Genomic DNA, 65,544 nt, shown 5'->3' on the forward strand with positions numbered 1-65,544 from the left:
ATTCCTGACATGGGTTGACTGAACATCTCAAACACTTTCCAAATACTTGAGGTTGCATTTGATGGAACTTCAACCAATGGAATCATCCCAAAAGTGCAAAACCGCACCCTGCCCACCAGTCAAGTGCACCTCAAGCATTTAAAATATACTGCTTGTCACCTGAAGTCTGGGATCCCACTAGGTGTGCTGATCCCAGCCCCTGCCATCACTATGATCCTCTTGTACTGTCCGCCTCCGATGTTCTTAGTGAGGTCCTCTAGCGTCTGCTGCTTGGAGTCCTCCACTCCTCCTCTAAAGAACAGTCCTCGAAACCCAGGCCACCAGACTGTCTTGTCTTGGCTTGGACGTAGACCGTGGACATCCCTTTGCCTTGGAGCGAGGAATAATGTTCTTTGCTGTTGATCTGAGAAGGTAATGCATGTGGTGAAGTTACTGAGTAACTAGCTACTATCCTCATCGATCATATTACCTGTAGGTCTATGTAATGTTCACATCAATCTCAAAAGCAGCTTTCAAATTACAATTAGTTTCAAATCGATATTTAGGCTCTTGCTTACGTTTGAGTTTGATGAATCTAGCTGTACTCGATGTAATAGTATGATACAGATATAACCTGCCCTTGTGGACCATTGGGGAGGACATGCAATAAGTCATAGCTAGCTGCAAGAAATACACTGTATATTTGTAGCTTTCTCTTAGAGCCGCATCTTCATTTTGGAAGCAGGCAGTTGAAGCGCATGTTTTTACACAAGAAGAACCATTTCAATAGCATAACTATCCTAAGCTTTAGCTACATTTCATAATGCACAACATTGGCTCAAAACAAATGTGAGCCGCTGCATTAGTCTGTTGTTGCTCTGGTTACCTTTGAACTCGTGACGAAGGCTGATTATACCGTAAAATATGTACAATTATATTATACAGTTTAGAGTAAACAATTTAAATATAAGTGCTCACTGTCATTATTTTATAAATTGTAAATATCAGTTTGGTCCACTAATATCGAGTAATTAAACTACTTATCGTGATTACATCTCTTTAAAATATATATATGGGGTAATAAAAAACACGCAAACGCGTATTTGTTAGAAACATTACGGTAGACGTTCCTGTGTCAGCTCAGCTCCCATGAGTCTTTGCGTCTGCTCTTTGCTTGTGGTGCTAGCTGTTCAGTTAGTTAGCTAGCTAGGTACAGCAATTATAGATACAAGTTGTCAACGCGTTTCTTATTCGGTATCTAAATCTAAACCTACCGCGACAATGAAAGATGTTACCGGGTACCTCAAAACGCAACAGAGCATCAGTTCGACTCCGGAGATGGCATCGGAATGGCACACACTAGAGGAGTTTTACAACAAAAAGTAAGGAAAGCGTCTTGTCTACGTTAGCTAGTTTTTATATGTCATTCATGCGCTGAGTCATGGAGTTAGCTTACTAATGCTACAGTAGCTAGCTAAACACAAACCATCAGTGAATGACACACAAACAATCCACCAACTGTGAATTGTGTAGAGTGGAATAAAACATGAAATATATTTTATTCGTAACATGTGACTAACGTTACCGAAAATAAAATGTTATGATAGTCGTCATGTCCACAATCTTCCTTGATGCTATGCGGTTAACGGTTGCTAAAATGCTTCAGTAGACAGGGAGGATAGCTAGTTAGTTAACGTTTAGTTTTTTTTTTTTTTTGCGTTTAGGGACTTTTGCAATCTTGCAAGGCCATAGGTATTCATAGTCTCCGTCTTCCCTTCATCAGGCGGCAGGTAGACTAGTGGTCAGAGAGTTGGACTAGTAAGTTAACAGAAAATATCGAATTCCCAAACTGACAAGGAAAACATCAGTCGTTCTGCCCCTGAACAGGCAGTTAACCCACTGTTCCTAGGCTGTCATTGAAAATTAGAATTTGTTCTTAACTGACTTGCCTAGTTAAATAAAGGTAAAATAAATCTGACCAGCTTGCCACTAACCCCATTCAGTGCAGGATTGTTTCTTATTCATCATGTAATTCTAGTACCTAACCATACCTCGTCTTTCCATTGACAGGTTGTGGCATCAATTGACCCTAAAGCTCACAGACTTTGTAAAAGACCCTTGCTTTGCCACAGGAGATGGCCTCATACAACTGTACGATAACTTCCTCAGTGACTTTGACCACAGGTAGGACCAACACCAACCTACAGTAAAAACTGCTTCTCTGACAATTGGAATAGTAGCTAAAATTACAACACTGTTTAGTAGTCTAATCTCTGAGTGTTCAGTTGTAACCTTTTCTTTCTCTATCTCTCTGTTGTTTCTAGAATCAACCCCCTGTCTCTGGTGGAGATCATCCTGTATGTTGCCAGACAGATGACAGGTAAGAACACAGTCGGTACATGCAGTCTGTAGTCCTATCACCTTCTTCGCTGATGCTAAGTAATTGAACTCGAATCCACTCAGATACAGCATGTATCAGCACTCAACCAGCTCAAACAAGTTCTCCTTTTCAGATCCTAAAGATGCTATCACTTTCCTTGAGAAGACTAAGGAGAAGGTGAAGAGCAACGACGAGTCGGTCATTCTGTGCAAGACATCTATTGGAGCCCTTAAACTGGAGATAAATGACCTTCCAGCCACAAAGGTAACACGCTGTCTGGGTATACAGTAACTTGTAGGTTAAAAAAAACCTGGAAAACAAACATCTCAATGGAGACCTGTCCCAAGACGGCAGTAATCAAAACAATCAAAGCTTACTGAAGCCAGATGTACATGTACGTACATTTCAATCCAATGTATCTGTATGCGAACCCTGCCAGTCCACCGCTCTAGCCACTAGTCTACCCTGCCTTCCGTCCTGCAGATATTAATTGAGGAGGTGGAGGAGACGCTGAATAACTTGCCGGGTGTGACGTCAGTCCACGGGCGATTCTACGACCTGTCCAGCAAATACTACCGCATCGTGGGGAACCACGCCTCTTACTACAAGGACGCTCTGCGCTACCTCGGCTGTGTCGACATCAAAGACCTGCCAGGTAACATCTGTTTACAATGTACAGAGGCAGTATGTTGCACTGAAATCATACAGCAGAATTTAATGTTGGTAAAATCACAAAAACATAATTAGAATTATTATTATTATTATTTTATTTTTTACAATTGTTTGAAGGCGTTATTAGTTTGTGTGCTAGTACTCACTAGCTGTCATAACTGATGTCTTTATATCCATCAGAGACAGAGAAGCAGGAGAGGGCTTTCACACTGGGTCTGGCTGGACTCTTAGGAGAAGGAGTTTACAACTTCGGAGAGCTGGTAATTACCCATCACCACCCTTGTGATAGTTGTGTTTTTGAGGTATCCTCCCATTTGGTGAGATATTAGTCTGTCTGATAATAAGCATCAAGCAGCCATTTTAAAGCTAGATTTGGCTGAGCTACAGCCACAAAAGTTTGGGCTCAAGTTTTACCTTCAAAGCACCAGATGGCTTTGACAGCCTTTGTTTGACAGCCTGTCTCTGCTTGTGTTTTTAGCTGATGCACCCAGTACTGGAGTCCCTAAGGAGCACAGACAAGCAGTGGCTGATAGACACATTGTACTCCTTCAACGGAGGCAACGTGGAGAAGTTCCAGGCCTACAAGTCCGCCTGGGGAGCGCAGGTAACCAGCACAACTGGCTATAGTACGGCCTACAACAGCCGGGTTGAATGTACTCTATGGAAACTATCGCTGCAAGAAATAAAGATTGAAAACTATTGTCGCTCCCGTTGTCTCGTTCCAGAATGTGTTATTGTTTATTCACGTGGACATGGGTTTTGTTGAGGTGCTATGATTGGAGGCCCATTTAAAGTTAATAATGTTACAATAATCACAGAAGATTAGAAATCACCTGTCATTTAACCAACAAACACTGCTCATTTCAACGTGTGTCTGTGTTGCAGCCTGACCTGGCAGCCAACGAAGCCAAACTGATGCAGAAGATTCAGCTGCTTTGTGTGATGGAGGTGGGTTCTCCTTTCTCTCTCTTCTTCTCCCCCTACACGGCAGAACTAATTCTCTCTCTAATTGAATGTTTTATAGTGCAGGAGAACTGACGTTTGGACACAGGTTTTACTTTTCACAATGAATGTGTTTGTTTTACCCAAGGGTAGGAACTGAGAAATGTCATATTTTTAGAGGAACAGAATCTGAACCGGGAACGAAAGTGATCTATACTGTTCCAGAACAGTTATTTGGAAAGCCTGGGAACCGATTAATAACTTTACATTTCGGGTATTTTTTTCTAGTCCCACAAAAAAAACACAACAAAGTGGTTATGCAAAGCCCTCCCTCTGTCACTCAGAAACTTCTTTCAGAGTCTGCCTGCCCCTCCCCCTCCTTCCGAAGCCCTCCCTCTGTCACTCAGAAACCTCTTCCAGTGTCTGCCTGCCCCTCCCCCTCCTTCAGAAGCCCTCCCTCTGTCCTCCCTCGGTGTCTGCCTGCCCCTCCCCCTCCTTCTGAAGCCCTCCCTCTGTCCTCCCTCAGTGTCTGCCTGCCCCTCCCCCTCCTTCTGAAGCCCTCCCTCTGTCACTCAGAAACTTCTTCCAGTGTCTGCCTGCCCCTCCCCCTCCTTCAGAAGCCCTCCCTCTGTCCTCCCTCGGTGTCTGCCTGCCCCTCCCCCTCCTTCTGAAGCCCTCTCTCTGTCCTCCCTCAGTGTCTGCCTGCCCCTCTGTCACTCAGAAACTTCTTCCAGTGTCTGCCTGTCAGATCTTTGCCAGTGTGTGAGTGTGTGGGCTACTGTAGCCTCACCCCTCTGAAGCATAGGCTACTGTAGCCCCTCCCCCCTCTGAAGCATAGGCTACTGTAGCCTACTGATGGTATAGGCATAATAACAGAAGAACGGCTTCCATTTTTCAATGCTAGTTAATGATACTATAGTTATCACATTTTATTTGTCACATAAACATTGTTAGCAGATGTTAATGCGAGTGTAGCGAAATGCTTGTGCTTCTAGTTCCGACCATGCAGTAATAACCAACAAGTAATCTAACAATTTCACAACAACAACCTTATACACACAAGTGTAAAGGAATGATTAACAATATGTACATAAACATACATGAATGAGTGATGGCCGAACGGCATAGGCAAGATGCAGTAGATGGTATAGAGTACAGTATATACATATGAGATGAGTAATGTAGGCTATGTAAACATTATATAAAGTGGCGTAGTTTAAAGTGGCTAGTGAAATATTTATTACATCCTGAAAAAGGGGACTTCTCTTTTTTTGCTGAGTCAAAAAAAAAAAATGGTTCAGAATGAAACAATTAGAAAATAAATTAGGTTCCAACACCTGATTTTTACCAGCTTACTGTTGGATGCACTGATTGGTCAGTCTCTCTGGGTCACAGCGCCTGCTTAATGACGAGGATACATGTAAATGATGCTCTCAAACAGCCCTAACATGTCTACCTCTTCTTCTCTCCTCCGTCTAGATGACGTTCACTCGTCCCGCCAACAACAGACAGCTGACCTTCCATGAGATTGGACAGAGTGCCAAGATCCCCGTGAACGAGGTCAGTTGGTCATCAATCCACCAATCAATCGTATGTCACTTATGACAAATCATTAATATCTGGAGGCTTCCTATGATCATAGGTCTGTATCCGTGGTCACCTGGTCCACAGGCGATTTCCCAGCACAATAACACCCCATTAAAATAACATTTAGTTGAGTCGGTGCTTTCTGGAACTATAGGCCTACACATCCTGTGGCTCCACCTCCGGGGTTGGTGACAACTGGGGTTTATCTGGAGACCAGGGTTGGTGACAACTGGGGTTTATCTGGGGACCAGGATTGGTGACAACTGGGGTTTATCTGGAGACCAGGGTTGGGGTTTATCTGGAGACCAGGGTTGTTGACAACTGGGGTTTATCTGGAGACCAGGGTTGTTGACAACTGGGGTTTATCTGGAGACCAGGGTTGGTGACAACTGGGGTTTATCTGGAGACCAGGGTTGGTGACAACTGGGGTTTATCTGGGGACCAGGGTTGGGGTTTATCTGGGGACCAGGGTTGTTGACAACTGGGGTTTATCTGGAGACCAGGGTTGTTGACAACTGGGGTTTATCTGGGGACCAGGGTTGGTGACAACTGGGGTTTATCTGTGGACCAGGGTTGGTGACAACTGGGGTTTATCTGTGGACCAGGGTTGGTGACAACTGGGGTTTATCTGGGGACCTGGGTTGGTGACAACTGGGGTTTATCTGGAGACCAGGGTTGGTGACAACTGGGGTTAATCTGGGGACCTCGGTTGGTGACAACTGGGGTTTATCTGGAGACCAGGGTTGGTGACAACTGGGGTTTATCTGGAGACCAGGGTTGGTGACAACTGGGGTTTATCTGGAGACCAGGGTTGGTGACAACTGGGGTTTATCTGGAGACCAGGGTTGGTGACAACTGGGGTTTATCTGGAGACCAGGGTTGGTGACAACTGGGGTTTATCTGGAGACCAGGGTTGGTGACAACTGGGGTTTATCTGGGGACCTGGGTTGGTGACAACTGGGGTTTATCTGGGGACCTGGGTTGGTGACAACTGGGGTTTATCTGGGGACCTGGGTTGGTGACAACTGGGGTTTATCTGGAGACCAGGGTTGGTGACAACTGGGGTTTATCTGGGGACCAGGGTTGGTGACAACTGGGGTTTATCTGGGGACCAGGGTTGGTGACAACTGGGGTTTATCTGGAGAGTTGATTGTAAACGGTTTGAACCTGGGTCTGATTGTGATTCTTGGTTGTCCCCTGCAGGTGGAGCTGCTAGTGATGAAAGCTCTGTCTGTGGGTCTGATCAAAGGAAACATTGACGAGGTGGACCAGAAGATTCAGATGACCTGGGTGCAGCCCCGAGTACTGGACCTGCAGCAGGTAAATGCATTCTCCTTAACATATTCATATTCACGGGCCCAGGAATAATAATCAATCAATGAGAAGCACCGGTTCTCAGGGGCTGGACACGACTCCTGGTTTGGACCAGAAACAAGGGAATATTCTGTTTTACTATAATGTCCTCTGTAACACAAGTCATTGAGACCAATCCTAGTTGTGGTTAAAGTAAGTTGGCTTTGAGCTATAGAAATCATCCTCGACATATGGAAAAGCTTGTGAATGTTAACCTTTGACCCTGACTCTCTTCCTTGTCCCTGTTCAGATCAAGGGCATGAAGGACCGGTTGGACCTCTGGTGTGGGGATGTGAAAAACATGGCTGTGTTGGTGGAACAGCAGGCCCACGATATCCTCACTTAGACAGGCCTCCCCCCTTGGTTTAGCATCACTTAGACAGGCCTCCTCCCCTTGGTTTAGCCTCACCTAGACAGGCCTCCTCCCCTTGGTTTAGCCTCACCTAGACAGGCCTCCTCCCCTTGGTTTAGCCTCACCTAGACAGGCCTCCTCCCTCTGGTCTCCTCCATGGCCCTGTCCAGAACAACCCCCTAACCTCTAGACACTTGTAGAGATCAGAGAAGATTTATTTAATAGGTTTATGCAGTATGATGATAGTACCTTGCCCTCTGATAGTCTAGGTAGAGTTTTGGCCATATTGTTTACACCAGTCAGGTCCTCTCAGACAAGGGTCTAAGGTGTAGGTGCCAGGATGTTCTTCTGGACAGGGCCCTTCTCCCAGCCTGTTCACCCCTAGAATAGACCCCCATCACAGGAATCCTCTCAGACAAGGGTCTAAGGTGTAGGTGCAAGGATGTTCTTCTGGACAGGGCCCTTCCCCCCCCGCCTGTTCACCCCTAGAACAGACACCATCACAGGAATCCTCTCAGACAAGGGTCTAAGCCAGGTGTAGGTGCCAGGATGTTCTTCTGGACAGGGCCCTGTTCACCCCTAGAACAGACCCCCATCACAGGAATCCTCTCAGACAAGGGTCTAAGCCAGGTGTAGGTGCCAGGATGTTCTTCTGGACAGGGCCCTGTTCACCCCTAGAACAGACCCCCATCACAGGAATCCTCTCAGACAAGGGTCTAAGCCAGGTGTAGGTGCCAGGATGTTCTTCTGGACAGGGCCCTTCTCCCAGCCTGTTCACCCCTAGAACAGACACCATCACAGGAATCCTTCCTTCCTCTACCTACCTATCTCCCAGAAGGACTGATGCATCCAACTTTTTCAGTTTTTTTATTTCATTTGTATTTTTGTTGGGGTTCTGTGTACGTTCTTGTTACTTTATAGCAGTAAATAAATACAAGAAAACATTGTTCAATTTTGAAATAAAAATTACAAATGCTTGTTGGTGAAACATTACCCTTCAAACATGAATTATGGATGTGACTGTGTTTTTAGACCTATTGGTTGTATTGACTAATAGAATGACAGTTTCTCCAACCCTGGATCCTGAGGTATGTTTAACCAGGTTATAGTGACTAATAGAATGACAGTTTCTCCAACCCTGGATCCTGAGGTATGTTTAACCAGGTTATAGTGACTAATAGAATGACAGTTTCTCCAACCCTGGATCCTGAGGTATGTTTAACCAGGTTATAGTGACTAATAGAATGACAGTTTCTCCAACCCTGGATCCTGAGGTATGTTTAACCAGGTTATAGTGACTAATAGAATGACAGTTTCTCCAACCCTGGATCCTGAGGTATGTTTAACCAGGTTATAGTGACTAATAGAATGACAGTTTCTCCAACCCTGGATCCTGAGGTATGTTTAACCAGGTTATAGTGACTAATAGAATGACAGTTTCTCCAACCCTGGATCCTGAGGTATGTTTAACCAGGTTATAGTGACTAATAGAATGACAGTTTCTCCAACCCTGGATCCTGAGGTATGTTTAACCAGGTTATAGTGACTAATAGAATGACAGTTTCTCCAACCCTGGATCCTGAGGTATGTTTAACCAGGTTATAGTGACTAATAGAATGACAGTTTCTCCTAACCTGGATCCTGAGGTATGTTTAACCAGGTTATAGTGACTAATAGAATGACAGTTTCTCCAACCCTGGATCCTGAGGTATGTTTAACCAGGTTATAGTGACTAATAGAATGACAGTGTCCTCAACCCTGGATCCTGAGGTATGTTTAACCAGGTTATAGTGACTAATAGAATGACAGTTTCCCCAACCCTGGATCCTGAGGTATGTTTAACCAGGTTATAGTGACTAATAGAATGACAGTGTCCTCAACCCTGGATCCTGAGGTATGTTTAACCAGGTTATAGTGACTAATAGAATGACGGTGTCCTCAACCCTGGATCCTGAGGTATGTTTAACCAGGTTATAGTGACTAATAGAATGACAGTTTCCCCAACCCTGGATCCTGAGGTATGTTTAACCAGGTTATAGTGACTAATAGAATGACAGTTTCTCCAACCCTGGATCCTGAGGTATGTTTAACCAGGTTATAGTGACTAATAGAATGACAGTGTCCTCAACCCTGGATCCTGAGGTATGTTTAACCAGGTTATAGTGACTAATAGAATGACAGTTTCTCCAACCCTGGATCCTGAGGTATGTTTAACCAGGTTATAGTGACTAATAGAATGACAGTTTCTCCAACCCTGGATCCTGAGGTATGTTTAACCAGGTTATAGTGACTAATAGAATGACAGTGTCCTCAACCCTGGATCCTGAGGTATGTTTAACCAGGTTATAGTGACTAATAGAATGACAGTTTCTCCAGTTAACCCTGGATCCTGAGGTATGTTTAAATGTTTAACCAGAAGGTTATAGTGACTAATAGAATGACAGTTTCCTGGATCCTGAGGTATGTTTAACCAGGTTATAGTGACTAATAGAATGACAGTTTCCTGGATCCTGAGGTATGTTTAACCAGAAGGTTATATTGTGTTTAGGAGAGTTGTAACAACATTGAGTTGGCACTTGCTGAAATTACATTCAATGTTCTCAAGGAATGTTCTAGATCACATCCTCTGTTGCACCCTGTTCTGCCTCCTGCTCTGCACCCTGCTCTGCCCCCTGCTCTGCCCCCTGCTCTGCCCCCTGCTCTGCTCCCTGTTCTGCCCCCTGCTCTGCCCCCTGCTCTGCCCCCTGCTCTGCCCCCTGCTCTGCCCCCTGCTCTGCACCCTGCTCTGCCCCCTGCTCTGCCCCCTGCTCTGCTCCCTGCTCTGCCCCCTGCTCTGCCCCCTGCTCTGCACCCTGCTCTGCACCCTGCTCTGCCCCCTGCTCTGCCCCCTGCTCTGCACCCTGCTCTGCCCCCTGCTCTGCACCCTGCTCTGCACCCTTCTCTGCCCCCTGCTCTGCACCCTGCTCTGCCCCCTGCTCTGCCCCCTGCTCTGCCCCCTGCTCTGCACCCTGCTCTGCCCCCTGCTCTGCCCCCTGCTCTGCTCCCTGCTCTGCACCCTGCTCTGCCCCCTGCTCTGCCCCCTGCTCTGCACCCTGCTCTGCACCCTGCTCTGCCCCCTGCTCTGCTCCCTGCTCTGCCCATAGGCCAGAACACTATGTGGTTTCCAAGACATTTCTAATACACTCAAGGCACCTTCACATTAAGGTCAGTCCATATGGCTAACAGTTGATTTAATAGTTCTATAGAAGCAGATTTAATGTTTCTGGGGGGGGGGGGGGGTACATGACGTCCAGGACTAGAGGGGTATGGTGAACCCAGGGGTACATGAGGTCCAGGACTAGAGGGGTATGGTGAACCCAGGGGTACATGAGGTCCAGGACTAGAGGGGTATGGTGAACCCAGGGGTACATGAGGTCCAGGACTAGAGGGGTATGGTGTGAACCCAGGGGTACATGACGTCCAGGACTAGAGGGGTATGGTGAACCCAGGGGTACATGAGGTCCAGGACTAGAGGGGTATGGTGAACCCAGGGGTACATGAGGTCCAGGACTAGAGGGGTATGGTGAACCCAGGGGTACATGAGGTCCAGGACTAGAGGGGTATACTGTGAACCCAGGGGTACAGGAGGTCCAGGACTAGAGGGGTATGGTGAACCCAGGGGTACATGAGGTCCAGGACTAGAGGGGTATGGTGAACCCAGGGGTACAGGAGGTCCAGGACTAGAGGGGTATGGTGAACCCAGGGGTACATGAGGTCCAGGACTAGAGGGGTATGGTGTGAACCCAGGGGTACATGAGGTCCAGGACTAGAGGGGTATAGTGTGAACCCAGGGGTATATGAGGTCCAGGACTAGAGGGGTATAGTGTGATCCCAGGGGTACATGAGGTTCAGGACATGGGGGAAACTGTTCATATAATTAATATTCCATCATTTCAATTATTTTCTATTCATCTCTTCAACTACTGTGCTTAAAAGCCTACTGATATACGCTGAGTATCCGTACCAAACATTAGGAACATCTGCTTACTATTGAGTTGCACCCCCGTTTGTCCTCAGAACAGCCTCAATTCATCGGTGCATGGACTCTACAAGGTGTTAAAAGCCTTCCACAGGGACTCTACAAGGTGTTGAAAGCCTTCCACAGGGACTCTACAAGGTGTTGAAAGCCTTCCACAGGGTCTTCCACAGGGATTCTACAAGGTGTTGAAAGCCTTCCACAGGGTCTCTACAAGGTGTTGAAAGCCTTCCACAGGGACTCTACAAGGTGTTGAAAGCCTTCCACAGGGTCTCTACAAGGTGTTGAAAGCCTTCCACAGGGTCTCTACAAGGTGTTGAAAGCCTTCCACAGGGACTCTACAAGGTGTTAAAAGCCTTCCACAGGGTCTCTACAAGGTGTTGAAAGCCTTCCACAGGGACTCTACAAGGTGTTGAAAGCCTTCCACAGGGTCTCTACAAGGTGTTGAAAGCCTTCCACAGGGACTCTACAAGGTGTTGAAAGCCTTCCACAGGGTCTCTACAAGGTGTTGAAAGCCTTCCACAGGGACTCTACAAAGTGTTGAAAGCCTTCCACAGGGACTCTACAAGGTGTTGAAAGCCTTCCACAGGGTCTCTACAAGGTGTTGAAAGCCTTCCACAAGGACTCTACAAGGTGTTGAAAGCCTTCCACAGGGACTCTACAAGGTGTTGAAAGCCTTCCACAGGGTCTCTACAAGGTGTTGAAAGCCTTCCACAAGGTCTCTACAAGGTGTTGAAAGCCTTCCACAGGGACTCTACAAGGTGTTGAAAGCGTTCCACAGGGATGCTGGCCCATGTCGACTCCAATGATTCCCACAGTTGTGTCCAGTTGGCTGGATGTCCTTTGGGTGCTGGACCGTTCTAGATACACACAGGGAAACTGTTCAGCATGAAAAAGTGTTGCAGATCTCGACACACTCAAACCGGTGCGCTTGGCACATATTGCCATACCTCGTTCAAAGGCACTTAAATCTTCATTTGATTGAAGTGGATTTAACAAGTGACGTCAACAAGGGATCATAGCTTTTACCTGGTCAGTCTATGTCATGGAAAGAGCAGGTGTTCCTAATGTTTTGTTCACTCAGTGTAAACGTAGGCAACGTCATCACCACTGATTTACCATACAACAAATTATTAAATCGATGCATTGCATTTATAGATACAGTATTATGAATATCTATTCTACTGCAACATTCTTAATGCAGGATCTTAATTCAATCGTAATAATGATGAAGGGTTTTCAGAAAAATGTACAGGAAATCTATTGAGCTAAATTAGTCTTAGATTGTCCCTGAGGTAAAGGAACAGCAACCAACAACGAGAGGAGATCGTGACAAACACAAATCCACCAGCTCACTACTCTGTTCCACGGTGATTCATTCAAGTCTTCCATTCAATCAATACATTTTTATGAGGCCAGACTGAATCCCTGAATTATCAGGCTATGAACTACATAACCACATTATCAGGCCATGAACTACATAACCACATTATCAGGCTATGAACTACATAACCACATTATCAGGCCATGAACTACATAACCACATTATCAGGCCATGAACTACATAACCACATTATCAGGCCATGAACTACATAACCACATTATCAGGCTATGAACTACATAACCACATTATCAGGCCATGAACTACATAACCACATTATCAGGCCATGAACTACATAACCACATTATCAGGCCATGAACTACATAACCACATTATCAGGCCATGAACTACATAACCACATTATCAGGCTATGAACTACATAACCACATTATCAGGCCATGAACGACATAACCACATTATCAGGCCATGAACTACATAACCACATTATCAGGCTATGAACTACATAACCACATTATCAGGCTATGAACCACTGTACATAACCACATTATCAGGCCATGAACTACATAACCACATTATCAGGCTATGAACCACTGTACATAACCACATTATCAGGCCATGAACTACATAACCACATTATCAGGCCATGAACTACATAACCACATTATCAGGCTATGAACTACATAACCACATTATCAGGCCATGAACTACATAACCACATTATCAGGGTATGAACCACTGTACATAACCACATTATCAGGCCATGAACTAGATAACCACATGATCAGGCCATGAACTAGATAACCACATTATCAGGCCATGAACTACATAACCACATTATCAGGCCATGAACTACATAACCACATTATCAGGCTATGAACTAGATAACCACATTATCAGGCCATGAACTACATAACCACATTATCAGGCCATGAACTACATAACCACATTATCAGGCTATGAACTAGATAACCACATTATCAGGCCATGAACTACATAACCACATTATCAGGCCATGAACTATATAACCACATTATCAGGCTACGAACCACTGTACATAACCACCATGAACTAGATAACCACATTATCAGGCCATGAACTACATAACCACATTATCAGGCCATGAACTACATAACCACATTATCAGGCTATGAACTACAGTGCCTTGCGAAAGTATTCGGCCCCCTTGAACTTTGCGACCTTTTGCCACATTTCAGGCTTCAAACATAAAGATATAAAACTGTATTTTTTTGTGAAGAATCAACAACAAGTGGGACACAATCATGAAGTGGAACGACATTTATTGGATATTTCAAACTTTTTTAACAAATCAAAAACTGATAAATTGGGCGTGCAAATACAGTTAAGCTACACATTATTACACCGGGCATACGAACCGTTACCTGTGTGCTGCACAATAATCAAGGATTTGCAAATAAACTAAAACAATAATCCTAGGCTGGTAGGTGTAGCCACAATCAATGAGTTTGTTTAACACAGAATCAAAATGCTGTAAACAGGAAGAACAATCTATACCTACACTAAAATCACCCTGTTGAACCGGCCTAATGGAACTACCATGTAATTATACATGCTACTACCAGTAATGTGGTCATATCGTATGGTTTTTCTTGTCTCTTGTCTTGTGCCACTGTTTATTTTTTATAAGAACACGTTCTTATTTACAATGGCGGCCTACCCCGGGCCAAACCCGGGCGACGCTGGTCCAATTGTGCGCCGCTCTATGGGACTCCCAATCACGGCCGGTTGTGATACAGCCTGGAATCGTACCAGCGTCTGTAGTGACGCCTCTAGCACGAAGATGCAGTGCCTTAGACCGCTGCGCCACCCGGAAGCCCCACTGTTAAAGCCACTCCTTAAATAAATGGCTGTAAATATCACAGAGTGGGGGGGCCTTTAAGGTACGTCCCCAAATGGTACTCTATTCCTACTCAAAAGAAGTGCGCTATATAGGTGTAGCAGTGTTGCTTCCGTACCTCTCCTCACCCCAACCTGGGCTCGAACCAGGGACCCTCTGAACACATCAACAACGGCCTCCCGCGAAGCATCGTTACCTATCGCTCGATATTTTTAAAAAAACGCGGCCCATGCAGCGCAAGGGGAAACAACTACTTCAATGTCTCAGATCGAGTGACGTCACCGATTGAAACTCTATTAGCGCGCTCCGCTAACTAGCTAGCCATTTCACACCGGTTACATAGGGAATAGGGTGCCATTTGGGATGTAATTTCACTTTGTGGCCAGTTGTTAGTCACCATGACTGCAGCATATGACGTGTTTAATTTCTAAAAGATTTGAGGTAAAATGTCCATTGATCAGAAGTATCTTTCATTGACTATGATGTCATGTATTTTACAATGTAAAGATAACTTTGATCACAGGACGGCCTCGTGGTAATGGTCGGAGCAGAATCAGTGGAGGACGGCCTTGTGGTAACGGAGCAGAATCAGTGGAGGACGGCCTCGTGGTAATGGTCGGAGCAGAATCAGTGGAGTACGGCCTCGTGGTAACGGAGCAGAATCAGTAGAGGACGGCCTCGTGGTAATGGAGCAGAATCAGTGGAGGACGGCCTCGTGGTAATGGTCGGAGCAGAATCAGTGGAGGACGGCCTCGTGGTAACGGTCGGAGCAGAATCAGTGGAGGACGGCCTCGTGGTAACGGAGCAGAATCAGTGGAGGACGGCCTCGTGGTAACGGAGCAGAATCAGTGGAGGACAGCCTTGTGGTAACGGTCGGAGCAGAATCGGTGGAGGACGGCCTCGTGGTAATGGTTGGAGCAGAATCAGTGGAGGACGGCCTCGTGGTGATGGTTGGAGCAGAATCAGTGGAGGACGGCCTCGTGGTGATGGTTGGAGCAGAATCAGTGGAGGACGGCCTCGTGGTAATGGTTGGAGCAGAATCAGTGGAGGACGGCCTCGTGGTAATGGTCGGAGCAGAATCAGTGGAGGACGGCCTCGTGGTAACGGTCGGAGCAGAATCAGTGGAGGACGGCCTCGTGGTAACGGAGCAGAATCAGTGGAGGACGGCCTCGTGGTAACGGAGCAGAATCAGTGGAGGACAGCCTTGTGGTAACGGTCGGAGCAGAATCGGTGGAGGACGGCCTCGTGGTAATGGTTGGAGCAGAATCAGTGGAGGACGGCCTCGTGGTGATGGTTGGAGCAGAATCAGTGGAGGACGGCCTCGTGGTGATGGTTGGAGCAGAATCAGTGGAGGACGGCCTCGTGGTAATGGTTGGAGCAGAATCAGTGGAGGACGGCCTCGTGGTGATGGTCGGAGCAGAATCAGTGGAGGACGGCTTCGTGGTGATGGTTGGAGCAGAATCAGTGGAGGACGGCCTCGTGGTAATGGTTGGAGCAGAATCAGTGGAGGACGGCCTCGTGGTGATGGTTGGAGCAGAATCAGTGGATCTCGTGCGTTTGATGCCATTCCATTCGCTCCGTTCCAGACATTATTATGAGCCGTCCTCCCCTCAGCAGCCTCCATGATGTATTTAAAATGCTTCTATGGTTCTATGGTTGGGTTCAGTACCATTTCAATTCCAGTCAATTTTTTTAAAAAGTCAACCAAATTCCAAAACCAAATTTCCCCCATTGAAAAGCATTGAAGAGAGTTGGAATTGGAATGTCAATGCACTTCCTGAATTGACGTGAAATGTAATGGATCCCAACCTTGCCATGTACAGTGGCAAGAAACAGTACGTGAACCCTATGGAATTACCTGGATTTCTGCACAAATTGGACATAAAATTTGATCTTATCTTCATCTAAGTCACAACAGTAGACAATTACAGTGTGCTTTAACTAATAACACACAAATGATTGTATTTTTCTTGTCTGTATTGAATACATCATTTAAACATTCACAGTGTAGGTTGGAAAAAGTGTGTGAGCCCCCGAGGCTAATGACTTCTCCAAAAGCTCATTGGAGTCAGGAGTCAACTAACCTGGAGTTGAATCAATGAGACGAGATTAGAGATTTTGGTTTGAGCTGCCCTGCACCATAAAAAAAACTCACAAAATGTGAGTTTGCTATTCACAAGAAGCATTGCCTGATGTGAACCATGCCGCAAACAAAATAGATGTCAGAAGACCTACGATTAAGAATTGTTGCCTTGCATAAAGCTGGGAAGGGTTACAAAAGTATCTCTAAAAGTCAGTCCACAGAAAGACAAATTGTCTATAAATGGAGAAAGTTCAGCACTGTTGCTACTCTCCCTAGGAGTGGCCGTCCTGCAAAGAGGACTGCAAGAGCGCAGTGCAGAATGCTGAATGAGGTTAAGAGGAATCCTAGCATGTCAGCTAAAGACTTACCAAAATCTCTGGAACATGCTAACATCTCTGTTGACGAGTCTACGATACGTAAAACACTAAAAAAGAATGGTGTTCATGGGAGGACGCCACGGAAGAAGCCACTGCTGTTCAAAAAAACCATTGCTGCATGTCTGAAGTTTGCAAAAGTGCACCTTGATGTTCCACAGCACTACTGGCAAAATATTCTGTGGACAGATTAAGCTAAAGTTGAGTTGTTTGGAAGGAACACACAACACTATGAGTTGAGAAAAAAAGACACGGCACACCAACATCAAAATCTCATCCAACTGTAAAGTATGGTGGAGGGAGCATCATGGTTTGGGGCTGCTTTGCTGCCTCAGGGCCTGTACAGTTTGCTATCATCGACGAAAAAATGTATTCCCAAATTTATCAAGACCTTTTGCAGGAGAATGTAAGTCTATCTGTCCGCCAATTGAAGCTCAACAGAAGTTAGGTGATGCAACAGGACAACAACCCATTAGACAGAAGTAAATCAACAACAGAATGGCTTGAACAGAAGAAAATATGCCTTCTGGAGTGGCTCAGTCAGAGTCCTGACCTTCTGGAGTGGTCCAGTCAGAGTCCTGACCTCAACCCGATTTGAGATGCTGTGGCATGACCTCAAGAGATCAGTTCACACCTGACATCCCAAGAATATTGCTGAACTGAAACAGTTTTGTAAAGAGGAACGGTCCAAAATTCTTCCTGATCGTTATGCAGGTCTGATCCGCAACTACAGAAAATATTTGGTTGAGGTTATTGCTGCCAAAGGAGCGTCAGCATACTTTTCCCACAATGCACTGTGAATGTTTACACGGTGTGTTCAATAAAGACATAAAACATATCATTGTTTGTGTGTTATTAGTTTAAGCAGACTGTGTTTGTCTGTTGTTGTGACTTAGATGAAGATCAGATGACCAATTTATGCAGAAAGCCAGATAATTCTAAAGGGTATCACAACCTTTTTCTTCCCACTGTACACGATATAGAGTGCTATATACATTAGGATGTCTTATGGACAGGCTGACTGGGATGTGGAAGAAACAGAAGCTTCAACAGGAAATACATTTAGTTTTATATTCTGCACATATGTTTTTATTAAGGTTCAGAATAAGAATGTGAAAGTCCTTGAGTGGCCAAAGCCCACACTTTTGTGGAAAGACTTGAAGATTGCTGTTCACCGCCACTCCCCATCTAACTTAACATACATAGCCTGAGACAAAATCTGCAGAGAAGAATGGGAGAAAATCCTTAAATCCAGATGTACAAAGCTGATACAGACACACCCAACACGACTCTAAGCTGATACATCCCCAAGACGACTCAAAGCTGATACAGACATACCCAAGACAACTCAGAGATGTAAACGCCTCCCAAGGTGGTTCTACATCCCAGAGTATTGACTGTGTGAATACTTAAAAAAAAAATAATAATAATAATTTTACCCCCTTTTTCTACCCAATTTCGTTGTATCCAATTGTTAGTCGCTACTATCTTGTCTCATCGCTACAACTCCTGTACAGGCTCGGGAGAGACGAAGGTCGAAAGTCATGCATACTCCGATACACAACCCAAGCAAGCCGCACTGCTTCTTAACACAGCGCGCATCCAACCCGGAAGCCAGCCGCACCAATGTGTCGGAGGAAACACCGTGCAACTGGCAACCTTGGTTAGCGTGCACTGCGCCCGGCCCGCCACAGGAGTCGCTGGTGCGCGATGAGACAAGGACACCCCTACCGACCAAACCCTCCCTAACCCGGACGACGCTAGGCCAATTGTGCGTCGCCCCACGGACCTCCCGGTCGCGGCCGGTTACGACAGAGTCTGGGCGGGAACCCAGATTCTCTGGTGGCACAGCTGGCGCTGCTGCAGTGCCCTTAGCAGTGGTTACGTAAATGTGATATTTCTGTATTTTCAATATATTAGCAAAAATGTCTAAAATAATGTTTTCAATATGTCATTATGAGGTATTGTGTGTAGATGGGTGAGGAAAATGTTTTTATCCATTTTAAATACAGGCTGTGACACAACAAGATGTGGAATAAGTCAAGGAGTATGAATGCTTTCTGAAGACAATGGATCTCATGATGCACAGTAAAGATCTATGGACTCTCTGACATGCAATTGGCCAGAAGAAGAGCAGGAGAACTCCAACTAAAGGTCGTGTCAGTCGGAAGTCATCTCATCAGTTTGTCTGCTTTGTTTTATTACAATGTTATAAATACAGAAATGAAGTCCGAAGTACACTTTACGAATCAGACAATCACAGACACAGAGCCACTAGTATACAACTAAATACATAGCTGACTTTCCAGTTGTTTCTCTTAAAGAGGAAAAAGGAAGAGGATGGAGAGAGAGAGAGGAGTGAGGGGAGAGAGAGGAGTGAGGGGAGAGAGGAGTGAGGGGAGAGAGGAGTGAGGGGAGAGAGAGGAGTGATGGGGAGAGAGAGAGGGGACAGAAAGACAGAGAGAGGTAGAGATGCGCGAGAGAGGAGAGACAGACATTTGAAATGTCTAAATTATTTTGTAAGTGTAATATTTTCTGTTAATTTCTGATTGTTAATTTCTGATTGTTCATTTTGTTTATTGTCTATTTCACCTGCCTTGGCAATGTAAACATAGAATGACTGTACAAAAGACCAGGTGAATCCAGGTGAATCCAGGTGAATCCAGGTGAATTCAGGTGAATCCAGGTGAATTCAGGTGAATCCAGGTGAATCCAGGTGAATCCAGGTGAATCCAGGTGAATCCAGGTGAATTCAGGTGAATCCAGGTGAATTCAGGTGAATCCAGGTGAATCCAGGTGAATTCAGGTGAATCCAGGTGAATCCAGGTGAATCCAGGTGAATCCAGGTGAATCCAGGTGAAAGATATGATCCCTTATTGATGTTACCTGTTAAATCCACTTCTATCAGTGTAGATGAAAGGGGAGGAGACGGGTTAAAGAAGGATTTTAAAGTCTTGACACAACTGAGACATGGATTGTGTATGTGTGCCATTCAGAGTGTGAATGGGCAAGACAAAAGATGTACATGCCTTTGAACGGGGTATGGTAGTAGGTACCTGGCGCATCAGTTTGAGTGTCCCAAGAACTGCAAAGCTGCTGGGTTTTTCACGATCAACAGTTTTTGGTGTGTATCAAGAATGGTCCACCACCCAAAGGACATCCAGCCAACTTGACACATCTGTGGGAAGCATTGGAGTCAACATGGGCCAGCATCCCTGTGGAACGCTTTCAACACCTTATAGAGTCCATGACCCCAATGAATTGAGGCTGTTCTGAGGGCAAAGGGGGGTGCAACTCAGTATAAGACATGTGTTGCTAATGTTTTGTACACTCAGTGTATGTTTCCCATGCCAATAAAGCCCTTCAAATTGAATTGAGAGAGACAGAGGGAGAGGTGTGAAACAGGGAAGGAACTCAGGGGCTATGCTAATTTGGTATAGAGCAGACCTAACTCACTCTATTAGATTAATCAAAACAGAAACATTTTACATTTGGCTAGAAATTCAAAAGGAAATGATCTTAATAACAGAAACAAATGTCCTCCTGTGTGCTACCAATATCCTGCCACTAGAATCCCCATACCTTAATGAAGACAGCTTCTCCATCCTGGAGGGGGAAATCAATCATTTCCAGGCCCAGGGACATGTACTAGTCTGTGGCGACCTAAATGCCAGAACCGGACAAGAACCTGACACCCTCAGCACACAGGGGGACAAACACCTGCCTGGAGGTGACAGCATTCCCTCCCCCATATGCCGCCCTAGACACAACTACGACAACATAACCAACAAAAACGGGTCACAACTCCTGCAGCTCTGTTGCACGCTGGGTATGTACATAGTCAATGGTGGGCTTCGAGGGGACTTCTATGGTAGGTACACTGACAGCTCATCTCTTGGCAGTATTACTGTAGACTACTTTATCACTGACCTCAACCCATAGTCTCTCAGAGTCAGCCCACTGACACCCCTATCAGACCACAGCAAAATCACAGTGTACTTGAACAGAGCAATAATACTCAATCATGAGGCATCAAAGCCAAAGGAACTGAGTAATATTAAGACATGCTATAGATGGAAGGAATGTAGTGTGGAAACCTACCAAAAAAAACAATTAGGCAACAACAAATTCAAACCATTTTAGACAACTTCCTGGACAAATCGTTCCACTGTAATTTGTATTTATTTATTTTATTTCACCTTTATTTAACCAGGTAGACCGGATCACCTTTATTTAACCAGGTAGACCAGATCACCTTTATTTAACCAGGTATACCAGATCACCTTTATTTAACCAGGTAGGCCAGATCACCTTTATTTAACCAGGTAGACCAGATCACCTTTATTTAACCAGGTAGGCCAGTTGAGAACAAGTTCTCATTTACAACTGCGACCTGGCCAAGATAAAGCAAAGCAGTGCGACACAAACAACCACAACAGAGTTACACATGGAATAAACAAACGTACAGTCAATAATACAATAGAAAAAGTCTATATACAATGTGTGCAAATGAGGTAAGGATGAGGGTAGGATAAGGGATGTATGGCAATAAATAGGCCATGGTGGCAAAGTAAATACAATATAGCAATTAAACACCGGAGTGATAGAAGATGAATGTGCAAGTAGAGATACTGGGGTGCAAAGGAGCAAAAATAAATAAATAACGGTATGGGGATGAGGTAGTTGGATGGGCTGTTTACAGATGGGCTATGTACATGTGCAGTGATCTGTGAGCTGCTCTGACAGCTGGAGATTAAAGTTAGTGAGGGAGATAGCAGTTTCTAGCTTCAGTGATTTGTATAGTTTGTTCCAGTCATTGGCAGCAGAGAACTGGAAGGAAAGACGACCAAAGGAGGAATTTGCTTTGGGGGTGACCAGTGAAATATACCTGCTGGAGTGCGTGCTACGAGTGGGTGCTGCTATGGTGACCAGTGAGCTGAGATAAGGCAGGGTTTTACCTAGCAAAGACTTGTAGATGACCTGGAGCCAGTGGGTTTGGCGACAAGTATGAACCGAGGGCCAGCCAACAAGAGCATACAGCGTAATAGCGAAGGTGTAAACTTGGCAGTAGAAAATCTTAAGAGTATATTTGACCTCTCAGCTTCCCTATCAAATTTAAACATCTCAAATAGATACCTGAAGAAAATTAACAACAATGACAAATGGTTTGATGAAGAATGTAAAAACCTAAGAAAGACATTGAGAAACCTGTCCAACCAAAAACATAGAGACCCGGAAACACTGAGTCTACGCCTTCACTATTGTGAATCACTAAAACAATGCAGAAATACACTACGGAAAAATAAGGAACAGCATGTCAGAAATTAGCTCAATGTAATTGAAGAATCAATAGACTCTAACCACTTCTGGCGAAAATTGAAAAACACTAAACAAACAACAACACCAATAATTATCTATCAAAAATGGAGATGTATGGGTAAACCACTTCTCCAATCTTTTTGGCTCTATAACAAAGAACAAACAGCAAAAACATATACATGATCAAATACAAAGTTTAGAATCAACTATTAAAGACTCCCAGAACCCACTGGATTCTCCAATTACCTTGAATGAGCTACAGAACAAAATAATAACCCTCCAACCCAAAAAGGCCTGTGGTGTTGATGGTATCCTTAATGAAATGATCAAATATACAGACAACAAATTCCAATTGGCTATACTAAGACTTAACATCCTCCTTAGCTCTGGCATCTTCCCCAATATTTGGAACCAAGGACTGATCACCCCAATCCACAAAAGTGGAGACAAATTTGACCCCAATAACTACCATGGGATTTGAGTCAACAGTAACCTTGGGAAAATCCTCTGCATTATCATTAACAGCAGACTTGTACATTTCCTCAATGAAAGCAATGTACTGAGCAAATGTCAAATTGGATTTTTACCAAATTATCATATGACAGACCATGTATTCACCCTGCACACCCTAATTGACAACCAAACAAACCAAAACAAAGGCAAAGTCTTTTCATGCTTTGTTGATTTCAAAAATGCTTCGACTCAATTTGACATGAGGGTCTTGAACAAATTGATGGAAAGTGGTGTTGGGGGAAAAATGTACGACATTATAAAATCCATGTACACTAACAACAAGTGTGCGGTTAAAATAGGCAAAAAACACACATTTTTTTCCACGGGGCCGTGGGGTGAGACAGGGATGCAGCTTAAGCCCCACCCTCTTCAACATACATATCCACGAATTGGCGAGGGCACTAGAACAGTCTGCAGCACCCGGCCTCACCCTACTAGAATCTGAAGTCAAATGTCTACTGTTTGCTGATGATCTGGTGCTTCTGTCCCCAACCAAGGAGGGCCTACAGCAGCACCTAGATCTTATGCACAGATTCTGTCAGACCTGGGCCCTGACAGTAAATCTCAGTAAGACCAAAATAATGGTGTTCCAAAAAGGTCCAGTCGCCAGGACCACAAATACAAATTCCATCTAGACACCGTTGCCCTAGAGCACACAAAAAACTATACATACCTTGGCCTAAACATCAGTGCCACAGATAACTTCCACAAAGCTGTGAACGATCTGAGAGTCAAGGCAAGAAGGGCATTCTATGTTATCAAAAGGAACATGACATTCAACATACCAATTAGGATCTGGTTAAAAATACTTGAATCAGTCATAGAGCCAATTGCCCTTTATGGTTGTGAGGTCTGGGGTCCGCTCACCAACCAAGACTTCACAAAACGGGACAAACAACAAATTGAGACTGCATGCAGAATTCGGCAAAAATATCCTCCGTGTACAACGTAGAACACCAAATAATGCATGCAGAGCAGAATTAGGCCGATAACAGCTAATTATCAAAATCCAGAAAAGAGATGTTAAATTCTACAACCACCTAAAAGGAAACGATTCCCAAACCTTCCATAACAAAGCCATCACCTACAGAGAGATGAACCTGGAGAAGAGTCCCTTAAGCACGCTGGTCCTGGGGCTCTGTTCACAAACACAAACACACCCTACAGAGCCCCAGGACAGCAACACAATTAGACCCAACCAAATCATGAGAAAACAAAAAGATAATTACTTGACACATTGGAAAGAATTAACAAAAAAACTGAGCAAACTGGGATGATATTTGGTCATAAACAGAGAGTACACAGTGGCAGAATACCTGACCACTGTGACTGACCCAAAATTAAGGAAAGCTTTGACTATGTACAGACTCAGTGAGCATAGTCTTGCTATTGAGAAAGGCCGCCGTAGACAGACATGGCTCTCAAGAGAAGACAGGCTATGTGCTCACTGCCCACAAAATGAGGTGGAAACTGAGCTGCACTTCCTAACCTCCTGCCCAATGTATGACCATATTAGAGAGACATATTTCCCTCAGATTACACAGATCCACAAAGAATTTGAAAACAATCCCGGTTTTTGATAAACTCCCAATCCATTGGGTGAAATTCCACAGTGTGCCATCACAGCAGCAATATTTGTGACCTGTTGCCACGAGAAAAGGGCAACCAGTGAAGAACAAACACCATTGTAAATACAACCCATATTTATGCTTATTTATTTTTCCCTCTTGTACTTCAACCATTTGTACATTGTTACAACACTGTGTATATATATAATATGACATTTGTAATTTATTTTTATTATTTTGGAAGTTTTGTGAGTGTAATTTTGACTGTTAATTTTTATTGTTTATTTCACTTTTGTTTATTATCTACTTGACTTGCTTTGGCAATGTTAACATATGTTTCCCATGCCAATAAAACCCCTTGAATTGAATTGAGAGAAAGGTAGAGAGAGAGAGAAAGAGAGAGAGAGAGAGAGAGAGGGGAGAGAGAGACAGAGAGGGAGAGACAGAGAGAGAGAGAGAGAGAGAGAGAGAGAGACAGAGAGAGAGAGACAGAGAGAGAGAGAGAGAGAGAGAGAGAGACAGAGAGAGAGAGACAGAGAGAGAGAAAGAGAGAGAGAGAGAGAGAGAGAGGAGAGAGAGAGAGACAGAGAGAGAGGAGAGAGAGAGAGAGACAGAGAGAGATACAGAGAGAGAGAGAGAGAGAGAGAGAGAGAGAGAGAGACAGAGAGAGAGAGAGAGAGAGAGAGAGAGAGAGAGAGAGGTAGATCATTAGACCGCTAGGTAATTAGGGAAAGCAGGATTTATCTCCAAAGGGCCAGTGCAGTGAACCAAACACACGCTGCTCTTCCCCTGTCCCTGTATCCCTGTCTCTTTAAGAGCCTGCAGGAGGAGGGAGGGAGAGAGGGAGCATGTGGGGGAGGGGTATTGGATGGGGTGGACCAGTCCTTCAGTAATGAGCAGATTTTAGAGCGAGAGAGAGAGAGAGAGAGAGAGAGAGAGCGAAAGCAAGGGAGAGAAGAGACCGAGAGACCACCACCATATGACTTGTGGGAAACTGGATATATTAACGACCCAGACATAAGGGGGTTGAGCTCTAAATACAGAAGATTAAGAGGAAAGGAAGACAATCATTATATATATATTTTGTTGTTGCATCAACCCTCCTCCCATGTTGTTCAGGAGAGACTGCAGCTCCATCACTACAGCGCTGCAGGAGCACAGTGAGGAGGAGGAGGAGGAGGAAGGAGAGAGCAAGACAGAAGAAGAGGGGAGCAAATGGGAAATACACAGTCAGTTAGGTCGTCTGAGGTGTGTGTGTGTTCAGTGTGTGTGTGTGTGTGTTTACGGATGTGTGTGTTCGGATGTTTCCAGCCCATTCTATAGCTATAGCCCATCTCTGTTTATTTCTGGGGCGTACTGGTGAGGTACGATCTCTCTCCCGTCTCTATCCTCTCTCCCTCTCCCATCTCTATCCTCTCTCCATTTCTGTGTGCCAGTACGGCACAGCTAGACGGGTGGTGGTGGTATGTCTGATTGAGCTCATCAGGCTGTGCTGTGCTGTGGCGCTGCTGCCGTCAGGGCCTCTGGGACTATTAGAAAAGCCTGGGCCTAGCCTGTCTGGAGTGCCCCAGCCAACGGAGAGGTGAGTGGGTTAGTGCCATCCCAGCTGGCGAGGAGGGTGGAGGAGGAGGAGGAGGGTGGAGGAGGAGGAGGAGGAGGAGGAGCGCATACAGCCATGGGAAGCAAAATGCTCGGCCGGCAGTAGCATCTAGCATCCTTAACGTCGCGCCAGGCCCAGACCTCCATTGACAGACAGATGAAACCTCTCTCTCCGTCCCAGGTGATGTTCTCTGGACCAAGCCCTGCTCTGTACAAGACGGGGAACCTGTTTTTGATTCCATTATCATAAAAAAAACAACAACAACAAGGTAAAGGGAAATACTAGGACATCTAAACCTCCATGATTCTATCTCCATCTTCGCCTCCCGGCCCTGATCTTTCTGTGTCACCGTGATTTTCTCTTCTTGACGTTCTGAGGATTTTGCCTAAACCTGTTTCATGCATGTCCACTGGAGGCAGGTTTGACTTTGATGACGGGGGGTCGTACTGTGGAGGGTGGGAGCAGGGCAAGGCCCATGGCCGGGGGGTCTGCACAGGGCCACAGGGTCAGGGGGAGTACGCCGGGGCCTGGAGCCACGGCTTCGAGGTCCTGGGCGTCTACACTTGGCCCAGCGGGAATAGCTACCAGGGCACGTGGGCGCAGGGGAAACGCCACGGCGTGGGCGTGGAGAGCAAGGGCCGCTGGGACTACAGGGGGGAGTGGACGCAGGGCTTCAAGGGACGCTACGGCCAACTGGAGAGCACGGTTAGCGGGGCCCGTTACGAAGGGACCTGGAGCAACGGCCTGCAGGATGGATACGGGACTGAGACGTACTCCGATGGAGGTAAGGAAGGGACACACCAAGCCATCAAGCTGAGGTTGCTCTTACTATGCAGCACACTTGTCTTCATTCTCTTTTGGTGTTAACCCACTATAAAACAGGTGCTATAAGGGTCACTCTACCCTCTCTGTATCCTGTACCTCTCATCCTCCTTTCAACCCTCATCCCATTGTATTCTGTTCTCTCCATCTCTTTTCATACAGTATCTCTACCTGCCTCCCCTTGTATCTGAAATGGTATCCATATCTGAGAACTATTTCAGCTGGGATTGATAACAATATACAGGTCACCTCCCCAGTCGGCAGTAATAGGTCTGAAACATACAGAGAATCCGAGAGGAGCCCCTGCAGACTGGCACTAGATCCTAGAGAACATTCAGGACTAGGTCTGGATCTGGGCTAGCTGAATCAGAGAGGAGCCCTGCAAACTGGCACTAGATCCCAGAGAACATTCAGGACTAGGTCTGGATCTGGGCTAGGCCCTATGTGTGTGTGCAAGCTTTACAAAGACAGAGTATGTAGGCTATATTGCTATTTCCAGTTCTGTAATAAAGTGGTGTGAAAGCAGAACACTTAATGTGGGCTAGCAGTATAGTACATGTTACCACGCAAAGACAAACAATGATGCTGCCAGTAATGTCAGCTAACTGAAATGCATCAGTGTTTTTACATGTATATAGCATCTGACTGCCTGCCACCATCTTATCTGAAGCCTGTTGAATCGTTGTATCCTCTCAGCATCTCTATTCCCCAAACCTCTATTCCTCCTCCTCTATTCCCCCTCCTCTATTCCTCCCTCCTCTATTCCTCCTCCTCTATTCCTTCATCCTCTATTCCCCCTCCTCTATTCCTCCTCCTCTATTCCTCCTCCTCTATTCCCCCTCCTCTATTCCCACTCCTCTATTCCCCCTCCTCTATTCCCCCTCCTCTATTCCTCCCTCCTCTATTCCTCCTCCTCTATCCCTCCTCCTCTATTCCCCCTCCTCTATTCCTTCATCCTCTATTCCTCCCTCCTCTATTCCTCCTCCTCTATTCCTTCATCCTCTATTCCCCCTCCTCTATTCCCCCTCCTCTATTCCTCCTCCTCTATTCCTCCTCCTCTATTCCTTCATCCTCTATTCCCCCTCCTCTATTCCTCCTCCTCTATTCCTCCTCCTCTATTCTCCCTCCTCTATTCCCCCTCCTCTATTCCTCCCTCCTCTATTCCTCCTCCTCTATCCCTCCTCCTCTATTCTCCCTCCTCTATTCCCCCTCTTCTATTCCTCCTCCTCTATTCCTCCTCCTCTATTCTCCCTCCTCTATTCCCCCTCCTCTATTCCTCCCTCCTCTATTTCTCCCTCCTCTATTTCCCCTCCTCTATTCCTCCTCCTCTATTCCTCCTCCTCTATTCCCCCTCCTCTATTCCTGCTCCTCTATTCCTCCTCCTCTATTCCTCCCTACACTATTCCCCCTCCTCTATTTCTCCCTCCTCTATTCCTCCCTCCTCTATTTCTCCCTCCTCTATTCCCCCTCCTCTATTCCCCCTCCTATATTCTTCCTCCTCCATTCCCCTCTTCTCTATTCCCCCTCCTCTATTCCTCCCTCCTCTATTCCTCCCTCCTCTATTCCACCTCCTCTATTCCTCCCTCCTCGATTCCTCCTCCTCTATTTCTCCCTCCTCTATTCCCCCTCTTCTATTCCTCACTCCTCTGTTTCTCCCTCCTCTATTCCCCCCCCTCTATTCCTCCCTCCTCTATTTCTCCCTCCTCTATTCCCCCTCCTCTATTCTTCCTCCTCTATTCCCCTTCCTCTATTCCCCCCTCCTTTATTTCCCCTCCTCTATTCCTCAATCCTCTATTCCTCCTCCTCTATTCCCCCTCCTCTATGCCTTCTCCTCTATTCCCCCTCCTCTATTCCTCCTCCTCTACTCCCCCTCCTCTATTCCCCCTTCTCTATTCCTCCTTATCTATTCCCCCTCCTCTATTCCCCCTCCTCTCTTCCCCCCTCCTATATCCCCCCTCCTCTCTTCCTCCTCCTCTATTCCCACTCCTCTATCCCCCCTCTATTCCTCCTCCTCTATTCCCCCTCCTCTATCCCCCTCTATTCCTCCTCCTCTATTCCCACTCCTCTATCCCCCCTCTATTCCTCCTCCTCTATTCCCCCTCCTCTATTCCCCCTCCTTTATTTCCCCTCCTCTATTCCTCCTCCTCTATTCCTCCTCCTCTATTCCCCCTCCTCTATGCCTTCTCCTCTATGCCTCCTCCTCTATTCCCCCTCCTCTATGCCTTCTCCTCTATGCCTCCTCCTCTATTCCCCCCTCCTCTATTCCCCCCTTCTTTATCCATCCCTCCTCTATCCCCCCTCCTCTATTCCTCCTCCTCTATTCTTCCTCCTCTATTCCCCCTCCTCTATCCTCCCACCTCTATTCCCCCTCCTCTATTCTTCCTCCTCTATTCCCCTCTCCCCTATTCCCCCTCCTCTATTCTTCCCTACTATATACATATCCATTCTCTTTCTCCCCCCATCCCTCTCTCGCTCTCTGCATTATACCACAGACGCCTCTGTACTGTAAATCGCCATGGTAACGCCGAGACAGCAGGTCAGCCTGTCACTGGAGACTCTCTGTGTTCTGCGCCCTGATTGGTGCTTTGGCATTGTCACTGGGGTTTTCTGACTTGGGCGCAAAGGGACAGTTTGAAATTGACTGAGGTGGGCCGGTCCAAAATAAGGGAGGTTTGTCTAGTTTTTTGTTTTGCTTTGGGGAGGGATGGGGGATTTGTATTTATTTTTCTTATTAGGCACAGGGGAGGGTAGTGCATTTTCTCCTGGTTTTTCTTCAATACAGCCACATTTCCTAATCTGCCTGCACGCTCCTCCCCTATCAAGGTGTTTTGGTATTTCCCTTATGCTCTACACTTTTCTACACGTTTAGTATACAGTCAACTCTATCCTGCCCTCTGTACATAGTGACAATAGTGGTAGGTGGATCGTTTGTCCAGATCTGCAATAGGTTAACTAGCAATCATGCCACACATAAAAACATTCGAATCTGCATCAATTTTCTATATAAATCCACAAGAACGTAGAGGAATAACTGATTGGCAGCGAAGAGACCAGGTGCAGAGGAGAGGCCAGGTGTAGAGGAGAGGCCAGGTACAGAGGAGAGGCCAGGTACAGAGGAGAGGTCAGGTGTAGAGGAGAGGTCAGGTGTAGAGGAGAGGTCAGGTGTAGAGTAGAGGCCAGGTGTAGAGGAGAGGCCAGGTGCAGAGGAGAGGTCAGGTGTAGAGGAGAGGTCAGGTGTAGAGGAGAGGCCAGGTACAGAGGAGAGGTCAGGTGCAGAGGAGAGGTCAGGTGTAGAGGAGAGGTCAGGTGTAGAGTAGAGGCCAGGTGTAGAGGAGAGGTCAGGTGCAGAGGAGAGGTCAGGTGTAGAGGAGAGGTCAGGTGTAGAGTAGAGGCCAGGTGTAGAGGAGAGGCCAGGTACAGAGGAGAGGTCAGGTGCAGAGGAGAGGTCAGGTGTAGAGGAGAGGTCAGGTGTAGAGGAGAGGTCAGGTGTAGAGTAGAGGCCAGGTACAGAGGATAGGCCAGGTGCAGAGGAGAGGTCAGGTGCAGAGGAGAGACCATGTGCAGAGGAGAGGTCAGGTGTAGAGGAGAGGCCAGGTGTAGAGGAGAGGCCAGGTACAGAGGATAGGCCAGGTGTAGAGGATAGGCCAGGTGTAGAGGAGAGGTCAGATGCAGAGGAGAGGTCAGGTGTAGAGGATAGGCCAGGTGTAGAGTAGAGGCCAGGTACAGAGGATAGGCCAGGTGCAGAGGAGAGGTCAGGTGCAGAGGAGAGACCATGTGTAGAGGAGAGGTCAGGTGTAGAGGAGAGGTCAGGTGTAGAGGATAGGCCAGGTGTAGAGTAGAGGCCAGGTACAGAGGATAGGCCAGGTGCAGAGGAGAGGTCAGGTGCAGAGGAGAGACCATGTGCAGAGGAGAGGTCAGGTGTAGAGGAGAGGCCAGGTGTAGAGGAGAGGCCAGGTACAGAGGATAGGCCAGGTGTAGAGGATAGGCCAGGTGTAGAGGAGAGGTCAGGTGCAGAGGAGAGGTCAGGTGCAGAGGAGAGACCATGTGCAGAGGAGAGGCCAGGTGTAGAGGAGAGGCCAGGTGTAGAGGAGAGGCCAGGTGTAGAGGAGAGGCCAGGTGTAGAGGATAGGCCAGGTGTAGAGGAGAGGTCAGGTGCAGAGGAGAGACCATGTGCAGAGGAGAGGCCAGGTGTAGAGGAGAGGCCAGGTGTAGAGGAGAGGCCAGGTACAGAGGATAGGCCAGGTGCAGAGGAGAGGTCAGGTGCAGAGGAGAGGCCAGGTGTAGAGGAGAGGCCAGGTGCAGAGGAGAGGTCAGGTGTAGAGGAGATGCCAGGTGTAGAGGAGAGGTCAGGTGTAGAGGAGAGGCCAGGTGCAGAGGAGAGGTCAGGTGCAGAGGAGAGGTCAGGTGCAGAGGAGAGGCCAGGTGTAGAGGAGAGGCCAGGTGTAGAGGAGAGGCCAGGTGCAGAGGAGAGGCCAGGTGTAGAGGAGAGGCCAGGTGCAGAGGAGAGGCCAGGTGCAGAGGAGAGGCCAGGTGTAGAGGAGAGGCCAGGTGCAGAGTAGAGGCCAGGTGCAGAGGAGAGGCCAGGTGCAGAGGAGAGGCCAGGTGCAGAGGAGAGGCCAGGTTCAGAGGAGAGGCCAGGTGCAGAGGAGAGGCCAGGTGCAGAGGTGAGGCCAGGTACAGAGGAGAGGCCAGGTACAGAGGAGAGGCCAGGTGCAGAGGAGAGGCCAGGTGCAGAGGAAAGGCCAGGTGCAGAGGTGAGGCCAGGTACAGAGGAGAGGCCAGGTGCAGAGGAGAGGCCAGGTACAGAGGAGAGGCCAGGTACAGAGGAAAGGCCAGGTGTGTCATTACACATGAAATAAGAGTGAAGACACGCAGCTGAAACAAATGTAACTTACTGTATATAAGGATTCCCTCATATAGAGAGTGGGTCCACCCTATTGGCACGATGCATTATGGGGGTTTTCCTTTCACGCCAATGACCCGGTTTCACTCCCTTGCCCTGCCATTGGTTGGTGTCAGAAGTGGGAATACCAAAAGGCTCAAATATGTCGGTGAGGTCGCTAGGTGTTGTACAGAAGATGTTTAGTATTATTAAAAAGGGTACAACTTTTATTAGATTTTTTATGATGATATTTTTTCTCTTTTCGCTGGCTCGCCTCTCTTTTTAAAATAACGTATCAGCTAATTACATTTATATGGCCTTGGTGACAATGAACCTACCTAAACTAGCCTACAACAACACAATGATCCTCCCTAGACTAGCCTACAACACCACAATGATCCTCCCTAGACTAGCCTACAACAACACACTGATCCTCCCTAGACTAGCCTACAACAACACACTGATCCTCCCTAGACTAGCCTACAACAACACAATGATCCTCCATAGACTAGCCTACAACACCACAATGATCCTCCCTAGACTAGCCTACAACAACACAATGATCCTCCCTAGACTAGCCTACAACAACACAATGATCCTCCCTAGACTAGCCTACAACAACACAATGATCCTCCCTAGACTAGCCTACAACAACACAATGATCCTACCTAAACTAGCCTACAACAACACAATGATCCTCCCTAGACTAGCCTACAACACCACAATGATCCTCCCTAGACTAGCCTACAACACCACACTGATCCTCCCTAGACTAGCCTACAACACCACAATGATCCTCCCTAGACTAGCCTACAACAACACAATGATCCTCCCTAGACTAGCCTACAACAACACAATGATCCTCCCTAGACTAGCCTACAACAACACAATGATCCTCCCTAGACTAGCCTACAACACCACAATGATCCTCCCTAGACTAGCCTACAACAACACACTGATCCTCCCTAGACTAGCCTACAACAACACACTGATCCTCCCTAGACTAGCCTACAACAACACAATGATCCTCCATAGACTAGCCTACAACACCACAATGATCCTCCCTAGACTAGCCTACAACAACACAATGATCCTCCCTAGACTAGCCTACAACAACACACTGATCCTCCCTAGACTAGCCTACAACAACACAATGATCCTCCCTAGACTAGCCTACAACAACACAATGCTCCTCCCTAGACTAGCCTACAACACCACAATGATCCTCCCTAGACTAGCCTACAACAACACAATGATCCTCCCTAGACTAGCCTACAACAACACAATGATCCTCCCTAGACTAGCCTACAACAACACAATGATCCTCCCTAGACTAGCCTACAACAACACAATGATCCTCCCTAGACTAGCCTACAACAACACAATGATCCTCCCTAGACTAGCCTACAACAACACAATGATCCTCCCTAGACTAGCCTACAACAACACAATGATCCTACCTAAACTAGCCTACAACAACACAATGATCCTCCCTAGACTAGCCTACAACACCACAATGATCCTCCCTAGACTAGCCTACAACACCACACTGATCCTCCCTAGACTAGCCTACAACACCACAATGATCCTCCTTAGACTAGCCTACAACAACACAATGATCCTCCTTAGACTAGCCTACAACAACACAATGATCCTCCCTAGACTAGCCTACAACAACACAATGATCCTCCCTAGACTAGCCTACAACACCACAATGATCCTCCCTAGACTAGCCTACAACAACACAATGATCCTCCCTAGACTAGCCTACAACAACACAATGATCCTCCCTAGACTAGCCTACAACAACACAATGATCCTCCTTAGACTAGCCTACAACACCACACTGATCCTCCCTAGACTAGCCTACAACACCACACTGATCCTCCCTAGACTAGCCTACAACAACACAATGATCCTCCCTAGACTAGCCTACAACACAATGATCCTCCCTAGACTAGCCTACATAACCACAATGATCCTCCCTAGACTAGCCTACAACAACACAATGATCCTCCCTAGACTAGCCTACAACAACACAATGATCCTCCTTAGACTAGCCTACAACACCACACTGATCCTCCCTAGACTAGCCTACAACACCACACTGATCCTCCCTAGACTAGCCTACAACACCACATTAAAATGAATACTGCATTATTGTTTTCAAGTGAGTGAAATACTGTAAACTGAAGTGAAAATGTCATTGAATAATGGCGCAAAAGCCCCGATATTTGAATGTTTCATTCCGTCTGGATGAATTGCAGGTCTACTCTTGATCTAGAAAAGGCGCAGTACAGGACCGTCTGGCTGTATTTTTCCTTCTGATACTGTTGCCCGTCGTCATTCCCCCAAGTCGTCCTACATTGTGTAGCCACACAGTCTCATGCGCCCAGCAGACCCAGTTATTCAGGAAAGATTAACGCGCGTTCTGCCTCCTTAACAATCAGAGTAGCTATTCCTTGACCTCAAACGCTTCAATATTGTCTAAATATTGGTTACTTAACTTAACTTTTAAAATGTATTAATTTAACTAGGCTACTTAAAAAGTGTCCTGTAGGCTACCTGCGCATGTCCCCCCCCCCCCCCCCCCCCCCCCCCCCCCACACACACACACACAGTAAATGTCAAACTGTCCTTAATCTAGGCCGTTTGATAACCAAAGCAACTCCATTGCACTAAACCGGGATGAGCCGAGAGAGGCAGGGAGGGGTGCCGGGGGAGGAAGAGAGGGAGGTAGAGTGAGGTAGGAAGAGAGGTAGGTAGAGTGAGGGAGGAAGAGAGGTAGAGATAGGGAAAGGTAGAGCGGTAGAGTGAGGGAGGAAGAGAGGGAGGTAGAGTGAGGGAGGAAGAGAGGGAGGTAGAGTGAGGGAGGAAGAGAGGTAGAGATAGGGAAAGGTAGAGCGGTAGAGTGAGGGAGGAAGAGAGGGAGGTAAAGTGAGGGAGGAAGAGAGTTCGAGATAGGGAAAGGTAGAGAGAGGGGTCAATAAGTGATGCAGAGGGGACCATGGAAACCAGATCCGTAGCTGCTGTATCGGTGTAGCTAGAGGTTGTTTACCATCGTAGCCTGTAGTCTAATATCAGATGTACCGCAATGGTTTACATACCAGCAGATAACCTTGGTGTTATTTGGTTTATGAAGTAGCGGAGGCGACCGTAATAACACTCCAGAATTAGATAAAAAATAAATGAAAATAAAGACTGCGTCACGAGAGAGAGCACCTCTCTCTCTTCGGTCTCTCACCTGGGAGATTAATATAGCACGAACGAGCTGACACATTTTCCACAACCCAATAAACGTGCCATTGTCGCTAAACCAACAGCTACACATGTAATATTGTGTGTAGTGTAGGCTAATAACATGAATCGGTATTTACATGGGGGTCGGCGCAGCATAGCTTTGTCTATTGCGATCTGCTTTTCAGCACCATGGACAGGTCCCGATCTCTTACACTTTGACAGACACACCACAGCGAAGGTTCAGGACGTCATTCCTCTGTTTTTAGATGATTGAAATTGAGGTGAAATACCGTTTATTAGGTCTATCCCGGCCACTAAAACGTGTATATGTTCGCGTTAAAAGCCTCACTACTGAAATGAGATGGAAACTCTCTTTAAACAATCTACTGTATAAAACAACATAAGATAAAAACGGATCATTATTTGCGGTCGGGTTTCAGCCAAGTTGTGAAATAAAACCCAATATCTTAGTTTTAATCAATGGGAAATGAAAAACATGATTTTGCCTGAGGCTGTTGTCATGACATGATGTGTGGTCCATGATATTTAACCTGTTGTCATGACATGATGTGCGGTCCATGATATTTAACCTGTTGTCATGACATGATGTGTGGTCCAATATATTTCAACTGTTGTCAGTCATGGCATGATGTGCGTTCCATGATATTTAACCTGTTGTCATGACATGATGTGTGGTCCAATATATTTCAACTGTTGTCAGTCATGACGTGATGTGCGGTCATGATATTTAAACAGTTGTCATGACGTGATGTGTGGTCCATGATATTTAAACAGTTGTCATGACGTGATGTGCGGTCATGATATTTAAACAGTTGTCATGACGTGATGTGCGGTCATGATATTTAAACAGTTGTCATGACGTGATGTGCGGTCATGATATTTAAACAGTTGTCATGACGTGATGTGCGGTCATGATATTTAAACAGTTGTCATGACGTGATGTGCGGTCATGATATTTAAACAGTTGTCATGACGTGATGTGCGGTCATGATATTTAAACAGTTGTCATGACGTGATGTGCGGTCATGATATTTAAACAGTTGTCATGGCATGATGTGCGGTCATGATATTTAAACAGTTGTCATGACGTGATGTGCGGTCATGATATTTAAACAGTTGTCATGACGTGATGTGCGGTCATGATATTTAACCCCTGTGTGGCGTTCATGTTTTTGTTATTCTCCCGATCTTCTCGGGTCTGATGGTCTGATGGACCCACAACATTATTGGGTTTTTAAATCAATTCAGCCATAACAATTTAAGTAAACATACTTAATACTAAATACTTAGATGTTGACTTATATCAATTACAAGCAGTATAGACAGCATACATGGCTAATATTTGCCATTTACCACACTTATCAATAAAAATGCTATTCTTTTTTTTTAATTAAATGTAATTATAATCAAATTGGAAGGACAAATTTTACATATAGTATTTTATGGAAATGATAAATGAGCCCCATTGAACACAAATGAAGGCCAGTTGACACACCACATGAGAGACAAAGTTTCTGTGTTTTGCAAATTTATTTATATAAGGGCACAAGACTAGACCCAGATGCAGACATGCAATCCAACACGCAGACACGCAATCCAACACGCAGACACGCAATCCAACACGCAGACACGCAATCCAACACGCAGACACGCAATCCAACACGCAGACACGCAATCCAACACGCAGACACGCAATCCAACACGCAGACACGCAACCCAACACGCAGACACGCAATCCAACACGCAGACACGCAATCCAACACGCAGACACGCAATCCAACACGCAGGCACGCAATCCAACACGCAGACACGCAATCCAACACGCAGACACGCAATCCAACACGCAGACACGCAATCCAACACGCAGACACGCAATCCAACACGCAGACACGCAATCCAACACGCAGACAGACAATCCAACACGCAGACACACAATCCAAAAGGGGGAGACAAGAGAATGGTCGTGGACAGGCAAAAGGTCAAACCCAGTTCAGAGTCCAGGAGGTACAGAGTGGCAGACAGGCTCGAGGTCAGGGCAGGCAGAATGGTCAGGCAGGCAGAATGGTCAGGCAGGCTCGAGGTCAGGGCAGGCAGAATGGTCAGGCAGGCAGGCTTGAGGTCTGGGCAGGCAGAATGGTCAGGCAGGCTCGAGGTCAGGGCAGGCAGAATGGTCAGGCAGGCTCGAGGTCTGGGCAGGCAGAATGGTCAGGCAGGCAGGCTTGAGGTCTGGGCAGGCAGAATGGTCAGGCAGGCTCGAGGTCAGGGCAGGCAGAATGGTCAGGCAGGCTCGAGGTCAGGACAGGCAGAATGGTCAGGCAGGCAGGCTTGAGGTCTGGGCAGGCAGAATGGTCAGGCAGGCTCGAGGTCAGGGCAGGCAGAATGGTCAGGCAGGCTTGAGGTCTGGGCAGGCAGAATGGTCAGGCAGGCTCGAGGTCAGGGCAGGCAGAATGGTCAGGCAGGCTCGAGGTCAGGGCAGGCAGAATGGTCAGGCAGGCTCTAGGTCAGGGCAGGCAGAATGGTCAGGCAGGCTCGAGGTCAGGGCAGGCAGAATGGTCAGGCAGGCTCGAGGTCTGGGCAGGCAGAATGGTCAGGCAGGCTTGAGGTCAGCGCAGGCAGAATGTTCAGGCAGGCTCGAGGTCAGGGCAGGCAGAATGTTCAGGCAGGGTACAGAGTCCAGAAAACAGGCAAAGGGTCAAAAAATCATGAGGACTAGAAAAAGAGAAGAGAAGCAGGAGAAGGGAAAAACGCTGGTTGACTTCAAATCAAATCAAATCAAATTTATTTATATAGCCTTTCGTACATCAACTGATATCTCAAAGTGCTGTACAGAAACCCAGCCTAAAACCCCAAACAGCAAGCAATGCAGGTGTAGAAGCACGGTGGCTAGGAAAAACGCCCTAGAAAGGCCAAAACCTAGGAAGAAACCTAGAGAGGAACCAGGCTATGTGGGGTGGCCAGTCCTCTTCTGGCTGTGCCGGGTGGAGATTATAACAGAACATGGCCAAGATGTTCAAATGTTCATAAATGACCAGCATGGTCGAATAATAAGGCAGAACAGTTGAAACTGGAGCAGCAGCACGGTCAGGTGGACTGGGGACAGCAAGGAGTCATCATGTCAGGTAGTCCTGGGGCATGGTCCTAGGGCTCAGGTCCTCCTAGAGAGAGAAAGAAAGAGAGAATTAGAGAGAGCATATGTGGGATGGCCAGTCCTCTTCTGGCTGTGCCGGGTGGAGATCATAACAGAACATGGCCAAGATGTTCAAATGTTCATAAATGACCAGCATGGTCAAATAATAATAAGGCAGAACAGTTGAAAACTTGAAAACTTGAAACACATACAAGATGAACTGGCACAGAGAGACAGGAAACACAGGGGTAATTACACTGGCGCAGAGAGACAGGAAACACAGGGAAAAATACACTGGCGCAAAGAGACAGGAAACACAGGGATAAATACACTGGGACAGAGAGACAGGAAACACAGGGATAAATACACTGGTACAGAGAGACAGGAAACACAGGGATAAATACACTGGGGCAGAGAGACAGGAAACACATGGATATACAGTATGTGTACTGTGACTTCATGTCCTTCTTGGATCCACACACATCGCAACGCTTCTTCTTGTTGCTCTAGAATAATGAAAACTCTTAGTTCAGGGATTTTACTAACATCTCACTCACTCACATATATGGTTACATCAAGCCAAGGTAGGAGTGTCAGACACACACACACATACAACAACATCGCTCACACTTCCAGTATTGGAGTTGTTGGTTCTGTGGGTCGGGCGGATGGCTGGGGTCTTTGGGATGTGACGCCTCCTCTGGATTTTGAGGTCTAGCCAATGCCTTGCCCAGCTCTTCGAGAAAGATCCGTCTCCTCTGGAGCTTCTCTCTGTTCCTATCTGGGTTCAACACCATCCAGATGACAAACGCGTTGTACGCCGAGATGTCCAGAAATGTTCTGCAGCTGGAGCCAATCACCAGCTTGTCTCCACTCCTCCTTTTGTGGCGTTGTAATCCATTATGATTTCTGGTTTTTCTGATGTTCTTGTCAACAGATTCTCCCATTTCTATGCAGCGGACTCATAAATACCACATTTTTTGCCTTTCTTTGGCAAGTAGGACACTAGGGACGTGTCGGCCGTGAACACAAACTTAGAGGAATTGATAGGCCTGTTCCGTGTATTCAACAGCTGAGGTGGGAGCTCTGGCTTGTTTTTTCCCTAATGTTCCTGCTAGCTTCCTCTTGAGGAGCTCCTGTCCCAGCTTGTGCCAAGTAAAAAAAAAAAGGTATTACATCTTGATTGTTGTGGCCACGGAGTCCCTGTGTCACGTCCAGGACAACCCTCATCCCTTGGTTCTTCTCAGGGGCTCCTCCATCTAGCTTCACCATATACACTTGCAGGTTCCACACCTATGATCAGCCTTGGACCTCTTATGTCGCCATATTGCTTTCATATATACACACAGTGGTTCCCCACCATTCATCCCATCATATAGTCCTTTAAGACCCCTTCACCTGCAGTAAACCAGGTAGCAGAGCTGGAATGGTGACGTAAGATAATGGCTCACTCTCTTAAAGGCCCTAGTTGATTCAGATGGAATAAACAAGCCATGTGTGTGTGATATCAGTTAGTCACTTCCTGTTACCCAACGTGAGAATTTTCTCCCAATGAACTACGATGTCACAACGCATGCAGCTATAATGCTTTATAACTTGTTATAGGCACTGACAGCCTTTTATAGTGTCTCATAATAAGCCTTATGTTACGGGGGGGTGACCTAATTGGTTATGCCTCTTTCCATCCATGCACCTTTCTGGGGGGGGGGCCTAATTGGTTATGTCTCTTTCCATCCATGCACCTTTCTGGGGGGGGGCCTAATTGGTTATGTCTCTTTCCATCCATGCACCTTTCTGGGGGGGGGGCCTAATTGGTTATGTCTCTTTCCATCCATGCACCTTTCTGGGGGGGGGGGTGACCTAATTGGTTATGTGGTGCAATGCATGCCCTCAGATCGCCCTATAATTCGACCCCTGTGACTCTCTCCTATAGGTACGTTCCAGGGCCAGTGGCTGGGGGGGATGCGGCACGGCTATGGGGTCCGGCAGAGCGTGCCATACGGCATGGCGGCCGTCATCCTCTACCCGCTTCGCACGTCCATAAACTCCCTCCGCTCCGAGCACAGCCACGGCCCCCCCACCCCGCTGGAGGACGGCGCCGGGACCGCCATCTCGCCTGCCGACGGGGTGGTGGGGGGCGGGCTGGTCGGGAGTCCCGTGGGGAGGGGGGGCTTCGCTCTGACTGCGCCCAGCGAGGCGGACCGTCGGGGGAAGAGGAAAGGTGAGACTTCTGATGTGCTGTTTGTGGGCAGCTGGTTGGGTTCTATGAGCTAATACTTCAATATCCATTAGCCCTGCTTTTCTAGTCAAATCTATTGGCACATGGACTGGATTCCCCGTTGCCTGTGTTATTATGTCACGCTTGTGTTTGTATGTCAGTTGTCCATTTCTGTAAAGTTGCATCGTATCGTATTTTGTAGGATAAATAACGTTGTGTCGTTTCATGTCCCAGGCCGTTTCCGTCAGTCGATCCTGAGTGGTCTGAAGCTGCGTCGCTCCGAGTCCAAGAGTTCCCTGGCCAGCCAGCTGAGTAAACAGAGCTCGTTCTGCAGCGAGGCCGGCATGAGCACCGTCTCCTCTGCCGCCTCCGACATACACTCCAACGCTAGCCAGGATGGCGAGCAGGGCGCTCCTGTGGATGCCACGGTCACCGAGGCCTACGCCGGCGAGTGGCGCAGTGACCAGCGGGCGGGTTGGGGCGTGAGCCGGCGCTCCGACGGTCTACGCTACGAGGGGGAGTGGGTGGCCAACAAGCGCCATGGTTACGGCTGTACAACGTTCCCCGACAGCACCAAAGAGGAAGGGAAGTACAAGCAGAACGCGCTGGTCAGCGGGAAGCGGAAGAACCTGATTCCTCTGAGAGCCAGTAAGATCAGGGAGAAGGTGGAGCGGGCTGTGGAAGCGGCTGAGAAGGCTGCAGACATCGCCATGCAGAAGGCAGAGATCGCCCTGTCCAGGTGAGAAACATGGTGTTGATCTCTGTTGCTGTGGTAACAGTAGTCGGATTTAGAGCTAGCTGCAGACATCGCCAAGCAGAAGGCAGAGATCGCCCTGTCCAGGTGAGAAACATGGTGTTGATCTCTGTTGCTGTGGTAACAGTAGTCGGGGTTAGAGCTAAGGCTAAGGTTAGGCTTAGGTTAGGGAACCGGAGATCTCTGTTGCTGTGGTAACAGTAGTCGGGTTAGAGCTATGGCTAAGGTTAGGCTTAGGTTAAGGAGCCGGAGATCTCTGTTGCTGTGGTAACAGTATTCGGGTTAGAGCTAAGGCTAAGGTTAGGCTTAGGTTAGGGAGCCGGAGATCTCTGTTGCTGTGGTAACAGTAGTCGGGTTAGAGCTAAGGCTAAGGTTAGGCTTAGGTTAGGGAGCCGGAGATCTCTGTTGCTGTGGTAACAGTAGTCGGGTTAGAGCTAGGGGTAAGGTTAGGCTTAGGTTACGGAGCCGGAGATCTCTGTTGCTGTGGTAACAGTAGTCGGGTTAGAGCTAAGGCTAAGGTTAGGCTTAGGTTAGGGAGCCGGAGATCTCTGTTGCTGTGGTAACAGTAGTCGGGTTAGAGCTAGGGGTAAGGTTAGGCTTAGGTTAGGGAGCCGGAGATCTCTGTTGCTGTGGTAACAGTAGTCGGGTTAGAGCTAGGGGTAAGGTTAGGCTTAGGTTAGGGAGCCGGAGATCTCTGTTGCTGTGGTAACAGTAGTCGGGTTAGAGCTAGGGGTAAGGTTAGGCTTAGGTTAGGGAGCCGGAGATCTCTGTTGCTGTGGTAACAGTAGTCGGGTTAGAGCTAAGGCTAAGGTTAGGCTTAGGTTAGGGAGCCGGAGATCTCTGTTGCTGTGATAACAGTAGTCGGGTTAGAGCTAAGGCTAAGGTTAGGCTTAGGTTAGGGAACCGGAGATCTCTGTTGCTTTGGTAACAGTAGTGGTGTTAGAGCTAGGGGTAAGGTTAGGCTTAGGTTAGGGAGCCGGAGATCTCTGTTGCTGTGGTAACAGTAGTGGGGTTAGAGCTAGGGGTAAGGTTAGGCTTAGGTTAGGGAGCCGGAGATCTCTGTTGCTGTGGTAACAGTAGTCGGGTTAGAGCTAAGGCTAAGGTTAGGCTTAGGTTAGGGAGCCGGAGATCTCTGTTGCTGTGGTAACAATAGTGGGGTTAGAGCTAAGGATAAGGTTAGGCTTAGGTTAGGGAGCCGGAGAAGGTGGCCAACATCTTTGTCTTTGACAAGTGCACTTCAAGATTCTCTGTTATCTTGCGATGTGCCAAATGGGCCGGTTTCCAGACTAAAAGGCCTAGTTGAGAATATCCATGAAAGGTTGTTTTTAAGTCCAGAAATAGGTTTAATCTGGGTCAGGTAAACTGTCCCTAGGGGTCCGATAGACCTGTAGTCTCAGCAACTCTTCAAGCAGTATGGTTGTACCGTACTGAGGTAACAGGTCAGACAAATTCTGAAGTTGTTCACCAAGCAAGCAAACCATTTCCTTAGAAAAAACGAATCCATGCAGATTGATTGTTTTGGATGACTGTATTATGTCAAGTAAAACAAATCAATAAAAAAAGAAGACATCCTGTTGTGGTGAATTGATTAAATTTGAGCCGATGCTACTGTCAGAAAGAGAACAGTAAGGGATCATGGTGATACAATGGATGGCTGAGCTGTCCTGTTGGGATCATGGTGATACAGTGGATGGCTGAGCTGTCCTGTTGGGATCATGGTGATACAGTGGATGGCTGAGCTGTCCTGTTGGGATCAGGGTGATACAGTGGATGGCTGAGCTGTCCTGTTGGGATCATGGTGATACAGTGGATGGCTGAGCTGTCCTGTTGGGATCATGGTGATACAGTGGTGGGCTGAGCTGTCCTGTTGGGATCATGGTGATACAGTGGATGGCTGAGCTGTCCTGTTGGGATCATGGTGATACAGTGGTTGGCTGAGCTGTCCTGTTGGGATCATGGTGATACAGTGGATGGCTGAGCTGTCCTGTTGGGATCATGGTGATACAGTGGATGGCTGAGCTGTCCTGTTGGGATCATGGTGATACAGTGGTTGGCTGAGCTGTCCTGTTGGGATCATGGTGATACAGTGGATGGCTGAGCTGTCCTGTTGGGATCATGGTGATACAGTGGATGGCTGAGCTGTCCTGTTAGGACCATGGTGATACAGTGGATGGCTGAGCTGTCCTGTTGGGATCATGGTGATACAGTGGATGGCTGAGCTGTCCTGTTGGGATCATGGTGATACAGTGGATGGCTGAGCTGTCCTGTTGGGATCATGGTGATACAGTGGATGGCTGAGCTGTCCTGTTGGGATCATGGTGATACAGTGGATGGCTGAGCTGTCCTGTTAGGACCATGGTGATACAGTGGATGGCTGAGCTGTCCTGTTGGGATCATGGTGATACAGTGGATGGCTGAGCTGTCCTGTTGGGATCATGGTGATACAGTGGATGGCTGAGCTGTCCTGTTGGGATCATGGTGATACAGTGGTGGGCTGAGCTGTCCTGTTGGGATCATGGTGATACAGTGGATGGCTGAGCTGTCCTCTTGGGATCATGGTGATACAGTGGATGGCTGAGCTGTCCTGTTGGGATCATGGTGATACAGTGGATGGCTGAGCTGTCCTGTTGGGATCATGGTGATACAGTGGTGGGCTGAGCTGTCCTGTTGGGATCATGGTGATACAGTGGATGGCTGAGCTGTCCTGTTGGGATCATGGTGATACAGTTACAGTGGATGGCTGAGCTGTCCTGTTAGGATCATGGTGATACAGTGGATGGCTGAGCTGTCCTGTTAGGATCATGGTGATACAGTGGATGGCTGAGCTGTCCTGTTGGGATCATAGTGATACAGTGGATGGCTGAGCTGTCCTGTTAGGATCATGGTGATACAGTGGATGGCTGAGCAGTCCTGTTGGGATCATAGTGATACAGTGGATGGCTGAGCTGTCCTGTTGGGATCATAGTGATACAGTGGATGGCTGAGCTGTCCTGTTAGGACCATGGTGATACAGTGGATGGCTGAGCTGTCCTGTTGGGATCATGGTGATACAGTGGATGGCTGAGCTGTCCTGTTGGGATCATAGTGATACAGTGGATGGCTGAGCTGTCCTGTTAGGACCATGGTGATACAGTGGATGGCTGTTCTGTCCTGTTGGGATCATGGTGATACAGTGGATGGCTGAGCTGTCCTGTTAGGACCATGGTGATACAGTGGATGGCTGAGCAGTCCTGTTGGGATCATGGTGATACAGTGGATGGCTGAGCTGTCCTGTTAGGACCATGGTGATACAGTGGATGGCTGAGCTGTCCTGTTGGGATCATGGTGATACAGTGGATGGCTGAGCTGTCCTGTTGGGATCATGGTGATACAGTGGATGGCTGAGCTGTCCTGTTAGGAACATGGTGATACAGTGGATGGCTGAGCTGTCCTGTTAGGAACATGGTGATACAGTGGATGGCTGAGCTGTCCTGTTAGGATCATGGTGATACAGTGGATGGCTGAGCTGTCCTGTTAGGACCATGGTGATACAGTGGATGGCTGAGCTGTCCTGTTGGGATCATGGTGATACAGTGGATGGCTGAGCAGTCCTGTTAGGAACATGGTGATACAGTGGATGGCTGAGCTGTCCTGTTAGGATCATGGTGATACAGTGGATGGCTGAGCTGTCCTGTTGGTATCATGGTGATACAATGGATGGCTGAGCTGTCCTGTTGGGATCATGGTGATACAGTGGATGGCTGAGCTGTCCTGTTGGGATCATGGTGATACAATGGATGGCTGAGCTGTCCTGTTGGGATCATGGTGATACAGTGGATGGCTGAGCTGTCCTGTTGGGATCATGGTGATACAATGGATGGCTGAGCTGTCCTGTTGGGATCATGGTGATACAGTGGATGGCTGAGCTGTCCTGTTGGGATCATGGTGATACAGTGGATGGCTGAGCTGTCCTGTTGGGACCACGGTGATACAGTGGATGGCTGAGCTGTCCTGTTAGGACCATGGTGATACAGTGGATGGCTGAGCTGTCCTGTTGGGATCACGGTGATACAGTGGATGGCTGAGCTGTCCTGTTGGGATCTGTTTGAGGAAACATTCCACTCTTTGCCAATCCTTTTCATGTCAAACACATTTGACACAAGGAGAGGAATGTTAGCAGAAAACAGGTTCTGGATGCCAATCTAGTATAAAATCCATCCATAAAATGGATGAAAAGGGCTGAACAGAAAACCAGGCCATTTACTGGAATGTTCCGGGGAAATATTATACTCACCGGAGGAACATTCTGAGAAAGAGAACCATCCTGATAAAGAAGAAAAACCCAGGCCAGACAGATACAGGGTGTAAACAACAGTCCTTAAGGCAACACACAACACAAAACCCCAGGCCAGACAGATACAGGGTGTAAACAACAGTCCTTAAGGCAACACAAAACCCCAGGCCAGACAGATACAGGGTGTAAACAACAGTCCTTAAGGCAACACAAAACCCCAGGCCAGACAGATACAGGGTGTAAACAACAGTCCTTAAGGCAACACACAACACAAAACCCCAGGCCAGACAGATACAGGGTGTAAACAACAGTCCTTAAGGCAACACACAACACAAAACCCCAGGCCAGACAGATACAAGGTGTAAACAACAGTCCTTAAGGCAACACACAACCCCAGGCCAGACAGATACAGGTTGTAAACAACAGTCCTTAAGGCAACACAAAACCCAGGCCAGACAGATACAGGGTGTAAACAACAGTCCTTAAGGCAACACAAACTCCAGGCCAGACAGATACAGGGTGTAAACAACAGTCCTTAAGGCAACACAAAACCCAGGCCAGACAAATACAGGGTGTAAACAACAGTCCTTAAGGCAACACAAACTCCAGGCCAGACAGATACAGGGTGTAAACAACAGTCCTTAAGGCAACACAAAACCCCAGGCCAGACAGATACAGGGTGTAAACAACAGTCCTTAAGGCAACACACAACACAAAACCCAGGCCAGACAGATACAGGGTGTAAACAACAGTCCTTAAGGCAACACACAGCACAAAACCCAGGCCAGACAGATACAAGGTGTAAACAACAGTCCTTAAGGCAACACACAGCACCAAGACAATCTACACACAGATTTAAATCTACAACCAGCATCTACATCAAGCATTTTAATATCTCTCTCTCTCTCTCTCTCTCTCTCTCTCTCTCTCTCTCTTTCTCTGTCTCTCTCTCTCTCTCTCTGTCTCCCTCTTTCAATCTCTCTCTCTCTCTCTCTCTCTCTCTCTCTCTCTCTCTCTCTCTTTCTCTGTGTCTTTCTCTCTGTGTCTCTCTCTCTGTCAATCTCTGTCTCTGTCAATCTGTCTTTGTCTCTCTCTCTGTCAATCTCTGTCTCTGTCTCTCTCTTTCTGTGTCTTTCTCTCTGTGTCTCTCTCTGTCAATCTCTGTCTCTGTCTCTCTCTTTCTGTGTCTTTCTCTCTGTGTCTCTCTCTCTCTCTGTCTCTCTCTGTCTCTGTCTCTCTCTCTCTCTTTCTCTGTTTCTTTCTCTCTGTGTCTCTATGTGTCTCTCTCTGTCTCTCTCTGTCAATCTCTGTCTCTGTCTCTGCCTCTCACTTTCTCTTTCTCTGTTTCTTTCTCTCTGTGTCTCTCTCTCTCTCTCTGTCTCTCTCTGTCTCTCTGTCTCTCAGGATGAGCCACGCGAGGGGAAAGGCGGATGCAGCTGAAGGTGTGGCCCTGAAGGCTAGCGAGGAATGTCGGATGGCCAGGGTCGCTGCCAAGGAACTCTCGCCGTCATTCCATATCCATGGAAACGGTGAATCAAACGGTGAGTCAATCACAGAGAAATTGACTCGGCTACATCAAGCATTTTAATATCTCTGTCTCTGTCTCTCTCTTTCTCTCTCTCTCTCTCTCTCTCTCTACTGTACACGTGCCCAACCAGGCAGAGAAAAATCATTCAAATTGTTGTAGAATTTGAAGAAACTTTATTGAAACTTCCTTTACAGACAATCTGGGTTGGATTCAGTCAGTAGTGTACCCAAATTCTAAGTCTCATTATTTTGTCCTCTTACCTGAGTTAACACAGTACAGGGTGTACTGTACTGTGTAATATTACCTGTGTTACTTGAATTAACACAGTAATCTAGCTGTGTAATCCTGATGTACAATACCAGTCAAATATTTAACAACACCTACTCATTCTAGGATTTTTTTTTATTTTTTAAAACTATTTTCTACATTGTAGAATAATAGTCAAGACATCCACACTGACATAACACACATGTAGTAACCAAAAAAGTGTTAAATATATTTTAGATTTTAGATTCTTCAAAGTAGCCACCCTTTGCCTTGAGGACAGTTTTGCACACTCTTAGCATTCTCTGGAGGTGTGTGGGGTCATTGTCCTGTTGAAAAACAAATGATAGTCCCACTAAGCGCAAACCAGACTGGATGGCGTTTTGCTGCAGAATGCTGTGATGCTGGTTAAGTGTGCCTTGAATTCTAAATAAATCACAAACAGTGTCACCAGCAAAGCACCCCCACATCAACATACCACCTCCTCCATGCTTCATGGTGGGAACCACACATTCGGAGATCATCCGTTCACCTACTCTGCGTCTCACAAAGACACAGTGGTTGGAACCAAAAATCTCAAATTTTGACTCATCAGACCATTGGACAGATTTCCACAGGTCTAATGTCCATTGCTCGTGTTTCTTGGCCCTAGCAAGTCTCTTCTTCTCATTGGTGTCCTTTAGTAGTGGTTTCTTTGCAGCAATCCGACCGTGAAGACCTGATTCTCACAGTCTCCTCTGAACAGTTGATGTTGAGATGTGTCTGTTACTTGAACTCTGTGAAGCATTTATTTGGGCTGCAATCTGAGGCTGGTAACTCTAATGAACTGATCCTCTGCAGCAGAGGTAACTCTGGGTCTTCCATTTCTGTGGCGGTCCTCATGAGAGCCAGTTTCATCACAGCACGTGATGGTTTTTGTGACAGCACTTTCATGTCTTAAAGCAATGGGGGACTGTCATTTCTCTTTGCTTATTTGAGCTGTTCTTGCCATAATATGGACTTGGTCTTTTATCAAATAGGGCAATCTTCTGTATGTCACCCTATACCATGTCACAACACAACTGATTGGCTCAAACGCATTTAAAGGAAAGAAATTCCACAAACTAACTTTTAACAAGGCAAACCGTTTAATTGAAAATGCATTCCAGGTGACAACCTCATGGTTGAGAGAATGCCAAGAGTGTGCAAAGATGTCGTCAAGGCAAAGGGTGGATACTTTGAAGAATCTGAAATCTAAAATATATTTAGATTTGTTTAACCATTTTTGGTTACTACATGATTCCATATGTGTTATTTCGTAGTTCTGATGTCTTCACTATTATTCTACAATGTAGAAAATAGTACAAATATAGAAAAACCCTTGAATGAGTAGGTGTGTTCAAACTTTTGACTGTACTGTATGTCTGGTGGATCTCTGCCAAATCCCCTCTTTCATTGTGTTTCGTCTCTTCCCGCCTGTCTGCCTTTCTGCCTGTCTGTCTGCCTGTCTGTCAGGTCTGGAGTGCCAGCGGCCCAATAAGCACCAGGACAACAAAGACCACGAGATCATTTCCACGGGAACTGACAGTCCTGAACTGTGCACCCCGGACACCACGCCTCCCTTGATAACGCCTGACCTCAGCCCAGTACTGAGCGTCCCCCCCTCGCCCCCCCGAAGCCCGCCGACCTCTAAACAAGGCCACTCTCACCGTCCCAGAAACGCCTGCTTCATGCGGCAGAGCGCTGTGGACGACCAGGGAGGAGGAGCAGAGATACAGGTGCTTGTGGAGGGGCGGGGCATGGATCTCCAGAGGGGAGGAGCTAACAACTGGACAGAGGACATGTATCCAGACCGGGGGGTTCACAGCAGCCAATCCACCACCCCGTCTCTACTGGAGGAGCAGGAGGGACAGGTCAACGGCCACCAGCAGGCCCCGTCCAACCACAAACCGAGGGAGAAGGCCTCGACTAACCACAAGTCCCGGGAGCACACTTCCTCTTCCTATAGGTCGTGGGAGCACTCCTCCTCGTACAACCAGAAGCCCTCAAAGCACACCTCATCCAATCACAAGTCGAGGGAGTACATGCAGTCCAATCACAAAACATGGGATCATTCCTCCTCCTCCACCAATCACAGGGCCTGTGAGAATGCCTCTTCCAATTACAAGCAGCAGGTGCACATTTCATCCAATCACAAAGCCTTGGAGCATAACCTGTCCAATCACAAGACTTCTGAGCATGCTTCTTCCAATCACAAGTCGTGCCAAGATTATACCTGCTCCAATCACATCCCAAAGGACAATGTCTCCTCAGCCAATCACAACGACCCCCGAGAGCATGTGTACTCCAACCACCATTCCAAGCAGCAGCACATCTCATCCAATCACAAGCTTAGCAAGCATGCCTTGCCCGACCCCGGGCTCGACAGCCCCGCAGAGGGCTGGACTGACGAAGGCGCCCTGCAGTGGAGCCCTGCCCACTCTCGCCTCATGGACCGAGAGGAAGAGGAGGACAGGCTGGGAGACTACACAGTAGACATGAGGTTCCAGCCCCTGGACTCCACTACCCAGATGTCCCCTGGCCATTGCCCCAAAAGCAGGCTGCGCCCGCGGGGCCTGCGGCCGGTCAAGGAGGGCTCCATGGACTCCGTACAGATGCTGGACACTCTGAATGTGGGGGCGGAGCAGGAGGAGTGGCCCCTGCACAGGGACCTCACTCTCTCCCCGCCTCTCAAGTCTCAGCCAATCACCTTGGAGCAGGATGGGGAGCACCACACCCTCAAATCAAACTCAGTGAGTGATTTATTGGTATCAGATAGATCTGTAAACTGGAACTCAGGTTTTAAATACTAATACTATACTCTTAACTGTAGAATGAAGTCTGAGAATTAACACTTTCTCTCTCTTCTCTCTCCTCCCGTCTCTCTCCTCTCTCCTCCCGTCTCTCTCCTCTCTCCTCCCATCTCTCTCTCTCTCCTCCTGTCTCTCTCTCTCCTCTCTCCTCTCTTCTCCTGTCTCTCTCTCCTCCTGTCTGTCTCTCTCTCTCCTCTCTCTTCTCTTCTCCTCTCTCTCTCTCTCTCCTCTCTCCTCCTGTCTCTCTCTCCTTTCCCCTCTCCTCTCTCCTCCTCTCCCCTCTCCTCTCTCCTCCTGTCTCTCTCTCCTCTCTCCTTCTGTCTCTCTCTCCTCTCTCCTCCTGTCTCTCTCTCCTCTCTTCTCCTTTCTCTCTCCTCTCTCCTCCTGTTTCTCTCTCTCTCTCTCCTCTCTACTCCTGTTTCTCTCTCTCCTCCTGTCTCTCTCTCTCCTCCTGTCTCTCTCTCCTCCTCTCTCTTCTCTCTCCTCTTCTCTCTTCTCTCTCTCTTCTCTCTCCTCCTGTCTCTCTCTCTCTTCTCTCTCCTCCTGTCTCTCTCTCTCCTCTCTCTCCTCCTGTCTCTCTCACTCCTCTCTCTTCTCTTCTCTTCTCTTCTCCTCTCTCTCTCTCTCTCTCTCTCTCTCTCTCTCTCCTCCTGTCTCTTCTCTCTCCTCCTGTCTCTCTCTCTCCTCCTGTCTCTCTCTCTCTCTCCTCTCTCCTCCTGTCTCTCTCTCCTCCCGTCTCTCTCTCCCTCCTCTCTTCTCCCGTCTCTCCCAGGGCTCCAGCTCAGTCCTGGTTGTCATGGTTATTTTACTCAACATTGGAGTAGCCCTCCTCTTCATCCATTTCTTTATTTAACCTTCCTTCTATGATCTACTAAGTCTTATTATGATGATGATGATGATGATGATGACTTATATATTACATAAGTTATTATTGATCCAGACGTGACTCTGCCCAGCCACGTGGAGCCTGCAGCGTGGGAGGAGCGGAGGAGTGGCGACGGACATCGACAGCATGGTGTTTCTATTGTCGTTAACCTCCTGCTGTTCCCTCCTCCAGCCCTTTGATGTTTATCTCATCTCATGTCACAGACTCAGTTAAGGTATATAATTCAACGGATTTATCTGCCTTGAGTTTCTAAAAAACACTACACATTTTTTTATTTTATTTAATTTTTTTAATTAATTGCCTTTTTTTTGTTGTGCTTGCAACCACGTGGAAAGGTATTTTGACATTACGACTGTGGAAAGGAATGGAGCTTTGAGATGGTGATGATGCAATGTGGTGGGGTTTTGTTAGTAGGGCACCTGCTGTATGGAGGACAGGATACACAGGGCACAGACTATGTCCACTGGGCCCATCCATCCAAGACTAGTGTACAAGCACCCTCTGTCCTACACTGTATCCCACTTAACAATATGACATGCTAGCCCATGGTGATCACACTTCTTCTTCTTCACCCACCTTAGCCCCTAACCCTATACCCTATGGCCTCATCCACCAACCGCTGGGGTGCCTCTCGAATGGCACCCTATTCCCTATATAGTGTACTGCTTTTGACCAGAGCTCTATGGGGGCTACGGTTAAACATAGTGCATGATAGAGGGTATAAGGTGCCATTAGGGACGTAGTCCTGATCTATGCTACCAAACTATGCTGCAAGAGTAGATCCATGTTAAAGGGCTCCGCCATGTTTATTTTCCTGTTCACCATAACACACACACACACACACACACACACACACACTCTCACTCACACACACACACACACACTCTCACTCACACACACACACACACACTCTCCCTCACACACACACACACACACACACACTCTCTCTCTCTCTCTCTCTCTCTCACACATACACACACACACTCTCTCTCTCACACATACACACACACACTCTCTCTCTCACACATACACACACACTCTCTCTCTCACACATACACACACACACACTCTCTCACACACACATACTCACTCTTACACACATACAGTCACACAGTCATACACACACACACACGCAGTCATACACACACACACGCAGTCATACACACACACACACACACACACACACACACACACAGTCATACACACACACACGCAGTCATACACACACACACAGTCACACACACACACACAGTCATACACATACACAGTCATACACACACACACACACACACACACACACAGCCATTGCATTTAAATAGCATCTTTCTATCCCTGTGTCTTTTCCATCTGTTGTTCTTAATTTGTCCACAAACCCTCCTAGATTTCCATTCTTCTGATTCACTTCACTGTCCACAAACCCTCCTAGATATCCATTCTTCTGATTCACTTCACTGCAACTACGAACCGAGAGTTGGGATCAACGCCGTTTCACATTCAGTCGAATCAGGAAACGGACATTTTTTAAGATTTCAAATTCGATTCATGAATTGAATAAAAAAAAACACACTTTTCTATGAGTTTTTTTTTTTTTTTTTTTTAAATTCATGAATCATTCATGAATGATCTCAACCCTATCACTTACGCAACAAAACACACGTAGTGTCCACACTACACACACACACACACACACACACACAGGACTATGGAGGTGGGAGAATTCAGGCTTGCCCCTGTGTGCAGCGTTGAGACTGTTACGTTATAACACTGTTTCTATATATATATATATATATATCATTATTATTCAAATGTTTGTTACTTTTGAGCATTTTGCCAGACAGAGAGAATGCTGAGTGCCTCGTATTTATTTATTTTGTATTAATGTAATGATTCACTTGATGAAACACCCCTCGTGGGAAATGCAGGCTGGGAAGGGGGAGGGAGAGGGGGGGGGGGGGGGGGTGACCTTCAGAATGGTGAAAGGTTGACCCCGCCTGAAGTGGCATGCACCGTTTAGTCTCTCTCCCTGTCGGCCTTCTTCCAGAACAGTCCACAGGGAGAACTGGGTCTCTTCCAGAACAGTCCACAGGGAGAACTGGGTCTCTTCCAGACTAGTCCAAAGTCCCAAATGGAACACTATTTCCTATATAGCTAGTGCACCGCTTTGGGAGAACAGGTATGCGTGGGCCCTGGTCCAGAATGGTGCATGGTATGTAGTGAATAGGGTGCTATTTGGGAATATACAAGCCTGGATGTGTTCTCCTTCAGTGTCACTTCCAGACATGCTGGGGGGGCCCCCATGAGATGTTTTTCAGCATGTTTGTTTAGCCTGCTCAATCTGGTGTCCGTCAGTTTGTGAGTCTCTCTCTCTCTCTCCGGCTCTCCTAGTGTTTTTATCCAGCTACAGGTGGCTGACGCTGAGGCTGAGACCATCATCGGTGGCAAATAAAATTTAAAAAAAACGCTAGCTTTAAAAAATAAAATAAAAAAACTCTTGTGGATTTTCAAAATGTCGATCCAGAGTTTTATGAATGAGCTTAAAACAAAAAAAAAATCTGTTCCGCCTTTTTATACCTGGCACCGGGTGACATCATGTTGTGACATCATGTTGTGACATCATGTTGTGACATCATTGCATGCCCAAGCATGCTCTTTTCTTACGCTTTTTGGTTTATGACATGTGGAGAAAAATAATGAAAATGTTTGAAATGACTGTGTGTGTGTGTGTGTGTGTGTCGGTGTTGATTACTGCTGCTCTCCTCCACATAGCCTCAGACACACACACACACAACGTACAGTGGACTGGATTTCAGATGTTAAAATCCTTTTCCTAGTGTCTGAATGTATAGTAACGACAGGCTGACTGTAGTGACTTGTCTTTCTGCAGTGTGTTTCTGTCAATACAACCAGAGTGTAACAACAGTCAGCCAGCACTCAACAAAACAACCTTCAAAACCCCAGTCAACTCTTCACTCCTGTCATCATTGGCTGTTTCAAAAACTTTATTTATAAAACCAAAAATTCACATTTAAAGTGCAGCACAGGAAGGACACTTAGAACAATGTCTTGGGTATTTCATATAAAAATAAGAGTTTGAAAACATTCAGAGCAAACAGAGTATTTAAACAATTAAAAAATAAATAACAAGACAAGGCACAGGAAGTGTCAAGAAAGCTTCAGGAATATCTCTGTCAGTAGAATACAGACAGTAACAACCCGATGATAACATTAGATAACTAGTTCAATAGGTCATCTCGTCCTCCAGCCGGCGTTCTCTCTCTCTCTCTCTCTGTAGGAATGGAGCCTGGGGACTCTAGAGCTCTGACTTCTAATTCTGAATTCTAGTCACTATTTTACCTTCCCGAGATGTGCACTTCCTAAAGAACAAACTTCTTCAGGACCAAATATCATGCCTTCATACAACCAGTTATGTAAGGGAAAGGGAAGGGGGGGGGGGATACCTAGTCAGTTGTTCAACTGAATGTAGTCAACTGAAATGTGTCTTCCTTATTTAACCCAACCCCTCTGAATCAGAGAGGTGCGGGGAAGGGGGGGGGGGGATACCTAGTCAGTTGTCCAACTGAATGTATTCAACTGAAATGGCATCTTCCACATTTAACCCAACGCCTCTGAATCAGAGGTGGGGGGGGGGGGGGGGGGGGCTGCCTTAACCCACATCCACGTCTTCGGCGCCCGGGGAACAGTATCCGGGTCGGGGTCAATTCCATTTAAATTCAGGAAGTACAATGAAATTAATATTCTCTTCAATGCATTTCAATGAGGAAAATGGTTTACTTTCTGAATGGAATTGAAATTGAGCCCAACCCTGCTTAGTACTCCTCTAGAACTTCCCAGGTTAACATCTAAAGACACTCTCTCAAAATAAGAAAAACACAACAGCCTACGTAAGTGCTATTTAAATATGGGAAGAAATATAAACAACAGACCAAAATACTGAAAAGACAGTTTGAAAATGCAGAGAACAGGCAGCAAGGTGGGTTCTGTGTAAACAACCAGATTGTTAGGCCTCTACTTACTAGTTGGTCCCCCCCCTCTCCCTATATACCCCACTGGTTAGGGGTCAAAGGTTAGGGATCAGAGGTCATAGAGTATTCAGAGTGATCAGCCTGAGATGAACACACATTGACCGTCCAGCACTGCTTCAGTGGTGATACAGCGGCTTGGGTTGCAGTGGAGAAAAAGGATGAGTTCATGAGTCCTGAGGAACCACGTTCAGCAGCTTCTGACAGAACACGGTCAACAAGCCTGCAAGAAACCCATCTCTACTAGTACACCCTTTCATCATCAGCAGTATCAGTACTAGTAGTACTAGAAACCCATCTCTACTAGTACACCCTTTCATCATCAGCAGTATCAGTACTAGTAGTACTAGAAACCCATCTCTACTAGTACACCCTTTCATCATCAGCAGTATCAGTACTAGTAGTACTAGTAACCCATCTCTACTAGTACACCCTTTCATCATCAGCAGTAGTAGTACTAGTAGTAGTAGAACTAGTAGCAGTACTAGTAGTAGTAGCAGTACTAGTAGTAGCAGTACTAGTAGTACTAGTAGTAGCAGTACTAGTAGTACTAGTAGTAGCAGTACTAGTAGTACTAGTAGTAGCAGTACTAGTAGTACTAGTAGTAGCAGTACTAGTAGTACTAGTAGTATCAGTACTAGTAGTAGTAGCAGCAGTACTAGTAGTAGTATCAATAGAAGTACTAGTAGTAGTAGTAGCAGTAGTAGTAGTAGCACTACTAGTAGTAGTAGTACTAGTAGTAGTATCAGTAGCAGTAGCACTAGTACTAGCAGTACTAGTAGTACTAGTAGTAGCAGTACTAGTAGTACTAGTAGTAGCAGTACCAATAGAAGTACTAGTAGTAGTAGTAGCAGTAGTAGTAGTAGCACTACTAGTAGTAGTAGTAGTAGTAGTAGTAGTACTAGTAGTAGTATCAGTAGCAGTAGCACTAGTACTAGCAGTAGTACTAGTACTAGCAGCAGTAGTAGTAGTAGTAGTAGCAGTACTAGTAGAACAAGTAGTACTAGTAGTACACGTAGTACTAGTAGTAGTAGCAGCAGTACAAGTAGTACTAGTAGTAGTAGCAGCAGTAGCAGTAGTACTAGTAGTAGCAGCAGTAGCAGTAGTACTAGTAGTAGTAGCGGTACTGAGAGAGAGAGACAACATGCAGCAACGTCACTATGCACTGAGAGAGAGACAACATACAGCACCGTCACTATGCACAGAGAGAGACAACATACAGCACCGTCACTATGTACTGAGAGAGAGACAACATACAGCACCATCACTATGTACTGAGAGAGAGACAACATACAGCACCGTCACTATGTACTGAGAGAGAGACAACATACAGCACCGTCACTATGTACTGAGAGAGAGAGACAACATACAGCACCGTCACTATGTACTGAGAGAGACAACATACAGCACCGTCACTATGTACTGAGAGAGAGACAACATACAGCACCATCACTATGTACTGAGAGAGAGACAACATACAGCACCATCACTATGTACTGAGAGAGAGACAACATACAGCACCATCACTATGTACTGAGAGAGAGACAACATACAGCACCATCACTATGTACTGAGAGAGAGACAACATACAGCACCATCACTATGTACTGAGAGAGAGACAACATACAGCACCATCACTATGTACTGAGAGAGAGAGACAACATACAGCACCATCACTATGTACTGAGAGAGAGACAACATACAGCACCGTCACTATGTACTGAGAGAGAGACAACATACAGCACCATTACTATGTACTGAGAGAGAGACAACATACAGCACCGTCACTATGTACTGAGAGAGAGAGACAACATACAGCACCGTCACTATGCACTGAGAGAGAGACAACATACAGCACCATCACTATGTACTGAGAGAGAACATACAGCACCGTCACTATGTACTGAGAGAGAGACAACATACAGCACCGTCACTATGTACTGAGAGAGAGAGACAACATACAGCACCATTACTATGTACTGAGAGAGAACATACAGCACCGTCACTATGTACTGAGAGAGAGAGACAACATACAGCACCATCACTATGTACTGAGAGAGAGACAACATATAGCACCGTCACTATGTACTGAGAGAGAGACAACATACAGCACCATCACTATGTACTGAGAGAGAGACAACATACAGCACCGTCACTATGTACTGAGAGAGAGAGACAACATACAGCACCATCACTATGCACTGAGAGAGAGAGACAACATACAGCACCGTCACTATGCACTGAGAGAGAGAGACAACATACAGCACCGTCACTATGCACTGAGAGAGAAACAACATACAGCACCGTCACTATGTACTGAGAGAGAGACAACATACAGCACCGTCACTATGTTCTGAGTCAAACAATGATACACACAACAGGAGTCAAAATCTGATACAAACAGGAGTCAAACAATTGAGAGGTTAAATAAATATTCATACTGAAGGTGTAACTTTGTTGACAATGACAGGACTCACGGTGAAGATGAGTGAAGGCTGAGGGGTGAGCAGGATCAGGTGGGTCATGGACAACAGAATGATAATGACAGGACTCACGGTGAAGATGAGTGAAGGCTGAGGGGTGAGCAGGCTCAGGTGGGTCATGGACAACAGAATGATAATGACAGGACTCACGGTGAAGATGAGTGAAGGCTGAGGGGTGAGCAGGATCAGGTGGGTCATGGACAACAGAATGATAATGACAGGACTCACGGTGAAGATGAGTGAAGGTTGAGTGGTGAGCAGGATCAGGTGGGTCATGGACAACAGAATGATAATGACAGGACTCACGGTGAAGATGAGTGAAGGTTGAGTGGTGAGCAGGATCAGGTGGGTCATGGACAACAGAATGATAATGACAGGACTCACGGTGAAGATGAGTGAAGGCTGAGGGGTGAGCAGGATCAGGTAGATCATGAACAACTGAATGATAATGACAGGACTCACGGTGAAGATGAGTGAAGGCTGAGGGGTGAGCAGGATCAGGTGGGTCATGGACAACAGAATGATAATGACAGGACTCACGGTAAAGATGAGTGAAGGTTGAGTGGTGAGCAGGATCAGGTGGGTCATGGACAACAGAATGATAATGACAGGACTCACGGTGAAGATGAGTGAAGGTTGAGTGGTGAGCAGGATCAGGTGGGTCATGGACAACAGAATGATAATGACAGGACTCACGGTGAAGATGAGTGAAGGCTGAGGGGTGAGCAGGATCAGGTAGATCATGAACAACTGAATGATAATGACAGGACTCACGGTGAAGATGAGTGAAGGTTGAGGTGTGAGCAGGATCGGGTGGATCATGGACAACAGAATGGGCAGGTGACCTTCTCGTGACCCGACCAAAAACAACCTGACAGAAAGAAAGATGGAGAGAAGTCTATTACAAACAGGTCAAATCAAATCAAATGTATTTATATAGCCCTTCGTACATCAGCTGATATCTCAAAGTGCTGTACAGAAACCCAGTCTAAAACCCCAAACAGCAAGCAATGCAGGTGTAGAAGCACGGTGGCTAGGAAAAACTCCTTAGAAAGGCCAAAACCTAGGAAGAAATCTAGAGAGGAACCAGGCTATATGGGGTGGCAAGTCCTCTTCTGGCTGTGCCGGGTGGAGATTATAACAGAACATGGCCAAGATGTTCAAATGTTCATAAATGACCAGCATGGTCGAATAATAATAAGGCAGAACAGTTGAAACTGGAGCAGCAGCACGGTCAGGTGGACTGGGGACAGCAAGGAGTCATGTCAGGTAGTCCTGGGGCATGGTCCTAGGGCTCAGGTCAGTTGAAACTGGAGCAGCAGCACGGCCAGGTGGACTGGGGACAGCAAGGAGTCATCATGTCAGGTAGTCCTGGGGCATGGTCCTAGGGCTCAGGTCTCCGAGAGAGAGAAAGAGAGAAAGAGAGAATTAGAGAACGCACACTTAGATTCACACAGGACACCGAATAGGACAGGAGAAGTACTCCAGATAACAAACTGACCCTAGCCCCCCGACACAAACTACTGCAGCATAAATACTGGAGGCTGAGACAGGAGGGGTCAGGAGACACTGTGGCCCCATCCGAGGACACCCCCGGTCAGGGCCAAACAGGAAGGATATAACCCCACCCACTTTGCCAAAGCACAGCCCCCACACCACTAGAGGGATATCTTCAACCACCAACTTACCATCCTGAGACAAGGCTGAGTGTAGCCCACAAAGACCTCCGCCACGGCACAACCCAAGGGGGGGGGGGGGGGGGGGGGGGGCGCCAACCCAGACAGGTGCCCAGTAACTGCATGTAAGTTGACCTGTGTGTATTGACTCTAGAAGGTTATATTGTGAGGTGAGTGGGCTGCGAGGTGTGTGTGTGCATATACAGTGTCTTGCGAAAGTATTCACCCCCCCTTGGAATTTTTCCTATTTTGTTGCCTTACAATCTGGAATTAAAAATGTAAAAAAATTGGGGGGGGGGGTTGTATCATTTGATTTACACTGGGATTTTTGCCCATTCTTCAAGGCAAAACTGCTCCAGTTCCTTCAAGTTGGATGGGTTCCGCTGGTGTACAGCAATCTTTAAGTCATACCACAGATTCTCAATTGGATTGAGGTCTGGGCTTTGACTAGGCCATTCCAATACATTTAAATGTTTCCCCTTAAACCACTCAAGTGTTGCTTTAGCTGTATGCTTAGGGTCATTGTTCTGCTGGAAGGTGAACCTCCGTCCCAGTTTCAAATCTCTGGAAGACTGAAACAGGTTTCCCTCAAGAATTTCCCTGTATTTAGCGCCATCCATCATTCCTTCAATTCTGACCAGTTTCCCAGTCCCTGCCGATGAAAAACATCCCCACAGCATTATCCTGCCCCCACCCTGCTTAACTGTGGGGATTGTATTCTTGGGGTGATGAGAGGTGTTGGGTTTGTGCCAGACATAGTGTTTTCCTTGATGGCCAAAAAGCTCAATTTTAGTCTCATCTGATCAGAGTACCTTCTTCTATATGTTTGGGGAGTCTCCCACATGCCTTTTGGCGAACACCAAACGTGTTCGCTTATTTTTTCTTGAAGCAATGGCTTTTTTCTGGACACTCTTCCGTAAAGCCCTGCTCTGTTGAGTGTACGGCTTAAAGTGGCCCTTTGGACAGATACTCCAATCTCCGTTGTGGAGCTTTGCAGCTCCTTCAGGGTTATCTTTGGTCTCTTTGTTGCCTCTCTGATTAATGCCCTCCTAACCAGGTCCGTGAGTTTTGGTGGGCGGCCCTCTCTTGGCAGGTTTGTTGTGGTGCCATATTCTTTCCATTATTTAATAATGGATTTAATGGTGCTCCGTGGGATGTTCAAAGTTTCAGATATTTTTTTATAACCCAACACTGATCTGTACTTCTCCACAACTTTGTCCATGACCTGTTTGGAGAGCTCCTTGGTCTTCATAATGCCGCTTGCTTCGTGGTGCCCCGTGCTTCGTGGAGCCCCTTGCGCCGTGGAGCCCCTTGCTTCGTGGAGCCCCTTGATTCGTGGTGCCGCTTGCTTGGTGGAGCCCCTTGCTTCGTGGAGCCCCTTGCTTCGTGGTGCCCCTTGCTTGGTGGTGCCCCTTGCTTCGTGTTGCCCCTTGCTTCGTGGTGTTGCAGACTGGGGCCTTTCAGAACAGGTGCATATATACTGAGATCATGTGACAGATCATGTGACACTTAGATTGCAGACAGGTGGACTTTATTTAACTAATTATGTGACTTCTGAAGGTAATTGGTTGCACCAGATCTGATTTAGGGGTTTCACAGCAGAGGGGGTGAAAAACATATGCAACCACCACTTTTCCATTTACATATTTGTTTACATTTTTGTAACAAGTTTTTTTTGTTTTTCAATTCACCAATTTGGACTATTTTGTGTACGTCCATTATATGAAATCCAAATAAAAATACATTTAAATTACATGTTGTAATGAAACAAAATAGGAAAAACACCAAGGGGGTGAATAATTTTGCAAGGCACTGTATATGTCTGTGTGTTTGGTTTGTGTGCTAGTGTGTGTGTGTGTGTGTGTGTGTGTATGTGTGTGTGTGTGTGTGCTAGCGTGTGTGTGTGTGTGTGTGTGTGTGTATGTGTGTGTGTGTGTGTGTGTGTGTGTGTGTGTGTGTGTGTGTGTGTGTGTGCTAGCGTGTGTGTGTGTGTGTGTGTGTGTGTTACCTGGAGGAGCTGAAGAGAGATCCGTTGACGGAACCGAAACAGGACAGTCCCACAAACACAGAGATGATCCAGGCCATGACGCCCAGGTGGAAGTTACCACCTGCAGGTCACAGTTACTTGGGGTTAGGGGTAGCTGTGTGTGTGTGTGTGTGTGTGTGTGTGTGTGTGTGTGTGTGTGTGTGTGTGTGTGTGTGTGTGTGTGTGTGTGTGTGTGTGTGTGTGTGTGTGTGTGTGTGTGCTCGTGGTCATCATGCTCGTAGTCTCACCACTGCCACGGCCTCTGAAGCCACCATCTCCTCAGGGCTGATGGTGGTGAAGTAGGCCAGGTTAGTAAGGACATACACCACCGTCACCATGGGCAGGGAGATCACGATGGCACGCGGCAGGTTCCTACACACACACACACACACACACACACACACACACACACACACACACACATACACACATACACACGCTTGCAAACATACACACACACACACACACATACACACACACACACACACACACACACACACGAAACAAAGGTCAAGGAAAATGTCAAATGTAAACTTCCTCCTTCCCCGTCGCCATGGTAACAGGTGACGGGGAGGAGAAAATCTAAAATGGCACCCTAGTCGACCGTATAGAGGCGATGGCTGCCGTTTTATGGCCTGACTAACCAACTGTGCTATTTAGTTTGTTACTCATTTTGTACACAACCATATATATATATATATATATATATATACATAGAGCATTACAGGTGACTTACTTGTGCGGCTCAATCATCTCTTCTGTGACTAAATTTAAATTATTCCTGTGAAAAAAAACAAAAATAAAATTAATTGTTTCACTTAACTGTAGTAGAGATGCCAGACAGACAGTAGGACCTATTCCATTATGAACCACTGTAGTAGAGATGCCAGACAGACAGTAGGACCTATACCATTATGAACCACTGTAGTAGAGATGCCAGACAGACAGTAGGACCTATACCATTATGAACCACTGTAGTAGAGATGCCAGACAGACAGTAGGACCTATACCATTATGAACCACTGTAGTAGAGATGCCAGACAGACAGTAGGACCTATTCCATTATGAAGACTGTAGTAGAGATGCCAGACAGACAGTAGACCTATACCATTATGAACCACTGTAGTAGAGATGCCAGACAGACAGTAGGACCTATACCATTATGAACCACTGTAGTAGAGATGCCAGACAGACAGTAGGATCTATACCATTATGAACCACTGTAGTAGAGATGCCAGACAGACAGTAGGACCTATACCATTATGAACCACTGTAGTAGAGATGCCAGACAGTAGACCTATACCATTATGAACACTGCAGTAGAGATGCCAGACAGACAGTAGGACCTATACCATTATGAACCACTGTAGTAGAGATGCCAGACAGACAGTAGGACCTATACCATTATGAAGACTGTAGTAGTGATGCCAGACAGACAGTAGACCTATACCATTATGAACCACTGTAGTAGAGATGCCAGACAGACAGTAGGACCTATACCATTATGAACCACTGTAGTAGAGATGCCAGACAGACAGTAGGACCTATACCATTATGAACCACTGTAGTAGAGATGCCAGACAGACAGTAGGACCTATACCATTATGAACCACTGTAGTAGAGATGCCAGACAGACAGTAGGACCTATACCATTATGAACCACTGTAGTAGAGATGCCAGACAGACAGTAGGACCTATACCATTATGAACCACTGTAGTAGAGATGCCAGACAGTAGACCTATACCATTATGAACACTGCAGTAGAGATGCCAGACAGACAGTAGACCTATACCATTATGAACCACTGTAGTAGAGATGCCAGACAGACGGTAGGACCTATACCATTATGAACCACTGTAGTAGAGATGCCAGACAGACAGTAGGACCTATACCATTATGAACCACTGTAGTAGAGATGCCAGACAGACAGTAGGACCTATACCATTATGAAGACTGTAGTAGTGATGCCAGACAGACAGTAGACCTATACCATTATGAACCACTGTAGTAGAGATGCCAGACAGACAGTAGGACCTATACCATTATGAACCACTGTAGTAGAGATGCCAGACAGACAGTAGGACCTATACCATTATGAACCACTGTAGTAGAGATGCCAGACAGACAGTAGGCCCTATACCATTATGAACCACTGTACTAGAGATGCCAGACAGACAGTAGACCTATACCATTATGAAGACTGTAGTAGTGATGCCAGACAGACAGTAGACCTATACCATTATGAACCACTGTAGTAGAGATGCCAGACAGACAGTATGACCTATACCATTATGAACCACTGTAGTAGAGATGCCAGACAGACAGTAGGACCTATACCATTATGAACCACTGTAGTAGAGATGCCAGACAGACAGTAGGCCTTATACCATTATGAACCACTGTACTAGAGATGCCAGACAGACAGTAGACCTATACCATTATAAAGACTGTAGTAGAGATGCCAGACAGACAGTAGGACCTATACCATTATGAAGACTGTAGTAGTGATGCCAGACAGACAGTAGACCTATACCATTATGAACCACTGTAGTAGAGATGCCAGACAGACAGTAGGACCTATACTATTATGAACCACTGTAGTAGAGATGCCAGACAGACAGTAGGACCTATACCATTATGAACCACTGTAGTAGAGATGCCAGACAGACAGTAGGACTTATACCATTATGAAGACTGTAGTAGAGATGCCAGACAGACAGTAGGACCTATACCATTATGAACCACTGTAGTAGAGATGCCAGACAGACAGTAGACCTATACCATTATGAAGACTGTAGTAGTGATGCCAGACAGACAGTAGACCTATACCATTATGAACCACTGTACTAGAGAAGCCAGACAGACAGTAGGACCTATACCATTATGAACCACTGTACTAGAGAAGCCAGACAGACAGTAGGACCTATACCATTATGAAGACTGTAGTAGTGATGCCAGACAGACAGTAGACCTATACCATTATGAACCACTGTACTAGAGAAGCCAGACAGACAGTAGGACCTATACCATTATGAACCACTGTACTAGAGAAGCCAGACAGACAGTAGGACCTATACCATTATGAACCACTGTAGTAGAGATGCCAGACAGACAGTAGACCTATACCATTATGAAGACTGTAGTAGTGATGCCAGACAGACAGTAGGACCTATACCATTATGAACCACTGTAGTAGAGATGCCAGACAGACAGTAGGACCTATACCATTATGAACCACTGCACTAGAGATGCCAGACAGACAGTAGGACCTATACCATTATGAACCACTGCACTAGAGATGCCAGACAGACAGTAGGACCTATACCATTATGAACCACTGTAGTAGAGATGCCAGACAGACAGTAGGACCTATATCATTATGAACCACTGTAGTAGAGATGCCAGACAGACGGTAGGACCTATACCATTATGAACAGTGTAGACTGTAGACATTCATCATGTCTACAGGTGACCTCTTCATCCACCTAGCTTACTTTGAAATGTTTGTTATATGTTCAAACTAGACAGATGTTTCAGTGGTTTAAAATGCTAATGAATACATAGACACTGGAGCAGACTAAGAGAAGTGTTCTGTAGTCCAGGACTAGGTTTAATCTGGGTCTGGGAGCCGGACACACAGATTTATCCCAAACACTAGTTATGTTCCCTCCTCCCTACATACCAGCCTCCTCCTCCCTACCTACCAGCCTCCTCCTCCCTAACTACCAGCCTCCTCCTCCCTAACTACCAGCCTCCTCCTCCCTACTTACCAGCCTCCTCCTCCCTCCCTCCCTACCTACATACCAGCCTCCTCCTCCCTAACTACCAGCCTCCTCCTCCCTACCTACCAGCCTCCTCCTCCCTACTTACCAGCCTCCTCCTCCCTACCTACCAGCATCCTCCTCCCTACTTACCAGCCTCCTCCTCCCTACTTACCAGCCTCCTCCTCCCTAACTACCAGCCTCCTCCTCCCTAACTACCAGCCTCCTCCTCCCTACTTACCAGCCTCCATAGGCAAACAGGCCACTGTACAGGACCAACCCAAAGCTGCCAACGTCCGTCCTTGTCCCTTCAAATGCGTTCTCTGGCCAAAGACGCTCCGTCCCTCCTGGAAAGAGATGAAAGTTTGTGAGTGGACTGACAGAAGAAGATATCACTGACAGATCGAAACAACAACTCTTATTCAACACTTCTATCTCTCTGTGTGTGTGTGTGTGTGTGTGTGTGTGTGTGTGTGTGTGTGTGTGTGTGTGTGTGTGTGTGTGTGTGTGTGTGTGTGTGTATCTAGCACTTCAGTCTGTCTGTGTGTCTACTTCTCACCTCTGCCAATCTGCACACAGCCGAGGAGGATGATGAGCACCAGAGCGAGGAGCTGCAGTGAAGACATTCTGGACCCGTGTGGCAGCCTTCAGACAGACAGACAGACAGACAGACAGGCAGGCAGGCAGACAGACAGACAGACAGACAGACAGACAGACAGGGGGTGACCAGACAAACAGACAGACAGGCAGGCAGAC

The 65,544-nt window shown here is 46.7% G+C and overlaps 3 protein-coding genes and 1 long non-coding RNA gene across 10 annotated transcripts in view; 2 read left to right on the forward strand and 2 right to left on the reverse strand.

Moving 5' to 3' along the window:
* sirt3 (sirtuin 3) overlaps positions 1-885 on the reverse strand; it is a 5,442-nt gene extending 4,557 nt beyond the window's left edge. Inside the window, exons 1-2 of one of the 2 annotated variants that reach the window (XR_016492371.1) lie at positions 558-880; positions 160-403 (exon numbers count right to left, since the gene is read on the reverse strand). Coding sequence is in view for 1 of the 2 variants with exons in the window: in XM_036981608.2 (XP_036837503.2) it covers positions 160-403; positions 558-654 (341 nt within the window). In the remaining variant the exon portion in view is untranslated. Of the gene's footprint in view, positions 1-159; positions 404-557 lie in introns of both variants that reach the window. The other variant, XM_036981608.2, reaches the window with a different exon arrangement.
* A 79-nt stretch (positions 886-964) lies between these two features.
* Positions 965-8,273, forward strand: psmd13 (proteasome 26S subunit, non-ATPase 13). 5 transcript variants are annotated; one of them, XR_016492367.1, is made up of 12 exons: positions 966-1,361; positions 2,050-2,163; positions 2,304-2,359; positions 2,493-2,623; positions 2,843-3,014; positions 3,212-3,291; positions 3,510-3,635; positions 3,917-3,979; positions 5,453-5,533; positions 6,764-6,880; positions 7,164-7,693; positions 7,797-8,273. XR_016492367.1 is itself a non-coding variant. In XM_090223242.1 (11 exons), the coding sequence occupies exons 1-11, from the start codon at positions 1,261-1,263 to the stop codon at positions 7,257-7,259; spliced, it is 1,137 nt and encodes a 378-aa protein (XP_090079368.1). In that variant the 5' UTR covers positions 965-1,260; the 3' UTR covers positions 7,260-8,273. The 5 variants fall into 5 exon arrangements, 1 of the variants encoding a protein (XP_090079368.1); XR_016492368.1 differs by having other exon boundaries at positions 7,991-8,273; XR_016492370.1 differs by having other exon boundaries at positions 7,164-7,591; positions 7,694-8,273.
* Positions 8,274-25,258: 16,985 nt separating this feature from the next.
* Positions 25,259-53,514, forward strand: jph3a (junctophilin 3a). 2 transcript variants are annotated; one of them, XM_090223243.1, is made up of 6 exons: positions 25,259-26,739; positions 39,981-40,268; positions 40,500-41,004; positions 46,697-46,833; positions 48,579-49,855; positions 50,688-53,514. In XM_090223243.1, exons 1-6 carry the CDS (start codon positions 26,358-26,360, stop codon positions 50,766-50,768), a joined length of 2,670 nt encoding a protein of 889 aa, XP_090079369.1. In that variant the 5' UTR covers positions 25,259-26,357; the 3' UTR covers positions 50,769-53,514. The 2 variants fall into 2 exon arrangements, with proteins under 2 accessions (XP_090079369.1, XP_090079370.1); XM_090223244.1 differs by lacking the exons at positions 25,259-26,739; positions 39,981-40,268; positions 40,500-41,004 and adding an exon at positions 41,044-41,106.
* A 257-nt stretch (positions 53,515-53,771) lies between these two features.
* On the reverse strand, positions 53,772-60,702 carry LOC118944558 (uncharacterized). The gene is made up of 3 exons (XR_016492372.1): positions 60,226-60,702; positions 58,099-58,195; positions 53,772-55,064 (listed from the first exon to the last, which is right to left on the reverse strand). It is a non-coding gene; the product is annotated as an uncharacterized LOC118944558 (long non-coding RNA).
* Between the last annotated feature and the right edge of the window lie 4,842 nt (positions 60,703-65,544).

Source organism: Oncorhynchus mykiss, chromosome 26 (assembly GCF_057628025.1).
Source record: "Oncorhynchus mykiss isolate SJ-2025 chromosome 26, ASM5762802v1, whole genome shotgun sequence".
In the NCBI taxonomy this organism is placed as follows: Eukaryota; Metazoa; Chordata; class Actinopteri; order Salmoniformes; family Salmonidae; genus Oncorhynchus; species Oncorhynchus mykiss.

Bases quoted from the DNA above. Each gene is read 5' to 3' on its own strand.
- psmd13 (XM_090223242.1), top strand. From the start codon at position 1,261: ATGAAAGATGTTACCGGGTACCTCAAAACGCAACAGAGCATCAGTTCG. The intron at 3,015-3,211 runs GTAACATCTGTT...TATATCCATCAG, and splicing joins CGACATCAAAGACCTGCCAG to AGACAGAGAAGCAGGAGAGG. The intron at 5,534-6,763 runs GTCAGTTGGTCA...TGTCCCCTGCAG, and splicing joins CCAAGATCCCCGTGAACGAG to GTGGAGCTGCTAGTGATGAA.
- jph3a (XM_090223243.1), top strand. From the start codon at position 26,358: ATGTCCACTGGAGGCAGGTTTGACTTTGATGACGGGGGGTCGTACTGT. The intron at 41,005-46,696 runs GTGAGAAACATG...TCTGTCTCTCAG, and splicing joins GCAGAGATCGCCCTGTCCAG to GATGAGCCACGCGAGGGGAA. The intron at 46,834-48,578 runs GTGAGTCAATCA...CCTGTCTGTCAG, and splicing joins TGGAAACGGTGAATCAAACG to GTCTGGAGTGCCAGCGGCCC.